The sequence below is a fragment of the Nothobranchius furzeri genome, chromosome 2 (genome assembly GCF_043380555.1).
Source record: "Nothobranchius furzeri strain GRZ-AD chromosome 2, NfurGRZ-RIMD1, whole genome shotgun sequence".
Lineage (NCBI taxonomy): Eukaryota > Metazoa > Chordata > Actinopteri > Cyprinodontiformes > Nothobranchiidae > Nothobranchius > Nothobranchius furzeri.
Window position 1 is genome coordinate 81385240 of NC_091742.1, and position 69962 is coordinate 81455201.

Below are 69962 nucleotides of genomic sequence, written 5' to 3' on the forward strand. Positions count from 1 at the left end.
AGGAAATACGTCTTTTTAAATTTTTTTTGCTAAGCCCACACCCTTTCCCTTAGGTCTCTATGCAATATGAACTAGCACCGGTCAGCGCTAATAGAGTTAGACTACCACCTATGAACAGACATGCTCGAACGTTTAAGGACACACCTCGGGTGATGTAGAGTTGGCGACCTTACTCATGGACAAGTAAAGCCTAATTTATGCTTCCCTTTCTGCGTTGGTATGGAGACACACAACGCCATTATCTGTCGTTGCGAGGGCTCTCCAACAAACATGCAACGACGGACGGAGTTGAGCCCACTTTTCTAAACTTTGTCCAACAAGATGGAGAATGCAAGGTTGTGACTGGCCAGGACGCCGCTTCCCTTAAATTAATCAACAGCACCGCCATTGCACCCTCAAAAAAACTAAGAGCTGAGGATCTTTAGCGGCAGACACTGAGCAGCTTGAACAATACTTTGCTTTAAAACAGGACCGCTTATTCACCCGTGACTGGAGGAGTATAAAGACGCACGTCAAGTGTTTTACTCGTGGACGGAAATGACGGGTAATGTGGGTTTAGAGGTGGCGAGCGCATGAGGTGGAGGAGAATGAGGGACAAATTTGTCCATGTTAAAAAGACAAAACACACAATATAAACCTAATAATAAATTACTATCTATTACTATCTTGGACCGGACACATAACAGGGTATCCCAGAACAGCGCTGCACCCTCTGTTGTCCTGTTGAGGAATGCTTTGCAAAGTTCTGTGGGAGATGGAGAAGTCTTAAAGGGAACTCTGGCCATGAGGACGTGTGTGCCCTAATAAGCCACAAGTCTTCTGTTGTACCAAACTATGTTGTCAGAAACACTTACAACATTGCTGTTTATTCATAAATCTATAATATTTATTATTTTTTGACATACGCAGGACGTCATGTTTTCCGCACGCAATGCACTCTGGGAGAGATGACGTATATTGGTTGCTCTTGGAAGAACAGCTATTGACGCTAGTGTTTGTTTATGCGCTCACGTTTTAATAATTAAGTAAAATGCCGCATTGTGCTGCTTTTTGATTATGTTTTTAATTTCCAGTCAAAGGGCAACAAGGGGAGTGATGTGAGTTTACACAGCTTTCCCACCGGCAAGAAGAGGAGAAAGCAGTGGGAAGATGCCTGTGGACGGACACAACTTCCCAACGATCTGCGGCTGTGTTCCTAAAATTTTTCTTCTGATGCGTTTGAGGCTTATAGTCGACCACAACTACTTAAAGAGCTCACCAGAGCGGCCGGGTGTATGAGAAGGTGGAAACTAAATGCTTTACCGACCATTTATCCACACAAGCAGCCTAAACGCCCTCGGAGAGACGAGATGCTGGACGCTCTCCTGAGCTGACAACCCGCTCCTGCAGCTGCCGCTTCTGTCATGTTCAGCGAACCATCGGACATGCCACTCATCACAGATGAAGCTGAACATTCACCTCTCCCATCAGTAAAACAAGCAGTAAGTGTAGCAATACAGTGTTCTCCAAATATATAATATCTGCAAAAACGATTAAAGTCGTTTCACTGAATATCCTAATCTTCTATGAAGCACACACCAGCTCTGGATGCTAATATTCTCCTAAATCACTCATAACTGAATAAGTTTGATCACACGATAGCTTATTGTTAACTACTGCTGACAAAAAAGTGAGCTCTTGACGACAAACACTCTCCCTCTCGGTTACCACGGAGACACATTTGCCGCACACGCACCACCGGTTTTGTCCTGCTCTCGCTTCATCCCGCCCTTCTTGCTCTTCATGTTGATGCTCGTTTTGTGAAACATGGTCAGTGATGTCCTCATTAATGTTTCACTCTGGTTCAAACTGAAAAGGCTGAACAGATGACATGTTCATGTCACTGAACAGTCCCTACAGGGTCCCAAAGCCGGTGGTGCAACCGAGGTACAACTATGTGACATCACTACCTAGAGTGCATTGTGGCACTAACAACAATGGCAACATTCGAGTTAAACTATTTTTACAAATTTAATAAAAATGAAGAAATTAAGAAGGTTTTTACACCATTTTAATATAACTGATACTAACATTTATCTCTTAAGAACCACTAAGTTTTGTAACCTGGGTTCCTTTTAAGGCAAAACGTCTCCGTCAATCCACACTCATCTCTCCTTTGTGGAGCTGACGCAGAAGCATGAACTAGGTTTTAGTCTTTTAAATACAAACATATGAAAAAACAACATAACGTGAGCATAATAATCGTAAAATAATGTGTTTTATCTCTGTTTTGATGGCTAGAGGAACGCGTTTATGAACGAGAGGCGTTGCTTTTGGCCATAAGTGAAAATAACATTTTGTGTGAAATGCTTGTCAGTTGTTATCTGTGATAAGCACTACAGAAATAAAACATACTTATGTACTTGCTGAAAAACTAGTTCATGCATTTATTACATCAAGACTGGATTACTGTAATTCATTACTCTCAGGAAGTCCACAGAATGTAGTTAAAAGTCTTCAGCTTGTCCAAAATGCTGCAGCTAGAGTTCTGATGAGAATTAACAAGAGAGATCATATCTCTCCTGTCTTAGCTTCCCTACATTGGCTACCTGTTAAATTCAGAATAGATTTTAAGATCCTTCTTCTCACATATAAAGCTCTTAATAATCAAGCTCCATCATACATCAGTGATCTGATTGTTCCATACGTTCCTAACCGAGCACTTTGCTCTCAGACTGCAGGTTTACTGGTGGTTCCCAGAATATCTAAAAATACAAAGTTCATTTTTACTACAATTACAGTAAAATCTTTGCTGTGTGTTTGTGGTAACTGTACATGGATAACATAAAATGTTCTTTCTATCTAATTGTAAAATATGTATTATGATTCATTTATCAATCTCATTGCATTCATTTGTACAGGAATAAAATAGACATTAAAGGGACAGCAGTGGATCAGGAAGTAGAAGGCCAAGGGTTGCTGGTTTGATTCCAGCTCTTTTTGCATAATTCCTGTAGGATAATTTATCCACCTTGCTGCTTTGCTACTTGTGTGGATCGGATAAAAGCTTACGTGAAAACCAGAAACAAGTGAGAAGAAGAATGAGCACCCATAAGTATGTAACAAGACAGAACCGTAGCTTCCTACCTAATCTCGTATACCTCTGAACTCCTGGTCTTCTACACAGATGTACTGTATTTAGCCACTAATGCTTACGGACAGCAGAAATAACCAGAGGAGCAGCGTTTTCGTTTTTTACAGTAAGATGTGGACTGAAATACGGGACAATCTGATCTCTGAATGAACACTCAGTGAATGAGTAAATGTGGGATCGGTTTGTTACATCATAGAAGGACACAAGCCCCCCCTCGTAGTCTACAAACACGCCTACTTTCTGAGGTTTCTGCTCCAGAGGGAGGCTGGTGGGCGGTACCGTCAGAGCTGCGTACTTTGTGTTTTCGTAGTGCACCGTCACCCAGAAACCATTGTCCGAGTTCACTGAGAGAATCCCTTTACGGTTTGCTTTGCGTCGTGCTACACCCAGATCCCAGCCAGTTTTGTTGCTGACCTCTACCTCCCAGTAGGACTTCCCAGAGGTTATGACATTCATCCCGAGGACACTGCCAAACGTATCAAACCTCTCCGGAGCATTGGAAAGATTTGGCTTCATTCCTCCATCTCTCACTTTCTTCTTGTCCTCAGACAGGATGAGGCACTGATGGGCTGTAGACGAGTCCAGCTTCACATCCACTGTGGCCAAACAATAACAGTTACCACTTACCAATGAGATCATGATACAGCACAGATGTTTGCATGAAAAACCATAAAGGCACCTTGCCAATTCTTTGTTGCCCTTTGGATAAAGAGGACCTTGATGGAAACACCTCAGCGGGCCCACTGTCCTAAATGTTTTCCGTGTCTCTGCTTCTGCACACCTGATTTACAGTGGCTCCTCAGGAAGACATCAAGTGCTGCAGATGCCTGTTAATCACTCATTCGTTTAAGTCAGGTGTGTGGCAGCAGGGAAACCCTGGTGTTTACAAGGGCAACATGGAAAACATGGAGGACAGCATGCCCTGAGGACCGGGGCTGGGAAACACTGCTCTATAGAACTAAGCTCTCCTTAAACCCGTGAAGGACCTTCCATAACTACCTGCAGATGGCCTATTGCAGTCACTGACTGTCTGATTTATTATCAGTTAATAAATACATACATACGTGCAAATGCTGGAATCCTCTTGAGCTCTGGAAAAGCAGGTCAGAAGAAGTAATTAAGGGTCAATAAAGCAAATATATTAATCAGTAGAACTACAACAGAAAGCAGAAATGTTGACCCACCAAGAGAAGAGAGGTTTTCCAGCTTCTTCTGGATCTCCTTCATCATGGTAGAAGTTGTAGCTTTCAGGGAACCAAACGAAAAGGAAGTTTCAACTTTGACAACTCCCCAGCTTGTAGATTCATTTGTGTTGGGTAGAACAGGATTCTGTTTGCAGAAAGTAGTAAAACTGATCACAGCCAAGGTCTGATGCATCAGGAGTTCAACAGATGTGATAAAAGTTGACTAATTAAAATGTTTAGTGGTTCAGGCTCCAGGTCCTAAACTGGTCATGGAGACTTCTCACCTGCAAGTCTAGTTCGTCCAGTTCATCCAAGGAGTCTTTGAGACTGTCAATTTGTTTTTGCAGCTCCAGCAGCAGATCTGATGATTCTCTTTTCACTTGCTGTCTCCTAGGAGTAACAAAATCATTTCTTTTACCATTCTCTTGACTCAGATATGCCCTGCGTTACAAACTTTGGAACTCTCTACCTGCTGACCTAAAACTAGAAATGGACAGTAAAGTTTTAAACAAAGAACTCAAAAAATGGTTTAAGTCTAAACAACAATGTCTACATGAATAGTTTTAAAGTCTTACATTGCTGCTCAAATTGCCTTGTTTTATTCTTTTTATTCTTTTTTATTGAAAATTGTTTGCATTTTTAATCTGTTTTCTGTTTGATTTATTGTTGATCTCTTTGTATTTTATTTAAATGTACTCTACTTTTTAGAAAGGTTCTATGGACAAGTGTTGCAAATTAGCACGTGTGCTAACCAGTGTTGGGAGTAACGCCGTTTAAGTATAACGGCGTTTCTAACGGCGTTCTTTTATAGGTAACGGAATAATCTAATTAATTACTTTTCCCGCCTTTGCAACGCCGTTACCGTTACTGGGGACGGAACGTTGTGCGTTACTATGTGCTTGTCGAACGTTGAGCAGCAGCATGAGGCTTTCTGACCGCCACACTTCAGCTGCAGCCAGGGAGAGAGAGGTGTCGGTAACGCACTTACAAACACGATGATGATTGGCCGGGTGGGCGGAGACCCTCACGGTCTCAGTCACTGCATTCTGTAGACACAATGGGAATAACTCCGTTTAAAATAACCGCGTTAATAAAAAATATTTCTTTCTGTAACGAGCAAACTAATAAATTTCGTCTTCTTATATCAAAACGTCGTTTCTGTTACTGATAAGAAAATGCGTGCAGCAGCGAATCTGCGGGTCTGCAGCCGTGCCCTTCTTAGCGTGACAGCGGGACGTCCCGAAGGTCCGCTCACCTGTTCACCGCTCAGACGTCCTGATCTTCTGTCTTCCTAGATCATCCAGCTGTAACCTGTTTCTGATCATGTCTTTAGTCCCGCTGTAACACTGATGCATCAGTCTCAAACGACATGGAGCTCAGGTGTTATTAGAACTACCTGTGTGTGTTTACCACCCAGCTTCAGCTCTTCTGTGGTTGGGTCTGACCCAAGTTAGTACATTTAAGTCCTCCCATCAGATTTGTGCCTCTTCTAGTGTCATTTTAAAGGATATTTATTTATTTATTTATTTATTTATTTATTTATTTATTTAACCATTACTAGATTACCAGCAACAGAAATGCTGCTGAAAACACACAATTATGTGAAGCTGGAAAAATTAAAATGCTGTGCAAAATTACATTTATTTCTGTAATTTAACTAGACTGAGAGACCATTTAAAGGCTCGGGAACCTTTACAGGTGTTTCTATTTGCAATTTTAGTTTTTAGCTGATTGGGTTTTTGTTAAATATCACACAGTGACCTTTTAATAGTCTAGATTAGTGTAATGCTCCTGTTAGTAGTTCCTCCTGTTAAGTGCTTATTTATTTAAATTATTCAGGTTTATATAAAACGTTTGGACATACATTTTATTATGTTCAGTCATTAGTCATTTATATTTTACTATTGTAGTAATTCTTGCATTCTTTAATGAAAAAAGTAACTAAGTAGTTACTTTTGTTGGTAATTAGTTACTTTTATGATCTTGTAACTCAGTTAGTAACTGAGTTACTTTTTTGACAAAGTAATCAGTAACTATAACTAATTACTTTTTTAAAGTAACGTTCCCAACACTGGTGCTAACACACTAAACAATGCATCTGGTTCGTCCAATGTAATTGCTGTGTCCATGTCAAATAAACAAAGACTAACTAACTACCGCTGGACCAAGCAGCACCAACCTGATCTCCACGGGGTCGAGGGCTTTCTGCCGCGCGTCCTCCACAACTTTGATCACCTCTGAGAACACATTGTTGATCTCCATCCACTCAGCTTCCAATCTGTCCTAAAACAGAGACAGAAACAGAAACTTTAAAGTAATATTCAAACTAAAATCAAAACATTTTCAAGTCTCTCCAGCTTACCTGGCACAATTTTACAGATGTAATGACTTCAGCCATCTTTTGCTCTTTCACGTACATTTTCTGCTTTAAATCAGCCCTCATCTTGTCTTGCCACGCCTTGAGACAAACCATAAAGAAGAGAAACAGCCAGTAGAAAAAACAGGACAAAGATCCTGTACTTAAGGGTTGGGACACTGGTGTTTTGCATCAAAAAACAAAATACAATCATCATAAGAATCATTTGTGAAGAACAAAATAACATCTAATTTGAGCTCATTAGCATGCTAACACTTTTTTACTCTTCTGGCACACTTGGCAGTTTTGCTTACTTTGGTAAATTTACTGGCCTGCGTCTTCTGTTTTGGTTCGACTTTGTGCCAGAATTGACGCGGCTCGCGAAAAAAAATAGAGCACATGCCGAAACAATCGCTGCACGTCGCGAGCCCTCGACGCGCTTCGCAACTGATGTGCTCGAGACCGTAGGTTAACAAGGGTGATGAATAGAAGCGCTCTTCGTTCCACGGCGCTTCACGGCACATCGTCGCGTTTCTGTGTCTGATGTGATCCAGGTGTTACAGGTGCAGGCCTGGCATTCTGAAGTTGCAAGTGTGGTATTCTGGCCACAGGGGGCGGTGGGAGTCTGAGTGACATCCAGTAACTCTGTAATGGGACATTTTAGCACAACCTGGCTCAAGAAAATGAATTAAAAATATGAAAAATTTGCATCATTAAATTGACTTTTGCACCATAGTTTTTCGAGTTTTACCTGAAAAATATACATGGAATTGCAGGAATGGTAGAATGACTCATCACTAATCCAGTCCTCCCTCTTTAAAGTATATCTTACTTAGTTTTCCAGTCAGAACATCCCTGAATCGAACTCCCCACCAGGTGGTGATTATTAGACAACTCTACCCTATGCCTACGTCTGACAGCAAGACCAGTCATCGTCCTGGGACCCAAACCTTTATCAACAACACTTTCATTACCAACCACCACATGCTTGACATCTTCAGAGACTTGCTGTTTCGTGCATAATACCAAAAACCCCAACACCTGGAAGCTTAAACAGGGAGATGGTAAAAACCATAAATACTTGCTTAACTTCTTCTTCTTTGGTCACCAGTTTACCACGGTAGATCCTACCAGGGGCTGATGCTTTACACCAGAGGTGGGGAACCCTGGTCCTCGAGGGCTGGTGTCCTGATTGTTTTAGTAGTTTCTCTTCAACAGTTCAGATTCAGTTGTGGAATAAGCAGCTCACCAAGCTCTGCAGAAGCCGGTTAATCATTTGCTGTTTATTATCAGAGTTGTTGAAGCAAGGAAACAACAAAACATGTAGGATAGCAGCCCTTGGGGGACCAGGATTCCTCACCCCTGCTTTAGACACTAGAGTCCTTCGTTCTGTCCTGTAAGGTACTCTCTGTTGTTTGAACTACCTGCAGAACTCTTTTGGCTTCTCTTTCTTTCTCTTGCATCACAGTTTCCAGACCAAGGGTTGATGGTAACTGCTGTAGGTCTTCCTAAAGTATAAAATCATAATCCATCAGTTGAACTTTGCAGTTGGAATGCTTTTGTGTTGTACTTATGCAAACATTTTGTAAGTCCCAAACGCTACTCTACCTTCACGCTTACAGTGGAGAAGTCAAGAGTTCGACGAGCTTTCTCCGAGCTTGTTTGGAAGCTTTCACGAAAGGGTGGTGGGGTTTCAAAAGCTGCGGATGAATGGGACGATCACACACAAACTAAAGCTCCGAGTACAACTTTAGAACTCCTCCAGTATACAAACATAATACCTACATGATTTTGGTTGTTTGGTTGGAGGATTCATTTTCACATTAAAGAGCTGTGGCTGGGGCATCACACCTGTCTGCTAAAGACAAAGTAGAGTCAGATGTGAGGATGACATCTTTGATTCGCGTTTCAAGAATCCAAACTCTCAAGTTGTACCTGGGTACCAAAGATAAAACCAGAAGCTTCATGGTTTTTGTCCACGTTTGCATCCTGTTGTAGAGCATGCTGTTGAGTTTGACTCACTGTGAGGAAAAAACAGACGTTTTATTTGAAGCTGGTTTTGGGTTAGGCTCACTGAACCAACTGTAGCAAACACACTTGATTTAAATAATGTTGGTGCTGAGGTTGGTGTGGGTTCATGATTTGATTGGGAGAACAGGTTTGGAAACAGAATGCAACATTACACAGCTAATATGTAGGTAGCACAGCAGAAATGATGTCCACTCTTGTTTTGAGGCTCAAGAGCCACCGGATGTGGGACTGATACCTCTTGGACAGCTTGGGCATACTGGAGTGACCGACCCCATCACTGCTCGTGACCTTCAACAACTCCTGATTGAGGATCAGGATGCCTCATCAGCATAAAGGGGAGGAGCCAAGCGTATGTAGTTGTGTATGGATCATCCACATGCTAGTGAGGCAGAGTAAACTGCTGTTTTCTCCTGATTATTGTGGGGAAATGAAATCATCCAGTTCACCAAGCAACTCAGAACAAGAGTCAATACCAACGTAAGAACACCGCATTGGTGTTAAGGCCATTTTTGGAGGTCACTACCCACATGACTGTTTAAGATATGCCTGATTGTAAAGTTAACTAATTAGGCTTTCTAATTATAAATACGCACTAATTGTTAATGCTAAAGGAAAGAATTAACTGATTAAAAGCTCCAAATCTTCAAATACATATTTCTAAAGCCTACATGATTTGCTGGGATGGTTGACTGAAGTTTGCGTGGTTGGATGACTCATCTGTGAGGTAAGCGTTGGTGACAAGGGCGTGACATCAGCCAGCTACAGGAAAACAGAAAATCAGATTTGTTAGGTCCTTGAACATCTCAGTTTTTGACTAAAAGTTAAAAAGCTAATTGTACCTGTGCACCAAAGGTGGAACCTAGGCTTTTACCATTTCTGTCCAAGTTCGGCTCCATTTCCAGAGCTCGGGGTTCAATTTGGAGAGCTGTGGGAAAACTCTTAAATAATCTTGTCTCAGCCTTGTGATCTGCTAAGAATTAACTGTAGCTTACGTGGTTTAAACGCAGGCGGCATTGTGACTTGTGCAGGTGCAGAATTCATTTGGGTGATGAAGTTTGGAGACACAAGAGCTTCCTGCCGGTGAGATGACAGATAAGTGTTTACAGAAATGTAACTGGACATTTCCTGGAAGTTTTATAAACGTACCCTCTCCAGGAATGAAGGGCTCAGAACTGGTATGTTGTCCCTTTGAGAAGATTCTTCCCACTTATTCATCCAGCTGAATGTCTCACTCTCTGGAAGAAAATGTCTCATAGCCAAAAGTCCCACAGAAGATAGTAAATCACAACAGAATGGGCCGTGTAGCACTCACCAGACTTCATAGAGGTCTTAAGGATGTTGACAAAGGGGTCTTCAAGATGGATTGGAGTTGATAAGAGAGCAATTTTGGGAAGGTAAGTGAACTGTTGGCTCTGAGGGACGCTTGTGCCCTTTGGTGTGCATCCCTTCTTCCCCTGGTGAGTTCTCAGGCCTTGGTAGGTCGTCACTTTGGACCAACCACAGCAGCTGCAGATTTGGAAGCTCATGTTGGTCTAGTTGAGTATCTGAGGGAAAAGTCAGGTTGTAAAAATGTTGTTCAAACTTAAAGTTCACACCGAAACAAAAAATGCCTCCATAGGTTTGGTATTTGGGACTAACAAATGAGCAGACTAAGTGTCTGGGCCTGTCATGGGATAATATGGATATGGGCTGTTGATCAGCAGTCTCACAGAAACTTTCAGGAGACACTGAACATCTATCTAGGTGTTTAAATGTTAATTATAACCCAACAATTTCTTTATTTTTAGATGTACTGAAATGTGACACTGTTCTCTTCCAAGAGCTGTTTCATGCATCTGGATGTGTGGCGCAGGGATTTGTCTCCCTCTGCTGGTCACACAGATTATGCACAAGCTGGACAAAATGCTGTTAAAGACTCAGGGGAGTGAAATGGATTAATTGTTTGAATGAGACCTATCCTGTAAAGACAGGCTAAATAGACTGATTTAAAAAAAAACGAGATAAACGTGTGTGAACAACTTCAGTTTATACAGGAGCAGGTCAAATAGTAATGAGGGTGATTGGATGCTTGTGTGGTCACATGACTCCTCCTTCTAAGATCAGCTGAGTATGTTCATGCTGATGTATGAGAGTAAACCCTGTAATGCTTCTTTTAACGCTTCATTTTTTATTTCCATCCATGCATTCATTTTCATCACTAATCTGGGGTCGGGTCACAGGGGCAGTAGCAGAGGGCCGACCAGGTTCAGATGGGAATGGCCCAATAGTCCCTCCAACGGGTCCTGGGTCTTCCTTTAGGTCTCTTCTCAGTTATTTAAAAATAGGTAGGATCAGCTAAAGTATAATCGCTGTGTCTCAATTCAGGGTCTGCATCCTTCGTCGGCCGGATTCGTCACAGTGCCGCGACTAGGCCTGTCCCAATTCTAAGACTCCTTCAAAGGTGGTCGACGAATTCGGCCTTCTTTTTGCCTGTATGAAGGATGGGTCCGATGTATCCTTCAATGGTTTACATTTCCCAAGATGCCTTGCGGGCCGGACGGTAGAACATTTAAAAACAATGGCGGACAGGGAAGTGGGAGCTGTCGGAGAGGATTGCGCATATAAATGTCAGTATAAACTTAAACTGTTAGGTTAAGGGTTTTTTGTGATACATGAACGTTATTCTAGTTAGAAATGTTACAGTAAAAGTGCTTGTATTGCGGTCTCGGCTCGTATGTTCGGCCGCTCGGTGTCGTACTTCTCCCGTTACGTTTTCCCCCTGATTTTAATAGGAGTTTGTATTTTAGGTACAAGAGAAAACCAGGGAATTTATTAAGCTTAGGGCGAAGATGGACCACATGATCACCGAAGCAAAGTATTCGGCGGCTGTGGCATGGAGGTACAATAACATTTCGTATTTTAAAAAACTCGTTTGAGTTTATTTTTTTCTGCGAAAACATGAAAGGATTAACCCGTTGTCCTCTTTTCTCTTCCTGTTTCTTTTCTTACATGTTTGTTAAGACTATTCTGGAGAAAATGGGCATCCAGGGTAAGGTGACAGCGATGACCAGCTCCTGGAGCTGATCAGGGAGGACATGAGGCTGCAGAGAGAGGCAGAGCAGCAGAGGGCAGGAGAGAAGGGAGAACTTTGGCAGGCTTTTTACTTTGCTCCAAAGTCAAGTTTTGACCCCTGCACTTTTTACCATCCAAAAACAATATTACGCTATGTTAAATTGACACTGGTTGAGCTCTAGGACCAAGCGGAAAACAACCGTTTGTGTTGAAGTATGTTTCCCATTAGAACATACTGTAAAGATACACCCCCCCCCCCCCCTCTAAAGTGAAAATTACGTCCATGCTTCCTTACGGTCGTCATATTTCTAAATAAAATCCCGAATGCTGTTTTGGCTGAATCGCTCTCCTCACAAACGCATTGGATGGACTTTCCAAGTGGACTCATAAATCTGTTTCTTTAAATTAACATAAAACAAAATTGGACACAAGTGGACTTTGGTTCAATCTAAGAGAATCGTAGTTACAGTAACACACCTGTGTTTTTCATTTGTCTTATGGTTGCATGTAAAAACTTTCCATTAATATGTAACAGCATACAGGTACACTGCTGAGAGTTCCCACAAATCTAAATAAACAAACACATAATTTATTATTAAGACATTTACAAGTTATTTAAGGCATAATGTGTCTATTTTCCTTCTGAGTGAACAAAAGCCGCATTTTGATGAATTTTTAAGATTATTAAACATGTTGTATTAAAAAAAAAAAGTTAAAGACAGACACTAACTCTTTCTCACACTCGTCAGATCTCCTCCGTGTGATCAGATGGGTTTTCCTCCTCTCAGCCACGCCCTGTGCTGCTCACTGAACACCTTCAGTTTCGTTTAATTAAAAACGTCTCCATAAACGCAACCTTGCTGCTGTTACTGCACGTCAGAACACGACTTGTCCATCATTTTCAATCCAATGTGGTGAAATCTAAAAAGTCATGAGGCAGAAAAACAGGACTACACCCACTTTTTTTTTTTTTTTTTGCCATCGTACTGCTTTCCTAAACCACAAATGTTGAGTAACAGTGGGTACTATTACTTGTTAGTTCCTTTTTCTTTTCCGTTTAAACAAAAGCGATTTACTCAGAATGAAAGTGCAGCAGCAAGCAAGGGCGTCAGTTTGTTTTCAGAATTGCTGGGGACAATAACCATACACTTGAGTGGGGTTTAAAAATTGCTGGGGACAATAAAGTAGGTGTCGGCGGCTCTGTAGCCGCATGCGGCTCTTCCATCCATCTGATGCAGCTCTCTGTGCTTGTAAAATAATGAATGGATATTTAAATAAAAAGCTTTATATTTTACTGCATAAATTTTACATCTGTATGCCAATTCTAAATGTAAAGATTGTCTGCGTAAACCTGAACAGGTCCAACCCGGTCTTACTGTGAGACCGGGTTGACGCGTCACGCTTGTGCGTAATCATAGGCGCTTCCTGAGCTGAAGGATGTCAGATTCTGGGCTTCTCCTCAGACAGGTTCCTGGATGCGTCGCCACATTGGAGACAGGAACAAGCACTATTCAGCCAAAGTTTCATAATCAGGTGTGACAGTGTGAGTGTCCTGTCACAGTGTCCCGATAGATAATGCGCCCTGGCTACTTGGCCAAGGGGATGTCCTTTTGGCTGACTGGTTAGAGCATATGACTCTCACCCGGTAGTCTGGGGATCAAATCCCGCCCGGGCCCTCGTTTCTCCACCTTGCCTCATATTGATGGATAAACTCAAGGATGTTGGTTGTTTTGAAAGAATTACCCCGACGCACACTGATGCGCATGGATGAGCTGACATTTTAATCATTACGCACATCGCAGAGGTAACTTGATTCCCATCAGAACATCAGAGCTTTATACTGGACACTGTGTTCAGCGCGGCTCGGCGCGCCCACGGTGGACAGTGGGCTGAAGATCTGTAGAGGGATTCGCAGCGCAGCGCAGAACCACGGTGCATGCGATACGACTTCCTCTCACTGAAGCGTTCTGGAAACCCGGTCTCTCTGAGGGATGTGTCACCTGGAAAAATGTTCTTTTTATGAAATTATGAAACTTTGGCTGAACAGCGCTTGTTCCCGTCTCTAGTATGGAGACGCATGACACATCCAGTCTGAGGCAGAATAGCCTCTTCAGCTCAGAAAGCACCTGTAGAGACATTTGATTACGCACAAAGTTTATGTGGAGCAGAAGCGGTCGGGCCACGGCAGGTGAAATGTTCCTAGCCTACATGAAGTGAAACTGTTTAATTGTAACATTAATATGTTACTGGACACGCTGGTCTGGTTGGTTAGACCAGTGTTTGAAGTGGAAAACACACACACACACACACACACACACACAAACCAATTAAAATAATGCTGATAGCGTGGACTAGAAGACAGGTGATGGTTTACGTATTTAAATGATGATCAGGCTGCTGTAAAATGTAATCTCCATCCACATCCAGACACAATTATCCTCTATTCTTTCTCTATTTGCTCTGCTCTTGTCTGGGCTGACGTCGCTGACGGTGCGCGCGGCGCGCCTAACTAGCGGCTGATGCACATTTTACGCATTTGGAGAGATGGGCTGGATGCTTTGTTTTTACTGGAAGATGGTCCACTTAACGCACGGGTGTAGACTACATATTAATGACAAATGAATGAAAATTAAATTGGGAGTTTTTACTTCATATGTTATAAATAAAAATGACGGGGGAACACATTTATGACATCTTTTTAAACGAAATTTTCTAGCGTGACCTGCCTGCTTCACTTAAGTCACTGCTTATTAAGGTCCGTCCAAAATTACCGTGGCCCACCCAAAAATGAAAACCTGCCGCTGGGCCTGTTATAAACCTCTGCAAATTATTGTTCTTCACGTTATCAAACTCAGACTTTGTACAGCTAATGTCAAGATGTAAAATTATGAATTCAGGCGAGCTCTTCTGTCCCTCCCTCTCCTGCTCTCCTGGAAACCCGACATGGGCTGTCAGAAGAGGGAGGTGAAGAAGAAGATGAGGCAAACCGAGTGAGTGCGACGTAAAGAAACCAGACTGGTGTGGAGGCGAGCAAAACAGCTGGAAAAGTGTGGGTGTTGAATCCCCCACGGGTGCGACGCCCATGCCAGCGACCGGTACCGGCTGCTGTCATGTTGTGAGCAGCGCTCTGCTGTCTGAGGATAGGCCCCGCCCACAACGCTGCGGCCGCTGTGGCTCCCAGTGTTTTCTTTACTGTGGGAAATGGGTAATAATGGCTCTTTGATGGGAACAGGTTGCCGACCCCTGGTATAAGATCTGAGCTGGTAAAACAAAAATCCTCATCAGCAGGCTTTTTGAAAGTGGGGGGGACACAGCTGCCAATCACAAATTTTGCCGGGGACATGTCCCCGGCGTCCCCGGTTAAAATGACGCCTATGGCAGCAAGAGGAAAAGAGGAACCGTAATGGCCACATGCCACTGCAGTGAGCGTGTGTTGAAGAGGTTTAGAACATTTTATATCCAGACGACCGTAGCAGTAGCAAAAAAATAAATAAAAAATCGCTCTGCAGGTTAGCTCCAATGCAGCCTTAGCAGGTCTACCACTGGCCCAAACAGTTTTTTGTATTTCAGATCACATCGCTCTGCATCTGTTAGGCGGGCTTAACAACAAAGATGTCCACGGCTCAGGAATGACACTCATTCAAAACGGCATCTAATTTGGACCATTTGGACTTGGGTTTTTCTTTGAGTCAAGAGCAGACAGAGGCATGATTCCCATGAACCAATGTTTAGAGAAACATATAGAAACTTGTTTAAAAAATGTTTTACACATACATAAATGATTTGGGCTTTTAGAGTCCTTTTTTATTTGGGAATTCTTTTTTTTTTTTTTTTTTTTGCCAAACCAAGCGACATCAGTAGCGGAGTCCTGTTAGCTTAAAGAGCGAACTGCAAGCTAGAGACTCCCATGTACCAATGTTTAGAGAAACCTAATAGAAACTTGTTTGACAATTGTTTTACACATACATACATTATTTAGGTTTTAGAGTCATTTATGTGAAAAATGTTATTTATTTATTTTTATTTTGCAAACCAAGTGGCATTAGCTGAGGGAGTCTTGTTAACTTAATCCAGAGACAAATGTGGATTCTAATGCCAGCTCTGTCACAGAGGAAACTTTAAATGTTTATGTAGCAAGATGAAATATCTGTTTTCATTTGACTGGACTGGATCAGTACAGCCTCCACATGTGAGAGGGCGCTGTGGCTACAAAAGGGAGCCTCTCCCATGTAGAAAGAAAACCCAGGAAGCGGCTAGTTTCAGAAACGCTGTGTGTTGTATTTCCAGCTTGTGTCCTCAGGCGGAGTTTTACTTCACGATTGGCTCTGCTCCAATGGTGCTTGGGCATTAGTTGTCGGCGTTGGGTGTGACATCAATTCTCACCTCGGAGTCTAGGAAGCGTTGGGAAAACGGGATATATTGAATCTCCGTTGCTGCCGGGCAGGAAGTTCCCTTCTGGCTCGAGTATTATTAGCTGGAAGATCGAGTGCCCCGTGGTTCGGCCAGCGGCACTGCTGTTTCATTTCCCTTGATCTTGTCTCGGCAAAAGTTGTTCCAAGGAAGTCCCCTGGCGCATGGCCGGCGCCCAGGAGGGGAACAACTAAACTTCTATTTTATTGCTGTTTGTAATTTGTTGTTTCCTTTGTGCAGGCTGAGGCAGGAGTGTGGTCTTGGAGGTGGCGGTCCCGTCTGCGAGTGTGTTGGTGCTGGGTCTTCCACACTGGCATGACTATGCACTTACTTTGGGTGAAGTCAGCATATTTTCTTTGGTTTGTTTTTAATTTTGTTGGGATTTCTCTGCCTCCGTGACTCCCCTGCCTCCCTCACTAACCTCAGTGAGTACTACATGTTTCAGGAGCAAATTGTTTTTAGACATTGTTCCCAAACATGAGCTATATTCTTTGCAAAAGGTGCATAGAAGTGATCAGAAGCTCCAAACAAACACCAACTTCTTTAAGATGCAGACAGACTAAAAGATAAACCTCTTTGACCAGAATGAACAAATCTACTTGAACCTTTAGTGGTTTGTTCATCATGGAGAGCTGACGGCGTGTTGCTGTTGGAGCTGTTTTGTTTACCTTCATAATAAAGTGTGGTTGGTCTCTGAGCCTGATGAGAGTTGTGGCAAGCACCACCCAGACACCAACCAGTCTGACTGCTACCTGACACCTTCTAGTAAAATTTGCCACATGTAAATATGTTCAGCTTAATGATGCCCACTGGCACCAGCACAGAGGAGGATCTATGTTGTATTCAAAAGAAAATTAATAAACGAATGTTAGCTTTCATATTAGCATTCATCAATTAAAGTGTTCTCATATGCAGTTTTATGCTTTCATTTTAGAAGGTCACTAATAAACTCAACTCTCAGATCAAATTGTAATGAATATCTGCAATGAATGTAGAATTACAGTTTAATTAATGACCATAGACATTAAAGATCCATATCGAGTATGATTCCCATCTAATGGACACTGGGTTATTTAAACCAAAAGATTGGATCTTTTTATTGCAGGGATTAGATAACCGTTACGTATTCACTCAGAGACAACAGAATAGAGAGAGTCAAGTTTAAAAGTTAAGAATTTTATTATTAACAAATTAAACTAGACTGACTTCAAAACTAAATGTGTGGTGTAACTAAAATGGATGAGATGGTGAATGGATGACGTGTGATGTAAATCAGAACCAGCAAATCCGAAGAAGCGATTGTTCTGACGGGAACTGAAGGTGTTGTTTTGCATTAAGCTTTGGAAAGCTTCAGAAAAACATGAGACCCCATCATGCCGGCCTACCTTGCCTTCGGTGGAAGTCCTCTGTAGATCAGGAATATCGAGGTCCAGTGAACCCTCTCTGGAACCAAGCTGGTAGGAAAAGCCGCAGTTCCGATCAAACCCGTCGAGTTACTTCCGGCACACGACACGTTTATTGGCGTCTGGTCAGACCCAAGCCTGAGTCGGTGAATGAAGCTTTCGTTCTAAAAGGAGCTGTTGCCGCTGGTTGTTATAGCGACTGGATTTTTCAGCTTGTCGTTCTTTCGGTTAAAGAGTTTAGATCAGGATTGGCCTCTCCATCACTTTCTCTGGAACGCTTTGAACTGACGTTAGAGATGATGTGGTGTAGTTTTATACTTCGGATGTTATGGTTTATTGTCGAATGAAAATTACCAAACACCATCAGAACCACGCCTCCGTCAGATCTGTAAGATTCTGATTGGATCAGTGAAAGTAATGTGTTATGTCTTTTTAACACTACGTGAAATGAGTCCTGTTGGAACACTTAAAGTCACAGTACTTATTATATTCTATAGGATCATAATAAAGTAATTAATATTTTGATTTCACAGATCGGTCACATCTTATTCATTGACTAACACTTTGATGGATTAGCTTTATTAAAATAGAGTTCTTTGATTAATTAAAAGAAAAGAGTTCATTCTTCAGTCTTCTGTTGAGCTGAAAATAAGCTGGTTAGAAGGAATGCATGAGTCTTCGAGACTCTCTCTCATGCAGACTAGTCCTGAGCAAAGAAGGGACAAATAAGAGTCATTCCATTCTGTTACAAAATGAACTAAATAAGAATGAAAGAATCCTACTAAATATCAACCACTTGGTAGACGCTTGAAACAAATTCAACATTCCATCTGTTGAGCACAAACTATTAGAACATGGCTGGGTTGGGTCAAATAAAAAAAAGAGAGAAAAAAAAGCAGTTGAATGATTCAGCCACTGAATCAGCAGGGTGAGATATAAAACAGGCTGGATAGGGGATCTTGAGGATCAGGGCTTGGCACACCTGTGCTAGAGGATCACACCATGCAAATGGTGCTGCTGTGTGAAGCTGACGCCGAGGCCTTAAAGCTAAGGCTATAACTAAATCCCACTGATATACGCAGTCCTGCATCAGTGTAACCAAACTCAGCTCAGAACCACATCACAATGCTTCAGCCATGATAATCTACTGTATATGAACTCTATGAATGAGAGGCTGGGGTTAAATAGCTTGCTGCCAGCTGAAAGATGAGTCTATGTGATGTTTCTAAAGTGCAGAAAGGAAATCATTAACCAGCTTTGAGCTTTTCTTCCCTGGATGAATGACAGAAGCATGATAGAACCCAAGGTGTCTGACATTTGATCCTAAACTAAAACTAGCAAAATATTCTAGTTGCATGTGTGGTGTCCAGTCAACAAGACTTTTCCAGCTCTGTAAGGTACTTCAGGGCAGCGCCTGGCATAGATACTATAGGTAGAACACTTGAGGGATAAACTGGGGGAATAAAACAACTTCTGAACTTTGATCCATGGTTGTCTTCTTCCTCTTACATCTTCTTTGGTCAGATTGCTTTGTCCTGTGGTGCCATGTCTGAAAACATCTGCGCCAGATCCTTCACCTGAAACATTTAAACAATTTAAGCAAACTGGACCTATATGTCACACCTCCATGTTTGCACTTTTACCATTATCACCCTAATTGTGCACCTGTGAAGGTGTGGGCCAGTGATATCCAATCATGGCTCTTGAGGACCACTGTTCTGCATCTTTTAGATGTTCTAATTCCTGATTCTTACCACATTTGTGAAAACTAACCAGCCAGATAACAACTAACCCTAACCTGTATCTTTTGTATAAAGATTTGCTACCTGTGAGTGTTTGAGTTTCGTTCTGAATGTCTCCTTTGGCCATGCTGCTTGTTCTTCATCCATCATGACTGAAAACATTCGGGCCAGATCTTTAACCTGAAATGTGGATAAATGTAATTCTAGTTAGCTTGCTTTAGAGCATTTTGACTGTAGATTTTATTACTGGGACATTATTGTACCTTCATGGTAGCAGTGATGGGACCAGGCACTACAGACAACAGCAACAGATATCTCATTATCTCATATTTTCAACATAAAGTATTAAAACACACAGATACATACATGGTGCTAGATCCTCCTCTGCTGCTGCTGATTTCTGCAGTCAGAAACATGATTTCATATGTATCACTGAGACCTGGTTCATTACTAAACATTAATGAAAAAGTAAACTATCTACCTCACTATTTGTTTCCAGTGGTTTAACGTGATCTATTCCTTCTTTATTCATCTTCTCACTTTGTAAATATGTCTGAATTTCTTTCTTGGCCACAGGTTCAGATTTCTTTGCTTCAGCCTTAAATAAAGGTGAATTCTTCTTCCTCAGTGGGACAGCAGGCGGAGCATGTTTCCTGTTAACCTGGAGAGATGTCAGTTACATCCGTAAAGTACATTTAAAAGAAAACATGAGGTAATAAAAAATACTATCAATGGGAAACATGAAATGTGGGCTCAAGTGAGTTACCCACCAAGAAGCAGAACAACAAATCAGCCTTGCTAGAAAAGTCAGACATATGAGTTCAGGTTCAGCAAGACCGTATTTAGCTCAGTGTCTGTAACATTGACAGAGGCTGACAAGAGTTATGGCCATTTCTGTGTTTAATCTTTAACTGGCAGCCATCTTGAAATGGTGGGTTTTGTCAGTTCAGATTAGCATGCCCCAGTATCAAAATGCCCAGATGGGCTTGTGTCCATATTCAGGGGCTGCACCCTTCCAAAGCCGTATTTAAAGGCTGATTACATCACAGCAAAGCATCGAGTCTCATTCAAAAGTAAACAATTCCTTATTTTGCCTAAGATTTAAAAATCTGTCTGGTGTATCCTTATCAACCCACCCCTATCATTGCAGACCCAATGAGCGATTTTTGTTCTTGTAACATTGCAAACCAAGCAGGAATGGGGTACAGCAATATCTGGTGGTATGTTTCATTTGAAACATTTAAACAATTTAAGCTAACTGGACCTATATATTACACCTCCATGTCTGCACTTTTACCACTATCACCCTAGTTGTGCACCTGTGAAGGTGTCCACCAGTGATATCCAATTTTCTGATTTTGGGTTACATGCAAAGCTTTTTGTCTGTGACCTTTAGACTTTCGTGGAGCGGACACATTCTGCATCCAGTGATTAGCTTGTGAAAGCAGACCGCAATTGGTTTGAACTGCACATGTAACAATAGGGTCAGTACTTCTGTCCTTCCAGCCAATAGGTGAAGATTATTAGAGGGGGTAACCCTTCATGTATTGGATCAGGTATGATGCCAATCAATGGTTTGGACACTAATATCAGGATGCTAACAGATGTTAGCATGAGAAAGAATCTGAAAGAAACTTTGAAAGTTTTCAGTGGTATATTATGTTGGATTGTTGTAGACTGTTTTATTTGAAAACTTTTACTAAACCCTTGTGGATTAAAAAAAATCAATTTTAGTTTGAGATGGCCCTATTCCGTCAATGATAAGAGGCTTCAAACTGTGAGTTAGACATTATTTAGATGTGGTTTGACAAACGTTTTACAGTGTCTACAGTTACCTCTGCAAACAGTCAAAATCACATGGACAGCAGACCATGTCTATATTGAGTCGGTCGGTCCAGACAACATCTGTAGAATGTTCAAACTAGGTCTTTGCACAGTGGGATGGTTGTATCCTTGATGGGCATATGTCACTGGTGTCAGGAATTTTAGCTTATGGTACTTGTACAGCAAGTACATGAAGTGCTGGGAAAAAACACACTGACTTGACCTGGAAGTATGTAATGTCCCATCCATGAAAATCAATCACGGACATGAAAAAGATCATCAGTGAAGGGTTTGGCCTATCACATCTGATCAATACATTTGTCCAATCACCCAACCTTACTGGTCAACATGCTCTTCAGAACCCTGTTAGTGACCTGCTGGTTCAGGGCAGGTGTGTTAGAGAAGAGAAAACATCCAAACATATACTATAGTGACCCTCAAGGCCTGAACACCACGAGTAAAACCTGCAGCCGTGCTTGGCGTGGTTTGGGGCATAATGTATTGTTAAAATCCTTTATCATTTCCTGGTTCTTATAATAAAAGTCTAAACCGATAACCATTCAGCCGCTTATTTAAGTTGCAGATAAAAACACGAGACAAACCGATATAAAGTCAGGTCCTACCTTAGAACCAGAAGAGTGACCGTAGGTCTGCACAGCTTTACGTACTGCAGGAGAAAAAGCATCTTTATGGGAAACCGTTAGAAATATCAGAGTAGTTAGTGAAAACACTGACCTGGTTTGTGTTTCTTGTCTGGTTTAGCTGCAGGATCTGATCTGGTGATGACACTTGTTGAATCTGATAATGCCTGTTAGAATAAAAAAGGTGGAAAATGTTTTATGACATTTTACTACAGTGAAAAAAATTTGAATTATGAAGACATAATAGAGAAGAAATGTGATTTTTGACAAATAAAGTTTTCTGACTGTGATTTCTTTTCTTATTTTTTACCTATTTTCCATTTTTTGCTGGTATCACTTATTTGTTAAAATGTTCAAAGTTCAAACAGGAAAGGCAGGAATGATGATGACAATTATTTTCTAAGGTCCACAGATAAAGAACACAAACACAAACACCAGTCAAAGCTGCATGTACAAAAAATCCTAACTTATGGTATCTGAAAGTGGATTTATCCTTTGTGGTCTTAGCATTAGTTGAGTTTTACTTAGGGATGTACGTAGATAACAGGTTGACTGCCGTTAATGTGATAACAGGGTAAACTAGTTTATCCCGGTTAACTGCTTCAAGTCCATTTGCTGCGCTGGGTGCAATATATTTTGTGACACTAGAGGGCGCAGGAGCACCGCTATCAAATATGTGTCATGGGTGACCACAGAAGAAGAAACTAGCTTGTCACATGACCAAACAAAGTGCCTAAACACGCAGAGGCGGAGCTGGCCTAAATGGCGCCCTGTGCGAGATCCCCCTGTGACGCCCCCCCCCCACCCCACCCCCACCCCACACACACACACACACACGCACAAGAACAAACATTACACCTACACACAAGGGCGTCAGTTTGTTTTCAGAATTGCTGGGGACAATAACCATACACTTGAGTGGGGTTTTAAAATTGCTGGGGACAATATAGGCTAGCACAGGGGTCGGCGGCTCTGGAGCCGCATGCGGCTCTTCCATCCATCTGATGCGGCTCTCTGTGCTCTTAAAATAATGAATTGATATTTAAATAAAAAGCTTTATATTTTACTGCATTAATTTTACATCTGTATGCTAATTCTAAATGTAAAGATTGTCTGCGTAAACCTAAACAGTTCCGACCCGGTCTTACTGTGAGACCAGGTTGACGCGTCACGCTTGTGCGTAATCATAGGCGCTTCCTGAGCTGGAGGATGTCAGATTCTGGGATTCTCCTCAGACGGCTCCTGGATGCGTCGCCACATTGGAGACAGGAACAAGCACTATTCAGCCAAAGTTTCATAATCAGGGAACATTTTCTAAGTGACAAGTCTCTGAGAGACTGGGTTTGGAAAGCACTCGCTTCAGTGGGAGGAACCTTCCCACATGCGCTCTGGTTCTGAGAGCCTGGATTTGTATTCTGAACAGTCTAAACATGTTTTTAAAAGAAACGTATGACAAAAGTGGTACCTGCTCAGTAAAACCACCAACAGGGTGAAAAATATCAAAATATTGTCGGCAGAGACGGGCTACAACTTCTGGATCATCTTTATATAAATCGTTTTATTGATTATCTTCTTATGAAAGATAACTTTGACGTACACGAGCGACCAGGCGCGTTGCAAGCTTTTCAAAAGTGTGGGAGATGTTGTCTGTGCCTAAAATAATTTGATGTTATTCATCTTGTTAGTTTAATTTCCATAATAGCGGAGCAGGTGTGAATTTTAGACGCGTCACGCATGTCTCCGTTTTAAACATGTTTAAACTGTTCAGAATACAAATCCAGACTCTGTCTCATTAGATTGGTGTAACTAAAGTTTGTACTGAATGAAACTTTACATTAAACCATGTTGAAAAGAAAAGGATCCGATTAAATCGTTTCCCCCTCATTTACAGTCAGAAGTACAGTGCAGTGCGCGTGGCTCTGGGGTTAATCACGTTTAGTTTTTTCTCTTTGCAACAATCTTCACAAGAAGGCAAAACAGTTAAATGGCAGCTTACAGATATTTCCATTTGACTGTATTTTGATGGATAAACTCAAGGATGCTGGCTGTTTTGAAAGAATTACCCTGACGCACACTGATGCGCATGGATGAGCTAGGAAAAATGTTCTATTTATGAAATTATGAAACTTTGGCTGAACAGCGCTTTTTCCCGTCTCTAATATGGACACGCATGACGCATCCAGTCTGAGGCAGAATAGCAGCGCAGAAAGCTCCTGTAGAGACATTTGATCACGCACAAAGTTTATGTGGAGCAGAAGTGGTCGGACCACGGCAGGTGAAATGTTTCTAGCCTACATGAAGTGAAACTGTTTAATTGTAACATTAATACGTTACTGGACACGCTGGTCTGGTTGGTTACACCAGTGTTGGAAGTGGAAAACACACACACACACACACACACACACACACACACACACACACACACACACACACACACACACACACACACACACCAATTAAAATAATGCTGATAGCATGGACTAGAAGACAGGTGATGGTTTTATTTAAATGATGATCAGGCTGCTGTAAAATGTAATCTCCATCCACATCCAGACACAATTATCCTCTATTCTATTTGCTCTGCTCTTCTCTGGGCTGACGTAGCTGACGGTGCGCGCGGCGCGCCTAACGGCTGTGATGCACATTTTACGCATTTGGAGAGGTGGGCCGGATGCTTTGCTTTTACTGGAAGATGGTCCACTTAACGCACGGGTGTAGACTACATATTAATGACAAATGAATGAAAATTAAATTGTGAGTTTTTACTTCATATTTTAGAAATAAAAATGATGGGGGAAAACATTTATGACATATTTTTAAACTAAATTTTCTAGCGCGTCCTGCCTGCTTCACTTAAGTCACTGCTTATTAAGGTCCGTCCAAAATTACCGTGGTCCACCCAAAAATGAAAACCTGGCGCCGCTCCAGTTATAAACCTCTGCAAATTGTTGTTCTTCACGTTATCAAACTCAGACTTTGTACAGCTAATGTCAAGATGTAAAATGATGAATTCAGTCGAGCTCTTCCGTCCCTCCCTCTCCTGCTCTCCTGGAAACCCGACATCGGCTGTCAGAAGCGGGAGGTGAAGAAGGAGATGAGGCAAACAGAGTGAGTGCGATGTAAAGAAACCAGACTGGTGTGGAGGTGAGCAAACAGCTGGAAAAGTGTGGGTGTTGAATCCCCCACGGGTGCGATGTCCATGCGAGCGATCGGTACCGGCTGCTGTCACCTGGTTGTGAGCAGCTCTCTGCTGTCTGAGGGTAGGCCCCGCCCACAACGCCGCGGATGCTGGGGTGTTTTCTTTACTGTGGGAAACGGGTAATAATGGCTCTTTGATGGGAACAGGTTGCCGACCCCTGTATAAGATCTGAGCTGGTAAAACAAAAATCCTCATCAGCAGGCTTTTTTGAAAGTGGGGGGGACACAGCTGCCAATCACAAATTTTGCCGGGGACATGTCCCCGGCGTCCCTGGTTAAAATGACGCCTATGCCTACAACTTTGTTTCAAATTGCGTGGAGTGTATATATAACAACGTTTGCTAACTGAATACAACATCCAGCTCCTGGCCACCTTCTCACCACTTGTCAAAGTTCTACTGAAATAGACACACTTAACACTACATGATGGCATCATCGACTTGTACAGTACAGATGTGCTGAAAGGCGAGAGTCTCAACTTTCAGCTAAAAAAAGACCACTCTAGCTATTATAGTTTTTATTTTATGGCAGTTTACAGTTTAAACGGGATCATACTAGCAGGGCACCTCCAGTGGCCCGCTGCCGCTCCGTTTTTCATGGGGTAAATAATAGCTAATTTCCCGATTCCAAAAAGAAAGAATGGTCCTACCAGCTCGCCACTTCAATATGAAGAAGATCAGTTCAACATGGGGAAAAAAAAACCTGACCTGTAGGCCAGAGAAATGTTCATTAGCACATCAAGTTCTATTCAGTTTACCGGTAAACATATCACGAATGTACAACAGGTCAATTATTAATCATCTTGGCTACGTAGCTCAATATATGCATTCCAGTAGCGTTTGCTACAAACAAATACAAAAACAACAATAAAGGAAAACAACTGTCTGACAAACAGCATAGCCGAATTCAAGGCAACACATAACAATAATCATTCGATTGCTCTTGGTTTCAAGTTAAGCCCATTAAAGTGCTTAAGTAAATAAAAGTGTTTCAAAAACAGCGTTTTTGAACCGGAGTTCTGCTCGCGGTGGGAACTCTGCCGAACAAGGTCATTTTTTATAGCGAAAACGATCGACTGGTCACTGACAAGTAAAAGGGTGTTATTGGTAGATGTTAAGAACACTTACCGCTGAGGTAAAATGAGAGTATAAATAAACTGAGGGGAGAAAAACGCTTTGTTTTCCAACGCCGTTCTACAAGCAACAAGCTTACAGCCACGGCAGGAGCAGCTTTCTTGGTTGCCGCGACGTGGAAGGAGCCAATCAGGAGAGGGACCTCACATCAGCTGACGTGGGTCATGTGACCGGGAGTAGTTGATATGGGTTACACTTTGTTGTGCTTTTATTACAGAAATATTATTATTATCATCACTATTATTATTAAGAACATGCGATTTCTATGTTTTGTTTATGTATTGGTTGATGGTAAAAAAAATATATTTTTTAGAAAAAAAAAAAAAAAAAAAAAAAGGAAAGGAAATTAAATGCCGCCCCCTGCAGACTGCCGCCCTGTTCGGCCGCACATGTTGCACATATCAAGCTCCGCCACTGTAAACACGAAGCAGTTAGCAGAGTCAGCGTTGGAGCAGTTTTTTCATGGCTTCCGATAAGAGCTGGTGAAAAAACTGTTAGTAAACGTGCATCTCTAGTTTTACTAATATAAATTTTGATGTGGTATCACACCTGGTCATTAAAAAAAGCATGTTTCCTAAAGGAAACATGTGTTACAAAAGAAACATTATTTCTGTACCTGAGTCGGTTTTTGCTCCTCCTCCATAGGTTGGACGGCTGTCTGAGGTGTGGTTAGTAAAATCCCTTCAGTTTGAACTTCATCAACCTGAAAAATATCAAGTATTAAAAAATGGCAAGGCCTTTGACCAGCTATATATATATATATATATATATATATATATATATATATACATGTATGGCACTAAAAATAACAGCTACAACCAGGGGTGGAGTGGGATCAAAATTAGGCCCTGGCATTTTTACGAATCGTCAGCCCTCATTTGGCCCTCCCCATTGGGAGAGTGGGGTGTTGCCGCCCACTGACTGGTCTCTATATTGAATGTGAGATCTAATATGGACTGGGACTGTTAAATTACAAGCAGGGCCAGACTGCTGTGGCAGGGAGCCCTAGCCTTCCAGATCAGCTCATTCTTCACGGGTGGAGATCAGCGGGTAATTAGCTACATGCTAACTCAGTAAAACAACTCCTACGTCATTGCTCTACCGCGTTTTTCTTGCTAAAAACACCTGGAAAAACTCTCTTAAGCTTTGGGTTACCATGTAGCTAATGTTCTGCAGATCACCACATGTGGAGTAGTGTCGGCCCAAGCTGGGCAAGCAGCCCCCTTGGCTAAGCGACCGACCGCGACAGTGCCAGAATGCCAAATAGGCCAGTCCACCCTTGGCTACCACTGAATAAGCTGTACAAGGTTGTCTGAGGTTGACATAGAAGAGTCCAACACCTGATTTAGTTCATGTTCTGGGTCTTTCTCCTTAGCTGCTGCTTCCTTCTCTGAAAACATCTGAGCCAGTTCCTTCACCTGAAACAGGTTTCAAGTTTAATCAAATGAATTATTTACTCCATACATTATCTGGTAACCTGATGTACCTTCATCCCAGTGATGAATCCAGATTTAGCAGCTCCAAACACTGAAAAGAACAGCATAAAATTTGCCTGGTAAGCCATCCTATACATGTAATTATATAATCTGGCTATGAGACATAGACAGTCCTGGGGTGGAATATATATTTGTGTGTGTGTGTGTGTGTGTGTGTGTGTGTGTGTGTGTGTCTTCTTGTGAAGGGGACTCTGGATTTTTATCTTGAGAGGTGCTATATAGACGTTTTTTCTTCTTCTTGTCTTTCAAACTGTCAGAGTCACTAACGTTAGATATTCATAGCGACAAAAGTCAAGACATTCCACCAAATACCACTGAATAAGACAAAGCAAATACATCCTTTTTCCAAAACAGAGGACTTAAGTACCTCTATCTTCTCATGTCTCAAAGAAACGCCCAAATCTAAATATCCAAAGGTGATGCCAAATCTGACTGAAATGAGCTCTGTTTCTGAGTCAACAACAACTTTGTGGTTTTTCTCCATTGCAGATCTGATGCTAAGCCCGCCCAACATCTCTACAAACATAGAGTGCTGTGATTGGCCAGATACAATCCTAATGCAAATCCTAATGCTGTGAGACCTAAAATTGTTCCAGCCAATGGCTGACCTGTTGAGTCTACAATGGAGCGTGGCTAGACCGACCTGCAGGATAAATTCATTTGCTACTGCTATGGGTTGTCTGGATTTCTAGGCTAGCAAAAAAAAAAAAAAGGAAAACTGAGGAAAAAAATTCTGGTTGAATCCCATGGACACCTACATGATGATGGAGTCTCCTGTTGGACCTCTTCTGCTGCTGCTGAAGCTTTTGGGTTCCTCCATGCATCTGTGGCACTCTGTCATGATGAAAAATATGAAGTATGTTTAGATTGTTAGTTTCATATTGTTCAAAATCTAACTAATTAGAAACTCAGGAGACCTTTAAGAATAATTTGAACAAAGTGCAGCATTGGCTAACTTATAACAAACTTTTTAATAAATCAAAATTGTATTTTATTCCTTTCCAGAGAAATACTTTTAATTCTGCTGTAAATGGTGATCTGAACTTACTTTTTTTTTGTCTCTTCACGATTACTCTCATCTGATAAAATTAAATAGGTTTGGTTGGAACCAGATTTGTCCTTTAAAACTAATATTCAAAAAATCTCACATAAAATTACACGTTAGAAAACTATATCAATTAGGGCTGTGTATTGGTGAAATTATGGCGATACGATACATATCACGATACAGGGGAGACAATACGATATATCACAATATATCGAGATACATTCAGTCAGACGATATTAGTGATATTTTAGACTGAATATATTGTAGAAAAATTCAAGAAACAGTTCAAACTGATACTTAACATGTTAAAAATGATGTATCTGAACCATAACAGAGGGATTTACGCTTCAATGGTGGAAACAAAACCCATTGCACACTGCTGTCAACTAGTGGTTGGCATTTGAATTGCACGAAAAGAAAAGAAAATACACAATAGTTTGCAAGTAAATTTGTCCAATAATTAATACATGGCTTTTGAATATTGATATAATATTGCAGAAGAAAACATCACAATATATTGTGATATCGATATTTTTGATACACTGCTTTTGGATATCGATATAAGATCACTGGAAAAAATATCACAATAAATTGCCATATCGATATTTTCTTACATCCTAATATCAATCTACTATCAATTGTTTTGACCTCACAACAAGGAAATGCATTTTAAGTCTACTTTGTTTCCAATTTTGGATTATGCAGATAAAATTTACCAGAACCCCACGGTTACATGTCTTCAATCTCTTGATGTTATTTTCAATAGCGTGTGTCGTTTTGTTGTACGCTGTCATTTAGAACACACCACTGTCATAAGTATGAATGACTTTCATGGCTTTGTCTAAATGCCAGACGTCAATTTCATTGGTAGTTACTTATTTTTAAATGCATCTTTTTGATTTTGCGTCTTATTTGAAAATGTTGTTAGTACCCTTTAATTCTTTGCACCACACTAGGATCAATGTTCAGCTCTTTTGTAATTCCTCATTTTAAAACAGAAGTAGGGAAACATGCCTTCTATATTACAGCTCCTCGGGACTAGAACCACAATGTTATTTATGTCTTAGACGTGTTGATTTGTTACTGTCTCTGCAATCTTGTACTTTATTTGCGTTTTGTCAGAGGACCCACTTGAAAACGAGATGATTCATCTCAAGTGGTTTTATCCTCCTGAAATATAAGTTAATAAATAAAAATAAATAAACAATTATATTAGAAATGATAAAAACAGATGTTGTCTTTAAGATTGCAAAACATTTCATTTGATCTAATAAAAAAAACACCAGATTAAAGAAACTTGAAACTCGAGGACTGGAGTTTGACTCATGTGGAAGCAAGCCAATGAGTGGGTGTGTGCATTTAAATGAATCTGAGTTTCACATTTTCAACCAGTTTTTAAAGCTTACGACCTCTGACTACAAAGAGAGAGAGAGAGAGAAAAAAAAACAAAGATGTAAATAAACAAATACTCTGCGTTCAAAAAAAGCTTTTATAGTAAACAAGAAACCCCTGAGTTCTCACTGAAACATTCCTAAAGATGTTGTAACTCCTCAGACTTAAAATCAATCATCCTGTCAGCCTAGGGGGCTCTTCAGTTCCTCCAATTTTCCACAAAATCCCTCAACTTTTAACTTCAAAATAAAAGCAGGTAAAATCCCAGTTTTAGCAACAACAAAACAGAAAATCCATACATTTTCGATTGAAATTATTTCTAAAATAATTTCTGACAATTGCCACATTCTTAAAAGCTAACCAGCCAGATAACAACTATGACCTGCATGCTTATTTGTTCCTCCATGTTTCGTTGGGCTGTTGGCTCCTGGGTTTGGAAGGCTGAGAGCCTTTGACCAAAATGCTTCACCTGAAATCATTTAAGCATCCAAATACAATCCAATAAATCAGATTAACACAACGAACCAAAATGAGACAGCTGCATTTTTCTGTATCTTTTGTATAGAGATGTGTTACCTGTGAGTGTTTGAGTTTCTCTCTGAATGTCTCCTTTGGCCATGCTGCTTTTTCTTCATCCATCATGACTGAAAACATTCGGGCCAGATCTTTAACCTGAAATGTGAATAAATTTCATCCTAGTTAGCTTGTTTTAGAGCATTTTCAGTGTAGATTTTATTACTGGGACATTATTGTACCTTCATGGTAGCAGTGATGGGACCAGGCACTACAGACAACAGCAACAGATATCTCATTATCTCATATTTTCAACATAAAGTATTAAAACACACAGATACATACATGGTGCTAGATCCTCCTCTGCTGCTGCTGATTTCTGCAGTCAGAAACATGATTTCATATGTATCACTGAGACCTGGTTCATTACTAAACATTAATGAAAAAGTAAACTATCTACCTCACTATTTGTTTCCAGTGGTTTAACGTGATCTATTCCTTCTTTATTCATCTTCTCACTTTGTAAATATGTCTGAATTTCTTTCTTGGCCACAGGTTCAGATTTCCTTGCTTCAGCCTTGAATAAAGGTGAATTCTTCTTCCTCAGTGGGACAGCAGGCGGAGCATGTTTCCTGTTAACCTGGAGAGATGCCAGTTGCATCCGTAAAGTACATTTAGAGGAAAACATGAGGTAATAAAAAATACTATCAATGGGAAACATGAAATGTGGGCTCAAGTGAGTTACCCACCAGGAAGCAGAACAACAAATCAGCCTTGCTAGAAAAGTCAGACATATGAGTTCAGGTTCAGCAAGACCGTATTTAGCTCAGTGTCTGTAACATTGACAGAGGCTGACAAGAGTTATGGCCATTTCCGTGTTTAATCTTTAACTGGCAGCCATCTTGAAATGGTGGGTTTTGTCAGTTCAGATTAGCATTCCCCAGTATCAAAATGCCCAGATGGGCTTGTGTCCATATTCAGGGGCTGCACCCTTCCAAAGCCGTATTTAAAGGCTGATTACATCACAGCAAAGCATCAAGTCTCATTCCAAGGATCAAATTGTTTTGTTTAAATTTAAATGAAAACTCTTGTGTTTCAGTTCAGAAACTACAAAGAAAACAAGAGATGAAGTTTACCTGACAGCTTGGCTCTGTTGGTCTGATGTCTTCCATGTTTTCTTTCCTCATTTCGTTTATTTTCTCTGAAGGATCCTGAATTTCTTACAGCAGCTGAGGTTAAAGAGCTTTTTGCTTCTCAGTCAGTAACAGGGAGTCTGTCCCTGGTGGGACCACGGGTGGAGCTGATGGCTGCTCCCTGACCCTGACTGACCTCCTCACCTGGAAACATGTCATCAAGCTCGAGTCACACTGAGCTGTAACTTGAGTATTTGCAAGAGAGGCCCCAAAATGTCACAAAACATTCAGGAAAGTTTTGAAGGTCTCCTGGTATGAGTTTCAGCCCCACCCCACTCTTAGCGTTTCTGATAGAATAAACAAAAACTAGAAGATGCTGTAAAAGTTAATTTATTTCAGTAATTCAGCTTAGACTGAGAGACCATGTAAAGCAGTGTTTTTCAACCCTGGTCCTCAGCACCCCCCTGTACTCCATGTTTTCTATGTTGCCATTTCCAACAGCATTGTTGCTCTGCTGCCATACACCTGACCTAAATGAATGAGTGATTAACAGGTTTCTGCAGCACTTGATGCCATCCTAAGGAGGCAATGCAAATATGTGAACCAGGTGTGCTGTAGCAGAGACATGGAAAACATGCAGGACAGGGGAGCACTGAGGACCAGGGTTGAGAAACACTGATCTAAAGGCACCTTCTGCAGGTGTTTTGTATTATTTATCTGATTTGAGTGTGACACTTTTAGAGTAGAATATTGAACATTTTCAAAAATATTCCAGCTGTGTTTGGGGTTTCATAAGCTGTAAGCCATAATCATCACAATGACAAATAAAGGCTTGACCTATCTGCTGTACCGGGACACTGGTACGATGACAATAAACATGCTGTCCGTCTGTCACATTTCACTTTACATGCAATGAGTCTGTCTCGTTGAAATAAATGAACTTTTGTTCGACATTCAAATTATTGAGTTCAACTCAAAAATCTGCCCAACAAAATTTCTCCAAAGATCGTGTTGCAATCTTTCTCTCTTGATTCCACCGAGTTGAGCTGGCCTATCAAGTTTTCTAGGGGAAAACTCTGCATCACAAACTCATCTTGAACCCTTCTGAAGTCAGTTTCTAGGAGTTTAGAAATGTAAAACAACTTTGGTAAAAGTTGGCGACCAAGTTACAGAAAGTGTCAATGGAATTTTCATGATCAACACACTTTGTGACAACTACTACAAGAATGTACTCACTATGTCTTTGCTGCTCATCATATGCCTCACACGAACCATAAGTGTTTATAAGTAAGAATGTGAGTATTTTCTCACAGTTTTGTGTCATTAACAGTCACAGCCAAGTGATTCAGAGTTTAGGATTCTGTTTTTGTTTTGTTTTGTTTTTTTAACCCTCTGGAGGCAGGCGTTGCAGATTTGCAACAGTTAAAACCCACCTACCAGGTTACTCCACATACGCATTTCATGAGCAATTTTTAACTCAGAAGTACTCCTGAAGGACTTAGTTGTTCGTCATTTTATGAAAACGTATTTTGAGGGTTGAGAGGGTTAACTACAAGGTCTAATAACACAGCAGAACAATGAAAGGTTGGTCAAGTTGATCTACCAGATTACACACTAAATGAAAATGGATTTCAATACCAGCTGTTAAACAGTTACCTGTTGATCATACTGGTGTTTCTCCTTAGGTCGCACAACTGGGTCTGGTTTTGGATTTTCTGGATGCTCTTTGATCCAGCCAGTCACCTAAACGTGTTATGAAATATCACTTGCATTAGTATAAATCATATGAAAATGACCAGAGTGTTGAAGAAAGACAAGGCAGGTCATAAACACTGGAGTACAAACCAAACCTGTGGGGGTATCAGATTCCTGGATTCTCTCTGCTTCGGTTGGACTGATGATGTCACCCAAGGATCACTGCTGTAAAATCCTGTCACCTGAAACAAAAAAGGCAGAAAAAAAGTTTCCAAACACTCAGGTGTTATTTTTAAGTGAAAGAAGTTCAGGTGATCTGCTCTACCTGCATATCAGGGGAGATTTTTTGAGAGCTGCTCTTTGTGGAAACTTCTGGAGTTGCTGTAAATAATAAAAAAGAAATACTCATTTATTATTGTCAATCAAAGCTTTTGAATAAAAACTTGTGAATAGGCTGTTTTTCCTACATGATATGGGCTCTTTCTTGATTCTATCAGCTGCTGATGGGTAAGTATTACAGCTGTCTGTATTGTAGTTCTTCATTCCTCCACTGTAAGAGTTTTGAAGGCAAACCAAAACTTTATATGAATTTACAAAAACATAGATTTAGGGCTGGGATTCCTTGAAGGAATGCTCATCACTAAGATCGTCTTGTGTTGCAAATTCATAAATGTATACTTGTTTAGGACAAATACTGAAAATGATGCTAATACTTGATCTGTAACATGTGTTGGAGATGACTCAACTATTAGCACATTAAACATGAAGGTGTGGTTTACTGAAAGAAAAAACATAATTTATTTATCACTTCTGATCATGATCAGTCACTCAAGAGTTTTTCTGCAGGCTGAACATGAAAATAGTCTCCTACATGTATCTCCTGCATTAGGTTCTGATAGAAAATAGACGGTGAAGCTCTAGGATTTGAAAATCCTGACAGGTCTACGTCACGCTGTCACTCGTTAACTCACCTATCTTGGCTCGCGATGGGGAAGGCTGTTGTTGGTTTAGCGTGCAGGAATCAGCAGAGAACGTCTCGGCAAGTAGAAGCTAGCGTTAGCATTAGCAACTCCACCAAACAGCAGAACTCCTTCAGGCTGTAGTTATTTGTGGGGATGGTACATTACCTGCGTTTGTATAGTGCTTTCTTAGAGTTCTATAACCCCCCAAGGCCCTTCACAACACAATCAGTCATTCACTCATTCACACGCTGGTGATGACGAGCTACAATGTAGCCACAGCTGCCATGGGGTGCACTGCCTAACACTGGCGCCACCGGTCCGCAAACACCACCGGCAGACAAGGTGGGTGAAGTGATTTCCTCGACAACCGGCTTTACCTCCTTACCCACTGCTGTCCCTAAATAAAACATCAACGTTAAAAGCAAACTGAGTCAGTGATAGAGTCACGTTGCCGTTAGCCAATCAGGGGTGAGATGTCCAAATATCAGGAAATAAGTCTCCAAAATCTTGCCGTCTAAAGCTCAACTGTGATCTGGCTCACTTCCTGAAACTGCTGCACCAAGGCTTTATTTCTCCAGAGCATGACCTATTAGGCATCCATTCCTACTAGAGACCACTGATTAAACAAGTGAACCAAGCCTTTAAGCTCAAAAGCCATCACATTAACTGGTTTATAAACGCTTTTGGTTATTTCTGTAGTTGGTTTACTGTAGTGGCTTTCTTGAACTGTTGACTCAAAAGGTAAATCACTTATAGATGATCATTCTGTTTGTTTTCTGAAACATTGAGAGGTATTAGACCAATACCCAGACTTAGACAATCATCTTAAGACTCTTTTTACACAGCAGGATGATTTAGCTGATTTTTGACCCAATCTTAAGGACAAACCTGATTGCCAAAAGATAATCTTATGACATTTTCCTGCCATGTGTGGTGTGTTAAGAGTTCTCTGCTCTGTTTGGAAGCACGTTGGGATCATGCCGATTACAAATCAGGGACATTAAATCCATTGGACTCTCTTGGCCCAACTGAGGACAAACAAATGTGATGCCTGTTAAAGGTGACATTCAGCCATTTAGAAAGTGAGATGATGGAAGCACAGTGCAACCTCCTCCTCTGCCATGTTTGTTTACACTAGACATGTTTGATCTAGAAATGCTCTGCAAGATAATCCTGTGTGATTCTTGAGTGTGTTGTCTTTGCCATGTTGCTGGACTCCACGTGCTGCAGGACCTAAACTGTTATATCCATATTTTTTTTATCATCACATGTGAAGTCTTTCATGTTTGTTTTTAAATCTTCAAACAAGTTACACTATGAATTATCCAACTGATGACAGAGCTAAGTGGCATCAAACGGTGTGTAGAAGAAGAAGCTGGAGCCCTCTGGTCAGTCAGATAGTTTAGAGGTGCAAGTAAATCTACGTTTCAGCACACAAAGTGTCTTCAGCAGGGCCAAGTGAAGACACAAGGTGTGTTGTAACCTACGTTCACTTGCACCACTAAACTATTTGACTGAACAGAGTGCTGCAGCCTCTTCTTCTACACACACCTTTTACATCTTGGCAAGTGAAGTGGACCTAAGTAAACCCTTAGGTACCTGTGGGAATATCTGACTCTCTGTTTTCTTCTTAACTCGGACTGTGTTTATGTTTACTGCTGTCAACTCCCTGATTGGTCCGTTCACCTGAAATACATGAATTTGTTCTAAATCATGAATTTTCATGCTGCCTGATTGTCAGATCCATTCATGTTTATGTCTCAGCTTCACCTGTGGAAGGGTGAAGACCTTCTCCAGCCGATGTCCTGTGGTTGCAGAAGCTGTAATAAAGACGTACAACATAACCAGATTACTGTGAACACTCATGTTGTGACTGATTACCATCATACGTACATGAACCATACTCCTGCTTAACTCAATTCAAATTCAGATACTTTATCAATCCCAGAGGGAAATTAGAGTTTCAGTACACACAATTCTGAAGTCAGACATACATAGATAGACACATGACAAGAATTGGTGACTGTGGTCATTCGCAGGGCAGCTTTGCTATGCAAAAAAACACCTCAGGCAGAAATGCAACAGACTTCAGACATTACACAACATAAGTGTCCACTAGGTGGGGCGGTAGGGTTGGGGACTCTCCACACATCAGTGCATGCAGCCACGATAAGCAGCGCTCGTCACCTCCGTTTGGACAGGGGAAGGAGTTTGTTGGGTCTTAGAGAGCACAGTGAGTCCTGGAATGATTCAACGGCCTTCACCAGTCGCAGTCCCGCCCAGGCTGGTAAAGGGAGACAGAGTTGCCATGGCGACGGCAGCATTCCACATTTCTTCTGAGGGGGAGTAATCGCTTCAGCCTCACAGGCTCAAGGGCACCAGATTCAGATAAGAACTTGTTTTGGGGCCAGACAGAGATAATTTCCTCTCTGTCTTAAAGTTCCGTTGGTCCTCAACCCCTCTAGATCCAATAATGGCGTAATTAATCTATCCCAATCTGTGCTGACCCGTCAACTTGCTCCTTGATCGAATCCACCTTCTGTGCCAGAGCCTGAATCTCAGCCAAAGTTCCGAGCTTACAACTCATCTCGACGATTGTATGAGTTTGTGTGTTCACAGCGCCGTGTAATCCATTCCTGAGCTCTGGGATTGAGCCAATATTCCTCGAAAGCTCATTAATTTTCGGTAAGCCAGGTAACCACTCAGGCCAAAAAGCAGGAAACCTGACACCAACACCACGAATATCCAGACATCTTCAGAATCCTCCACAGACAGTTGAGAGAGGCAGATCAGGTTCCACTGTTTCCAGGAGTCCATGATATACCCAGCTGGCTCTGTCCCAGAGGGTCATCCGGGAGCCCCTTCTCCTGTTCTCATCAGTGAAAAAATTTTGTCAATCGCGTTGAGAGACCAACTGACCAGATCCATTTTTAATAATTTCCAGTTTCCAGAAAAAATGCAGAAGTGCCGTCCACCCAAAGACAGACAAAGAGCCTTGGGATAAGATAGGGAGGAGCATCTGTACTCTCCAAGAGTTGGAAAAAGAAGAAAAGTACACCTTAAGCTGGATGTCCGCACCTCTGTTAGGATGGTAGCTGCTGTAGGGTTGATGGATCTGCCCTTATGTGGTGGTTCTAGGAAACTCTGTCAGGTTTTCAAAAAAGTTGAAAGTAGGGTTTACTTTACTTAAACTCTGATCCTACACCTCTATTAGGGATGGGTACCTTTGACATTTGAATCGATCCAGTACTAATTCCCGGTACCTACGAATCGATACTGTACTTAACGGTACCAATTTTCGATACTTTTGAGTGTTTATTTTAATTCTCTTTTATAATTAAATATATATTTTTCAATATATAACCATATTTGATAAATATCACGATAAATAACATTCAACTGTTTGTATTTTAACATCGTCCTTGTAGTTTTATAAGCTGATAATTAAACTGAAGCAAACATCTTTACTGTGAACTAAATTTACTGTGTATCTTCATTCCTTTTGCCGTCTTTTTTCATTTGATTTTTCCTACTGGGAAGTTAGAATTTCCGAGGAGAAAGCGAACGCACCATTAGCTGATAACAACAGTGGCAATGGAAGCTAACATATCAAGCTAACGTTATCTTAAACAGTTTATTTAACTGCTGGAGCAGATTAAAACGATGATGCCTCACACTTAGATCGTTGTCGCTGGTTTTATCTTCACCCAATCACCCGTCGCATTTAGTAAAGTGAAGCCAAACTTTAGAGCACGTTCATGTTCATCTAGTCGGAAATTCGGAGTTCCGAGGAGAAAGCGATCGCACCATTAGCGAAACGGAAGCTAACATATCAAGGTAACGTTATCTTAAACATTTTATTTACCTACTGGAGCAGATTAAGATGAGGATGTCTCACTTAGATCGTTGTCTGTCGCTGGTTTCATCATCACCCAGTTACCCATCACATTTAGTGAAGTGGACCCAAGCTTTAGCGTGCATTCTTTCTATCATGCTGCTCTGTTTACCACTTGTTCGCAGGGACCGACGACATAATGCTCTTGCGCATGTGCAGCTGTCTTAGTTGGCAAGTTCTCGTTATGAAGGATGGGTACCGAAACGAGGCACCGTTTGAAATGACGTGAATCGGTGCTCGGTCGGTACTATGGAATTCGGTCGGTACCTTAAAAAGTACCGAATTCGGTATCTTATACCTCTTGCTTTTTAATGGCTCTCTTTGCTGAAGGACGTTTTCCATGATCCCCTTCCTGTTTCCAGATATTTTTCCAGTAATCTTGCTCTGTCTCAGGGATCCTCATACCATTTGGTGTGCAGCCATTCCTCCATTGGTGAATTCTCAATCCCATATAAGTCGTAATCTTGGTCCAGCCACAGTGGCAGACCTGTGGGCTCAGGTCTGAATAGTGGTCTGCACTTGCTGTTCAAGAAATAAGTCCAGAATCAAGTCAACATTTGGACCACAGCTGGTTGGCTTCCTTGTATAACATAACATAAAATTATTTTATTATTGGAAAACATGAATTTTAAGTAACTTGATTTGAAAAGCCCACCTGCCCTAACAGAGGTGCAGACATCCAGCTTAAGGTCTATTTGAACATCTGTTTGCTTCACAATCCCCCGAAGACACTTCTGCTCAGGTTCTGCAACTCTCACACCAGTTGGTGTGCATCCCATCCTCCCCTGGTGTATCCTCAGGCCCTGGTAGGAGGTCACTTTGGACCAACCGCAGCAGTAACACGTCAGGAAGCTCATGTCCGCTGTTTGTAGAATAGGTGTCACCAAACTCCACCAATGATGTTCCAGATGAAGCTGCAGCTCATCTAAGAACTGATGAGCTCTTTGTAGAGGGCTCGGTGTACTTCAGGACTTAAGAGCCTCATTCAAACTGTTTCTATGACCATTCATTGCTTTTTCACTCATTTTGAGTCCAGTTTGACATCCTGAGTGGTTTAAACATTCAAATTAATGTGCATTTTGGGGTGGGGGGTGGGTTTAATAATGGGAACTTAATTTTTTCTAAAAAACAAGTAATAAAACAAAATTATTTTATCTTGCTGAATTAAACTTTTTGCTTTATTCTCAATTTTCCATCAGAAAGTTGTCCAGTAACCTAACATTTCTTTATAAATGCTGTTTTTATGACTCAAATACAACAAAAACCTTTCCATTGACTCTAAACCACGCAGATTCTGGTCAGGATGCCTGCTTAACTTTGTTAGTTCGTTAATATTACCTTTCAGTCTCCTCAAGTGATGTTTCTGCTGCAACAATAAACCTATTCTTCTGATGTCTAATTACCGGTCTTGTGATTTCAGTTTCATTTCTGGTGAAAAACCTGAACAGAAATCCACCATCTGCGTCTCTGATCATCCCCTCTGCAACTGTATGGCAAGCCAGTTGGGCATTTATCCTAAATCGAACGATTAAGAAAGAAAGTCATAATGTCTTTGTCAAAGCAACAATTTTTTATCATTTGTAAAAATAAAAAAAAGGACAAAACTAAACTTTTGGGACAATCCACTTAAATGTCATTTGAAGTTCACAGATATGAGTGACACCTCAAAGATGTTGTTGCATAGGAGAGTAGAACATGCGTAGATAAGAAGCATTTTCATATTTTACATTTGCATGTTGGTCAGGTTTCTATGTAAATTCAAAATTCTAACACCCCAACTTAATACCTGAAATGTCAAAAGTTACATTTGTTTTACAAAAGGAACAATCTATTGGCTAATTTTAATCTAACAACAATATAGTCAAATTATACAACATAAAGGTAAGAAATATAAATGGCCTTTGCCACATCTAAATCCTGAAGGGCAGTAGGCATGTTTAGGTCTACTTATAGCGGGTTGACGATGAATATACTAATCCTAATATTCCCAATTACCCATGGGGGTAAGTTGCCCTATACACCCCTTTACTCAAGCCAAACAGAAATACAGAGCAGTTAGTTCCATACTCAGTCAGTTTTGGTCTCAAATCTAATTACCAAAGGTTCAACGTTTCCATCTTCTTGCATCATGTGTGGGCTGAAGTAGGGGTAAAGACCGTCACTGAACAAACAGTCTTTGAAGGTGTAGATGTGAGACTGGGCTGTTACATCGTAGAAGGAGACAACGCTTTTCTCATAGTCCACAAACACTCCTACCCTCATTGGTTTATTGTTTATGGAGAGACGAGTGGGTGGAGATGACATGGCTGCATAGGTCTCTCCTTCATAATGTACCAAGATCCAGTAGCCATTATCTGGGCTCAGTGTGAGTCCACCCTTGCGGTTAGCACCACCTTTGGCCACGCCCAGATCCCACCCGGGCTTGTTTGAGACCTCCACTTCCCAGTAGGACCTCTGATTGCTCAAGTTGTTTATTCCCAGAACACTGCCAAACAGGTCAAACCTCTCAGGAGTGTCAGTAACTTCCTGGTCCTGTCCTCCATCTTTCACCTCCTTACCATCATCTGAGAGGACTAGGCGTTGGTGTGCCGTGTTTGGATCCAGCTTCACGTCAGCTGTTAAAACCAAATCAAAAATAGTGAGTTAAGCCTAGTTTGTACTTCTCCATCTGCAGCGGTACAGAGACACTCAACACTATGATGCGTCTGGCTCACAGGGGGTGATGGGAGACATGCCACATTTTTTTTTTACAGTCAGTCCAAAGCTACAGAGGGCAAGCCTGTGATTGGTCAGCACATCACAAAACAAACGTGTGCGTATACTTCTGCCATTTGTTAGCGTCTTAAAGTGGGATATGATGGTGGGTGCGTCCTGTGTCCCGTACTCCAACTCCTCCAAGAAGGAGCCAGCTCTGATCGGTCACATCATAGCGTCGGCTAGAAGGAGCACAAAGATATGCAGAAGGCTTAATGTGTGGAAGGAAATTACGGGAAACGTGGTTTGGGAGGTGGCAACTGCATGAAGAGGCGGAGGAGAATAAAGGTGTTGCTGTTGATCACCGGTGTTGGTGATGTCACTTCCTTTTATTCGCGGCAGCAGAGGACGATGTCGCCCTCTAGAGATACTAGCTGAAACATGTCAGGTTAAAAAAAACAATTTGACTAACGGTCTAAAAAAAAAATAAGAAAACGGATAAGTCAGATAGGAACGTGTGTAGTTGCAACCGAGCTGACAGAGATGATTAAACTAGTTAAAAGGACCTGCATAAGGTGCAACAATAGGCACATGTATGATTAAATAACACTGCTGCCGTTACTGAGGTGTCATTATTTTCCTAAATATAAGTTCTTTTAGTGAGCCATTCCTTTCAACCCAGATATAAGGAACTTGTATTCTATGAAATTCCGCCTCTACCTGTGTGAATTCCACCTATTTCATGATGTAACCCTAGATCATTCAGCAAAGCAGCTTTTGCCAGATTCCAGCAGTGGTGAACCTCCCATGAGCACCAGGACACTTCCCAGTGGCAATTGCCGAGGTCTGCCTGAAACCAAAAACAGCCTTGGGGTTTCTTTCATGAGGAAGTAACTATATAACAGGGTGTGAGGGACCGTGATAGTTAGCCGAAGGTAAGGCCATCACACAGGCCCAATGATACCTGATATACTTAAACATCTTTTTTAGAGGCAATGTTAGGAAGAAGTAAAATACGACATACCTCTAAACTTTGGGACTCTTCTAAGTTCTGCAAAGAGAAGAGCTTTTCATTAATTAGGTCTACATATTCTGCTTGTTTGCCTTGAAGTTAACTCTTACCTATGGTTGTCAGCTTCTCCACTTCCTGTTGAATTTCTTCAACCAGTGTAATAATTGTATCTCTCATGGTGCCAAAAGACAGAGATGTGTCGAGTTCCACATTCGTCCAGTCTCTCATTTCATTTTGAATTGAAAGTGAAGGGTATTTCTGAAAACCAGGAGGACAATGGTGATTAACTAACAGATTAACAACTACGCTGCCTTTCTAGACCATGTAGATGAATGTATTTTCTTGTATACAGCATCTCTTTAAGCTTTGCAGATGCTAAACATTTCATCCCACCTGCAGGAAAAGGATGTGATCCTCTAGTACAGATATGTTGTCCAGCTCAGAGACTGTAGCGCTTAGCTCGAGGATTTCAGTGTCCAGCTTTTCTTTAAGGCCATCTGCTTCTTGTTCCAGTAACAGCTTCCTCTCATCTAGCGGTCTCAGCAGTGTAGCTAGAGCTGCGTCCAGAATGGCAGTAACAGCTGTGAACACAGCGTCAATGTCCCACCACTCATCCTCAATCTCCCGCTGAAAATGGGTTAAAAGTTGTTAGTTTACCATTTCTACCCATTTCTTTAACAGATTTTAGTTATAAAAAACAATCAAATTTATGTATTATTGAAAGCTTGAATGGGTTAATAGTCCTGGTAGTTATGTTGGGATTGAGTGCACGGTCTTTAGTCAAGGCTGGTCCAACTGGATCAGACCTGCTTTACTAACTCACTCCTTACCTGGCAGCTTTTGAGAGCCTTCTTGATCTCATCTATCTTAGTTTTCCGTGTCTGGATTTTCTGTTGCAACTCCGTCTTGGTGTTACCAAGCTGCGTCTACAGAAGACAAAAACCAAATGTTCAAGCATTCTCCGCTCTTGCAACATTTCATTGAACCTTTGCACTCTTTTAAGTCAATTTTTTTCCACACTGAGCATTTTTGATGACAAACCAGGAAATCCCAGCACCTTTTTCCTGTTGCATTCCTCCTCAGCAGATATGACCTCGTCCTGACCTTCTCTTAAACACTGGACACAGATGCACTTCTGCCGAGTCCTGCTGTACAGCTCGAGTGCACGTCCATGCTCCAGACACGCTCTTCTGTCCAACATCTCCACAGGTTCCACCAACTTGTGACCCTTCAGCCGGCTCAGTGACTTGTGATTCTCCAAGTGGGTTTCACAGTAGGAGGTCAAACACATGAGGCAGGACTTCTTAGCCCTCAGCTTTGGATTGATGCAGGTGTCACACAGCACTTCACCCACTGCCCCAGAGGACCTTTGGCCTTTTGTCACTTTGATCTGTTGGATGACCTCTCGGAGCACAATATTCACTTCTGGGATTTTGCTGAAATATTTTTTGCAAAGTGGACACATCTGGTCTGAATACAGCATGCTGAGGTCCAGGCACTTTTTGCAGAAGGTGTGACCACATGATGTAGTGACAGGATTGGTGAATGTCTCCATGCAGATGGAGCAGAGCAGATGCTTCTCCACGAGGGAGTCACTGAGTGGTGGCAAGGCAGCGGCCATATCTGCACAGAGAGAACAAGATGGTGGAAGCATCACGGGTAAGTAGAACTCTTTTCCTTTTGGGAATTTTATGTAGATGATGGAGTACTTAAAAATGTTTGCTGCTGTGAGCAGCTGTGGAAATCTCTTTTATGGGGTGATCACACCAGCTGCCAGAGACGTACCTGAACAAGTTCACGGAACAATCGTTCACGAATGAGTTTCTATGCTTGTGAGCCTGTACTTGATTCACTGTTTACGATGGAGCTAATGTCATGGCTTAAAGCATCCTGTTAACCATAGACATTATACAGAGTAGACCCCGCAAATGCGGCCTGTCACGTTTAGGAGCAGGAGGTTAGGACCCAAGATGCAGATACGAGGTAGGAGTTGACATAAAGAAAATCCTTTTATTGTAGGATGAGTCCAAAAAATAGAAATAAATCCAAAAGGCAGGGAGCCCAAAAATCAGGAAACCAACAGGAGATCCAAAAACACCAGGGGACCGGGCAGACTGACAGAACAAATGGACCGACAAGGCACAGAGACAAGACAGGGCTTACATACAATGGGGCATAAAGGGAGGCAGATGAGCTGCAGGTGTGTGGAGTGTGGGGAGAGGACCAGGTGAAAGCAATGACTAATCAGGGAAGAAACTAACATGACCTAAGAGTGAACCTACAAACAGAAAAGCAACCATATAACTCAAATCCTAAAGGGAAGGTGAACTACAAAGACCGGTGGGACAAAACATATTAAAGAGACTAATAACATGAAACGCTGAAATAATAAACACTGCAGAGGATGACTGGCTGCAGAGGGGTGACTGGAGAAGACTAAAGGAACACAGGAGACACATAAATGAGGCGCAGACAAAGGACACATGAGGGCGCTACGAAACACAAAAGGAGAACCTGGAGTGGGAAACTGGAGGGGCACAGAACATGACAGCGGCCGCCATAGGCAGTAGTGGTCGATAAAGCGTAGGGCTGGGAAATAAAACGATAACGATATATATCGACACAACTTTTACTCAATAAACGTGATGTCATCAAACCAGACACGGAGAAAAACAGAAGGAAAATGGCTGTAAATTCTGCGAACTTCAAATCTTTCCTTCAGGAGGAAAGAACCACCATATATCAGGTCATGTGGTAAGTAGCAGCTACGCTAGGGGACAGGAGATTCTGTGGTGACGCCATATATGCGATGTACTGATGTATTTGTAGTCATGCTAATCACGAACTTTTACAAGCTGATAAATATCAAAGTACGTGACTGGCGTGGTCGAAACACCTATCATTACTTTTCTTTGAAATTACAGTTCAACATGTGTGTGATCCAGGGTGTAAGGCAAAGCGGACTAGAAAATAGCGTTTTTAGCCCCGTTGACTTCCATTGATGTTTTCGTTCTTCCGGGAACCCGTGACTCGTGAGCCGACCGGAAAAGGAGGAGCAAAAGTTTTAACAGTTTTCTATGGATTTCTGAATCTTTTCATTTAAAAATCTGCCATTTGTGAGAAACACGACAGAGTCGATAACAAATAATCAAGTAAACTAAGATGTTGACTCAATCTTTCTTTTAAATCCCCCCAAACAAACTGAAAACACTAAAATACTTCAGGACTTTGGGAATGAAATGCCACTCCATCTGGGTAATACGCCCTGGAGCATGCAGTGTTTCATCAGAACTACAGATCCTAGTCAAAACTTTTGTTTTCAGACAAAAGCAGATTAAATATGTTAGCATTAATCACACACTATGGAACAAGACCACAAATAAACACTAGGAGCAAAAAAAAAAAAAAGATACATTTTAAATATGATGGTAGAATTTCCTTTAAAACACTAAAGAAAAAACATCAAAGTGGTGTTTTCAGTGTGAAACGTCACCTTCAGGTTATCAGGATGTTCTCCGTTTTACAGGCGTCCTTACGACTCTCTACTCCAGCTAGGATACGTGCATGCACTTCCCTGGATTTCCTCCTCTCTGTGTTAAGTTTCATTTCTGCTCATAAATCCGAAAGTCCAGGCACCTCCTTTATTCAAAGAGGAAGGCTGGAACTCAGCCCAGCAAACATCACGCTGCAGGCCGGGTTTCATGCTGAACAACCGATCAAGTAAAGACAAGAGGGTTTTACGTAATGCAACATTTAGTGTTCTGAACTGAACTGGAAGCTTGACTGGCCGGTGAGCTCAGTTTGAAACAAACAAGAGGGAACATGTATAAAAACCTTTTATTTAACAGTGTTTTCATCCGTGCAAATATAAATTACATTCAAACAGTTTTATCTTTTTCACACGTCCTGAGCCTGACCATTATTATTACTGAGGCTTTTAGATGCTGCACCTATACATTTGGACATATTTGGAATAACAAGAAAACATAATGAAATACACACCTCTGTTAAATAAATCTTTCACATTTTAAAAATATAATTTATTTTTATGTAAACAGACAAATTAAACATATTATAACTTTTTTTAACTAAAGGCTAAAAGTTAGCTTAGAACCCTGATACCTGAGAAACAAACTCCAACTGTGGTCCTCAAATCTGCATGAAGCTGTTTTATAATGCCTCCCTCTAGTGGTCACAGCAGCTACTGCATGTAAAATGGCAACATTTGAAAAGTGACATAAAACATTATAGCCCTGTTCTAAATAATTATTTATAATTCACTAGCATCAGATACAAGTTTTTTTGTAATAACACCCATCTTGTTTTTTTATTTTAACATATAAACAAACTGACTTTATTATTACGACGTACCTTTGTTGCGTTATCAGATTAACGCTGTGTGTGCTTTAGAATTAACCCTGTAAGCAGTTTATAGCTGCAATTCACTATACGAAAGGAAAATCATCTCCTCATCTGCAGTCCTGTCCCACCAGAAGCCAAATAAGTCATATTCCCATTATTTCCCTTCTTCTAAGGCTCTTTAACATGAAAGATCTTTTGCACGTTCATTCTGTGTAATCTGTGCACTTTCATTGCTTGCTTTGAGGAAGATTGCAGCGTTAGCTGAAACTCGTCAGTTTAAAAGGTAAAAACAAATCTTTACTACGCCGTGCTTAGAAAAGAACCGAGCAATGGAGCACGAGTCCAGAGCAGAGGGGAAACTCAGCTTGTGCTCATGTTCAGTGGACTCATGATGTTCTCTCATGCTTGTCAAAGCATGAGAGAACATTCTTAGATTTAGATGTAGTGACGAGGAAGAGTAAAAAACCCAAATGAAGCCATGGTGTACCATTGTTAGTACCCAGAGAGATGTGGAACAGTGATCAGCATCTGCAAGAAGGCTGCCTCCGCACTTATGTGGAGTCAAAGCAGTGCGAAGAGCTAATTACAGTAGAATTCTGAGTAATTATTGCTTTTTTAGATGCTGAAAATGATCATTTTCACATAACCTCGCTGTAATAAAAACACAGCAAAGCTTTTTCTGTGCATTTCAGCTAATATTTGTGAAAAAGGAAGATTTCTGCAGATGCTTGTGACAACTCTGGTTATTTGCTTCTAACTATGAGGTAGGAGTGTAGAAATCTCCCAGGAAACTAGAGGAAAATGAGTTTTCTGCTACAAAGGCCTAAATAAAGCTTTGAAACATTCCTGCAAACAGTCAACGTCTATATTGAGTCTGTCGGTCCAGACCACGTCTGTAGCATGTCCACACTAGGTCTTTGCACAGTGGGACTGTTCAGCTGGCCTGCTGACTCTCACTAACAGTGGAGACCTGTATGAAACGCAGGTGATCTTCACTCTGCAGGAGCTGCTCCAGCTCCTGGTTTTTCTCCTGCAGCTCACAGATTTCCTCCTCCAGCCGCCCGATGAGCTTGTTGTTTTGGGTCTGAGCCGCTGGTGGAGTTTCTCCTCCGAGGTCGTCGGAAAGCTTCAGCTCAGCAACTTGACTCTGTCTGTCGTGGATTTGTTGCTGGACTTTGCTCCGCCTGCGCCTCAGTATGCTCTGTGGAGAACATACAGCAGAAGGACACGGATGTATGAAAGGTGTTGCAATGCTGGCTTCCTTCCTGTCACTGAGGCAGTTTGTGTCTTTTATAACAACATGAACCATCTGGGACCTTTGAGCCACGGTCATAAACGTTTCACCCCCTCTACAGAATGGAGTTTAAGTTCAATAACGTGATCATTGCATGATAATGTCTAACTGCACCGAGTCGCTGCCAAGTCACTGGTTTATTATATCTGTGTTAACAAGTAACAGGTTTCCAAAGCCCATTTGTCATTCGTCTTGATTTGTTTGCCTTTATCCTCCGTTTATTCACACTTTGGTTTCCAACACCTTTCAAAGTTGTCTCGACATTTCTGACACTTTCTGAAGAGCAGACTCTAAATCGACGGAGTTCCAGAGACGACTCTGCAACTCTTTTGCAATTTTTTTTAAACTTTGGTTAAAATTCCAAAAGAGCAAGGCGCTGTAACTCCTGTGAGTCCTTAGCAAAGACACACTTACAGTTACGGAACATGCAAAAAAAAAAAAGGGGGCGGGGCTAGATCAGTGGAACTCAAATCCAGTCCCCAATGCCGTGGTCCTGCATGTTCCAGATGTTTCTCTGCTTCCATAGCTTATCCTAATAAATACGATGCTGACTGGTTTCTGCAGACATTGACAGGCTGAGGAGGCTCTAGGCCTGTTTCCACTGTTGGAGCTTCTGGGTCATTTTTCTGGGGCATTTCCGGTAAGCACCACTTGTCTCCGTTTCACCAGGCTGTTTCAGGAACCATCGGGTACCTGCCTGGGGGTGTGTACTCAGAAATACCCTGGTGAAGCCGAGGGGAGGGCGTTCTGGCTAGCTCATGCTGATTGGTTGTATCTCAGCAGAAAACTGACGTTTGCAGGTGTGGCCAAACAAACAACATTTGTAGATTTGGGAGGAGTTGCTGGTGAAGCAGAATGGGAAAAAAAAGAAAATATGAAGCATTCATAGCTTTAAATATCAGTGTTTCTAAGCTCCCAACGATGAAAACTGTCAGAATTTTGTCCACAACACCATCATTTATGCTTCTGTGTGTTCTCCTACAGAGCTGCGTGGAAAATATTCTCCCGATCATCAAATGTTGCTTTTTACATCTCAGAGCCACTATCCCAGTCCTTTTAACAGCGTAAAATCTGCATTTGCCTAAATTAAACATCTTTACTTGTATTAATGTATAGCTGTGGATGCCTTTTGTTGCTGGTCAGGGACATCACTCACTGCAGAAACAGTCGTGATATGCTGACATTTTAGCAGATTTCTGAAAGACATGATTTTGTGGAGACATAACAGCTGAGAGGACTGAGCCAGTGTGTTTTCCTTGTCATGTCCCCGTTCCCAGGAATTTCCCAGAACTTCTACAGTGGAAATGCAGCCAGTTGTTATTATTTGAATCAGGTGTGGCAAAGGAACGACCATTTGTGCAAACACATTTTCTAAAACCAAGTTTCTTGAAACCACTGAAACACAGAACTGTGACGGGGTTTCAGTGGTTCGACCACCGGGTTCTGTTGGTGCTTTAGGTTTGAAAGAGAAAGTAAAGACGAGATGGGAACTTCCTCCTTCCTGTTAACTTAACAAATCTCAAAATTCCCTTAACTTCTCTGTCTCACTGCACCGTACCTTTTTCTTAGTTGCTTCCCTGCTGATGGAGACGATACGATGCCCTCGGTGTTCCGTCTGGGTACATTTGCTGCAAATGCATGCCCGATCGCTCTTGCAGAACATCTCCAGCTTCTTCCCATGCAGCCTGCACACAGAGTCCTCCAGGTTCTTCACCACACTGATCAGCTGATGGCGCCCAAGATCTTCGGTCTGGTAATGCAGCTCCAGGTGAGAGCTGCAATAGGAGGCCAGGCACTGCAGGCAGGCCTTGACTGCAGGACGCTTTACCGGACACAAATCACAAGGAACCTCTCCGGCTTTTAGAGGAACTGCCTCACTAGGAGACGGTGGTGTTTGGTCCCTTTTCAGATGAGGCCTTCTTGAGAAGACAGTCTTGCAGAGGGGGCACTGGCAGGCTGCATGCCTCCAGTATTCTCCTATACACACCAGGCAGAAGCGGTGTCCACATGGGAGGGAGGTTGGGCCGGACAGGGCATCCTGACAGATGCAGCACTGAGGAGGCTCCGACATCAGGCCAAGACTCATCGTGTTTATCCTGAAACAGACGAATTAGAATCAGTTAAACAGCATCGCCAAGGAACCAAACCAGTCTGGGACATTTCTCAGAACAGACACAACAATCCTTTGAGAGGAAAAAGAACGTGAACAGAATCGGGAGCAGCAGGAAGTGGAGAGAGCACATACTTTAGGTTATCGGTGACGTCTGTTAGACGCGTGCTGCGGTGAGAAAGTCAGTGTGTAACAAGGAATCACAAGAACAGTAGTCCAGGTGTTACGTAACAGGATCTCGTTTCCCTCTAGGGCTGATGTTCTGTTTGCCTGCTGGGTGTTTTCTTTACCTCTGCAGCTTTAATACAGGTCTGAACAGAGTTACCTATGCTGAGATATGTGCTTACTGTGGGTGTGTGGTCGGTGAGAATATTAAATATTCAATTTTTAGGAAGTTCTTGAAATCCCAATTGTAGAACTATTTATGGTGAGAAATAATAAAATTCTGCTGTAATCAAATATTCTGAAAGCACACCTCTGTCTGTAACTTTGTAAATTTTAAAGACATGTCTCGTGCCATTTAGAAGTTTTTTTAAATGTAAAAATTGTAAATATTTAATAAAATCTTACCTTATGTGGATGGATAAGTTCAGGCCAAGAGGATTTACATCTTTTGATGAGCTAATGGCTAGTTGGAGAGCATTGCTGTTTTCTAAAAACTCAATTTCCTGTAAACCTTTTTGTTGTTTTTGTTTACCCAAATGATACCTTTAAGAAGAAAGACACTTGTCTAAAATAAATCCTAATAAGGTCCCTAGCTTATTTAATATCATTGGGACAGTAAACGGTCTTAGGAAACATTTTCTGGGTAAAAATAATTGAAAAGTTTCTCTAAAATGACCCAATTTGAGTCAATATAATTTTAAAGAGACATGTTAGGTGGTTTGATTAGAAGCAACTGATCATTTACTTAACTATTGATTATATCTGATGATCAGTTTGTACTTCAGTTTTCCTCAAGATTTTCATTTATGTTGTCTGTCACAAACTGTGAATAAATAAACACCTGCTACACACATCTGGACACCAGATGAGTATAAATTATAAACATAATAAGAGTGTATAATCAGGTTTCCAATTTAATTAATAATATTCATAGTCAGTGTCTGACTGGAGATGAAAAGTGAAAACGAAACAGTTCTGACTGATTCTACAGGAATCTGTTTCAAAATCACCAATAAAGGTAAGAAATCTGTAAATCAAACATTTAAAAGTCATTTACCTTTCCGCAGCAGCTGTCAGCCTGTTTCCTGCTGCTTTGACAGCTCTGAGTCCATCTGAAGCTTTTTGAAGCTCCGCAGCCTAGAATAAAAAGGGGGCGGGGCTTCTGGACGGAAACTTCCTGGACGGAAACGCTAGGGATGTTTCCCAACAGCTGAGTGGGGTCACGTCACGAGTTCCTCCAGGCACCAGAAAAACAACATGACATTTATAATATTTGTGTTAGTTAACAGAAACAACCTGTAGACTGGCGAGTTCCCACTCAGCAGGCAGTTAATACTGCAACTTAGGTTGTTTCAAGCGTTATAATTTATAGTAAAAATAGCCGAAAAGATATAATACGTGGTATATTTAACATAGGTGAATTATAGCGTCGTTAGAAAACCAGATAGCTGAGAAAATAAGGATTATTTTTGAATAGAGGCACAGCGTAGAGTCGGGTTGGTCTCGTGCTCAATTAAACACGTGATCACAAGCTTCCCCTGGGGCTATATTAGAGATAAAGTTGGAAAAACATTAAATGACAAAAGCAGAAAGTACACGATTGTGTAAATGTCACGATCACAAATTGTGTGTGTGTGTGTGTGTGCGTGCGTGTGCGTGCGTGTGTGTATGTGTGTGCGTGTGCGTGTGCGTGCGTGTGTGCGTATGAGTGTGTGTGTGTGTGTGTGTGTGTGTGTGTGTGTGTGATGGGGAGATTCTAAACTAAACAGTAAGAATGAAACTGAAACACGTGTCATAAGATGTTCATAACAGTAAATGGCATTACGCTCAGCTGTGGCATGAAGGTGTTCAGATTTTTTTTATGTTTTTGAGGAGAGAAGATAAACATATTGCCACCGGTTGTACATCATGCTATGAACAGCCTCAGTCTAGAGAAACAGGTTAGTTCTGACTGGACTGCTGAGTCAGAACAATCATTAGGACAGGAAAAAAATAAAAGGCTCATAATGTTCCCGTTCTACACACATTTAAAACTGATTAACTTTTGTATTCAGCTTGATTCAATATGGCTACCACAGCGACCACTGGCAAAAACAAAAATGGCCATAGCTACCAGATTAATGGATATTTAGCAGTAATTTCAGAGTCATAACTTAAATTTATTCATATGACACATTAAAATCACGACACCTTGTAATGCACACCTCCAAAAGCAATTTTGTCTTTAAAAATTTGATGTTATCTGTTCTGTAGTCCCTACAGCTCGTTAGCTGTTTCAGCTGGATATGAAAGCTTGGTGCTAAACACCGCTAGCTTTGAGATGTTTACCTTTTTGTTCATCTGCACAAAGATGTCTTAGAAAGTATTAATATCTAATTCCCTATAGGTTTTATTTTGTTAGCTGAAATCTCAGAGGTACAGCTCTGGATAATGGCTGGAGATGGGGTTCTTGCCCTTCAGCTAGTGTGGATGTGTGCACATACCCAGATGTAAAGATTAACTTTCAATAGGTCTATAAACAGAAGTCCAACCACTCAGTCATCAATTTATTCAATCCATGCCGAGAGTCCAGAGCTTGATTGCTCCCCAAACCTTCAATTTTCAGACCAGTAAGGCTGGTCTTTACCTTGCTATTGCCTTTACGTTCCAGTGTCTCTTTGAGTCACACACCGGCGTTCCTAGATTAACTACATGTCTGCAGCTCCCAGCGCTCGTTCTTCCGGCTTTGGGGCTCACCGACACGCTACAAACGAACTTGCTGATCTCAGTTCATTCCAAGACGTCACCAACGAAGCACTTCAGACAGCAAATAGGTGAAGTTTCATCACTGTTTGACATCACAAACCCTCTTTAGGATGGCCGTTTTACTGACAAAATAGTAACAAAACACAGTGGATACTTAAAGCATTACCAAAGGAATATTTACAGGACCCAAATCACTCACTTTGTTCATATAAGGATCTTTATATGAGCATTTGTTCCTCAGACTGGGAATCAGAAGAAGGTGACATTAACTCAGGCTGTCTTGATGGTTGCTCTGAAGTATCGAATATTTCTGAGGACAGCAGTTGCTCACCTTTGTTTTTAGCTTGAATGAAAGAGTGCATGAGGTTAAGAACGTATTCTCGCTCTTTCAGTGAAATGATAACCAAAGGCTCAGACTTCTTTGTTTTGCTGTAGAGGTAAAAGTACGGGAAAAGCTTCCCTGTGAATCCTTCCCCTGTGAAAGAGTGAATGTGCACCTTCTTGTTTACATCGTAGAACAACACTCTGCCTTCCCCGTAATGTAAGTAAACCCCTACTTCTCTCGGCCTGGGACACAGATGGAGAACTTAGTGGGGTCTGCCATTAACTTCGTAATCAAAGCCTGTCCTTCTGATGGAAAATAGTCCATTCTCTTTTATCACAAAGGAATTCTGAGATCTGTCAGCTGTTTCCAAGGCAACACCAATGTCCTAGTTGCTCCTCAGACCCACTTGGACTTCCCAATACTGCCGCACAGAGGTGTAGCCCTTCATCCCTAAGGTCATTGGGGTGCAGAACCTCAGTGATGCATCAAATGTTGCAAAAGGCAAATTTGGAGAATTTCATGCATGTCCCAGATTCTATGATCACTAGGCCAACACCAGCAGCTGACTCATTAAAGGTGACCGATTCTAGAAACAGAAAAGGATTAGCTGAAGGTACTTCTTTAGAAAGAACATTTGAGAAATAAATAAAACCAAAACATAATCCGGCCTTTGTGTTGTCTCATTCTGGTCAGTTCTATAAGACGTGACACACAATTATTTCAAACTATGGACACACAAACTGAAGAATAAAAGAAATTAGCAGATGTTTTACCCATGCTTGTCAACCTCCTCAGTTCTGTGTCAAAGTTGGTCTCAAGATAAAACATGGCTCTATGCACTGTTTGCATGCACAGGTCAGAATAAACTGAGATGGTGGACCAGTCCTTGGTGTCCGACATGGTGTTCAGAGTCTGCAAAGTCTGAAATGAGTCATAGGAGTATGATGATGAGCGTCGGCTATGGGTTAAATGATTTAAAGATGTAAAAATAAGGATTGTCGGCTAGCAGTGCCTGCACCACGCTCAAGACAATCCAGACTTTTCTCATGCATCGTTCCACAAATGTGGAATGACCTTCCAAGCACTACCAGAACTGCGGCTTCCTTTTCAATTTTCAAGAAACTCCTGAAGACCCTGCTCTTCAGAGAGCACCTTCTTAACTAGCACCTTGCCTCCACCCGTCCCCCCCTCTACTGTCCACTCCTTGTTCCCTCCTCTCCATGAGTGATGTCAAAGTTGTTGTTGTTATTGTTGTTGTTAGCCTCAAGGGCAACATGCCGATTATCACTTGTAAGTCGCTTTGGACAAAAGCGTCTGCTAAATACATAAACATAAACATAAACATAAAAATAAGACAAAAACTATGAGGCATCTACTGACATCTCTGCACAAACATAGACACCAGTCTGGACCAAAGTACCAGGTACCGTCCGACCACTCTATGTTCAGTGTTAGTTATGGTCAATCCATGCTTGGTATGAAAGTCCATAACAAAACATTAACCAGGATCAGATCAGGGAAGCTATTTCTTCTCCACTGTTGCTACATGCTTGTTTAGTGTGGGGATTGTTATAAAGTCTCTGACACAAGTATTTTGACTCGATGCAATCTGCTGGGTTCCTTTCATAAGAAACTTTCAACTAATTGGCATAATGAACCAAACTAAATACACAAGTAGAGTCAACTGGAATGTATGGTTTGTAAAGTGTCTTGAAATGACTTGTGATTTGGCACTATATAAAAAAACTGAATTGAACTGAAATTGAATTTCTTCCAATCACACCCTTCTACTCTAACACTGTCCTCATTGGTACTGAAATTTGCTCTGGCTGGCTGCATGTTGGAGTAGCTCTGTTGACTATATGTAAGTTTTGCCTTTTCTTGGACATTTTTTCTTCTGGTTTCTCAGGAAGAACGGTATTTTTTTGGACATTTTACTTTTCTGTTTCTGGTGCTGTGAAGCTTGGAGGAATTTTACTGCAATTTTTTCACCTTTTTCACTTTTTGAGAATTTGTTATGATGCGTAACCATGGCAACAAGCTGGTTTACAATCGGGAGCAGCTGATTAACATTGGGAAGGCTGAAATAATACCTCAACTGAAGCCACAAATCCCAATTGAGTGAATACGCAAGAAGCGTGGGTGAAGAGCGGGAGCAAAACGGAGACAGAGAAAGAGGAAATTCAAACCATCTCTTCCGTCAATCATAATGGGCAATGTGAGATCACTGGCCAACAAGATGGATGAACTCCAAGCCCTTTCTAGGACTCAGCCAGAGTATCGGCAGTGTAGTGTTATGTGTTTCAGTGAGACGTGGCTGCAGGACCATATCCCCGATTCCAGTGTCTCTCTGCCAGGATTCCTGACTGTACGAGCAGACAGAGATATGAAGAGGAGCGGGAAAAGAAAAGGAGGTGGAGTGGCAGTGCTTGTCAACAACAGATGGTGCCATCCAGGTCATGTTTCGGTGAAATGTCGTCTCTGCAGCCAAGATGTTGAACTCTTGGCAGTAAGTTGTCACAGTAATGTATGACGTCACAGTGTCACAGACACAGTGACGTCATACATAAAATTCTGTGTGGACAGCATTATCCCAACAAAAACCAGGGTTACTTTTAACAACGATAAGCCCTGGTTCACACCCAAACTGAGACAGCTGAGGAGGGAGAAAGAAGCAGCCCACAGAGCCAAGGACAGAGAAAGCTACAAGGGCGCTAAGTACCAGTTCTCAAAAGTCAAGTCAAGTCAAGTCAAGATTATTTATATAGCGCCAAATCACGACAAGAGTCGTCTCAAGGCACTTCACATAATAAACATTCCATTTCACAGTTCATTAAGCATATCAGAAATAATGTTTCCTATATAAGGAACCCAGCAAATTGCATCAAGTCACTGACTAGTGTCAGTGACTATACAGCAATCCTCATACTAAGCAAGCATGCAGCGACAGTGGAGAGGAAAACTCCCTTTTAACAGGAAGAAACCTCCAGAGAATCCTGGCTCAGTATAAGCAGCCATCCTCCACGACTCACTGGGGATCGAGAAGACAGAGCAGGCAGACACAGACACAGACACAGACACAGACACACACACACACACACACACACACACACACACACACACACACACACACACACACACACACACACACACACACACACACAGAGTTGAAGAAGGCGAGATCTCGGTACAATAAACGTCTAAAGGAGCAGTTCTCTGACAATGACACCACCTCTGTCTGGAGAGGGCTCAGGCAAATCACCAACTACAATCATAGACCCCAACTTGCTGCTGACGACCTACAACTGGCTGAAAAACTTAACCCCTTTTATGCCAGGTTTAAAGCCCCCCCCCCCCCCCCCCCCACTGCACAGGTTTCTTCAGCCACTCTGGTGCCACATGCCTCTCCCACCACCTCCGCCACTGTGAACAGTAGGTCCCCGCTGACCACCCCTCCCCCTCCGCTGCTTTCTCAGTGACAGAAGAGGATGTGCTTAGGCTTTTCCGTAAGCAAAATCCACGGAAATCCCCGGGCCCGGACGGTGTCTCCCCCGCAACCCTGAGACACTGCGCGGAGGAACTGTCTCCAATCTTCACGGACATCTTTAACATCTCCTTGGGAGTCCTGCCATGTTCCAGCCTGCTTTAAGCTGTCCACCATTGTCCCTGTCCCTAAGAAACCCTGTATCACTGGACTGAATGATTGCAGGCCTGTGGCGCTGACGTCTGTAGTCATGAAGTCTTTTGAGCGCCTGGTCCTCCCTCATCTCAAGTCCTTCACCTCCCCCTCCTAGACCCTCTGCAGTTCGCCTACAGAGCCAACAGGTCTGTAGACGACGCCATCAACCTGGCCCTCCACTTCATCCTGCAGCACCTGGACTCCCCGGGAACCTATGCTAGGATCCTTTTTGTGGACTTCAGCTCTGCGTTCAACACCATCCTCCCTGCTCTGCTCCAGGACAAGATCTCCGTGCTCAACCACTCAGACTATTAGCACAGGATCTCCACAGGGTTGTGTACTTTCTCCTCTGCTCTTCTCCCTGTACACAAACTGCTGCACCTCGAGCCATGACTCTGTTAAACTGATCAAGTTTGCGGACGACACCACCCTCATCGGGCTCATCTCTGACAGTGATGAGTCCGCCTACAGGAGGGAGGTGGATCGGCTGGTGTACTGGTGCAGCAGCAACAACCTGGAGCTCAATGCTCAGAAGACAGTGGAGATGATTGTGGACTTCAGGAAAGTCACAGCTCCATCTCTCCTCCTCGTCCTGACAGACTCCCCCGCCACCACTATGGACTCCTTCCGTTTCCTCGGAACCACCATCACACATGACCTTAGGTGAGAGACGTCCATCAGCACCCTGATCAAAAAGGCCCAGCAGAGGATGTACTTTCTGCAGCAGTTGAAAAAGGCCAAGCTGCCGGCCCAGATGATGGTGCAGTTTTACACGGCCATTATTGAGTCCATCCTCACCTCCTCCATCGCTGTGTGGTACGCTGGAGCCACAGTTAGGGACAAACATAGACTGCAGCGCATTGTGCGCTCTGCTGAGAAGGTGATTGGCTGCAGCCTTCCATTTCTCCAGGACCTGTACGTATCCAGGACCCAGGGACATGCAGGTTGGATAGCAGCTGACCCTTCTCACCCGGGAAACAGACTTTTTGAGCCGCTTCCCTCAGGCAGGAGGTTACGGTCCATCCAGACCAGAACCTCCCGCCACAACAACAGTTTCTTTCCCTCTGCCGTTGGACTTGTGAACAGCTTATAAACATGCAACTATGCTGGTCTTCTGTACTCGTCACATTGTCACGTTATTGGCCATGTTACCATTACCTGCCATTATTATAGCTGATAGTTTTATTCTATTTTTATTCTTATTGCGTGCTCATGTTATATGTAGCACATTAGAACCAAAGCAAGTTCATAGTTTGTGAATTGTTTGTTCACTGACAATGGTAATAAACCTTTTTCTGATTCTGATTCTGAAGTTGTCGCCCATATTATTAGCCAAGTGAGTTCACCAGTGTTGTCTTGGCAACCATTTTTTCTTGCTCATTTTAAATATATTTTTAAACATTTTCAAAATGCTTTTTTTATATTTTTACATTTTTTATATATTTTTTGTTTTTGTTTTTGTGAAGCGCCTCGTGATTTTTATCTTGAGAGGCGCTTTAGAAATGATATTTTCTTCTTCTTCTTCTTCTTCTTCTTCTTCTTCTTCTTCTTCTTCTTCTTCTTCTTCTTCTTCTTCTTCTTCTTCTTCTATTCCACCTTCAGCCATTGATGAAAATGCATGTGATGCCATCAGTTCTGTTGTCGCTAAGCTATAAACCCAGCACCCCAATGCATTTGTGGCTATATCTGGTGATTTTAATCATACCTCGCTCTCTGCTACACTTCCAACATTTCAACAGTTTGTCAGCTGCTCCACCAGAGAAAACAAGACATTGGATTTGTGTTTTGCAAATGTAAAGAATGCATACATGTCCAAAACAAGACCTCCCCTAGGACAATCAGATAACAATCTTGTTTTTCTCTGCTCAGAATACAAACCACTTGTTCAGAGGCAACCTGTGACAAGAAGAACTGTGAGAAAATGGTCACAGGACGCTGAAGAAGCCCTGCAGAGTTGTTTTGAGACCACAGATTGGATGACTCTCTGCCAAGGATATGAAGAGGACATCAATGCCATGATTGGATTTGTCACTGACTATATAAACTTCTGTGTGGACAATATCATACCCACCCGAACAGTGAGATGCTTCGCTAATAACAAACCCTGGATCACCAGTGAACTGAAGAATCTGCTAAATGAGAAAAAAAGAGCCTTCAAGGAGGGAGACGGGGAATTATTGAGTATACAGAAGCAACTGAAGATCAAGATCAGAGACAGCAAGGAGGCATACAGGAAGAAGCTGGAGAACAAACTACAGAGGAACAATATCAGAGATGTCTGGTCAGGGATGAAGAAGATCACAGGTTTCAAGCAGAGGAAGGATTGCACAGATGGCAGCCTGGACACAGCCAATGAACTGAACAAGTTCTTCAATAGGTTCAGTTCAGGAACAAACCCAGCATCCTCCTCGCCTGACCCCAGCCAATCAGACATCCCATCCTCCTCTGATCCAACATTTTCCTGTCACACGCCAGCTCTTTTGTCGTCTAACACAGTCATGGACTCTTCTGGTTCTATAAATCTGTCTTCAACCAAGTCAGGAGATGCTGCTGCCCCATTTACCTCCCCCACCCACCTATCTGTCTCTAGAAGTCAGGTGAAGAGGCAGCTGGAGAGACTGAACAGGAACAAGGGTGCAGGTCCAGATGGTGTCAGCCCCAGGATACTGAAGGCCTGTGCAGAGCAGGTCTGTCGGATTCTGCAGCACCTCTTCAACCTCAGCCTGGCCCAGGAGAAGGTTCCAGTCCTGTGGAAGACATCCTGCCTTGTTCCAGTTCCAAAGAAAACTTGTCCATCAGTCAATGACGACTACAGACCGGTTGCCCTGACATCCCACATCATGAAGGTCCTGGAGAGACTCCTGTTGGTCCACCTGAATAAGCAAACTAGAACATATCAGGACCCGCTGCAGTTTGCTTATCGCCCTGGAGTTGGAGTTGAAGATGCCATCATCCAGCTGCTTCAACCAACCCACTGTCATCTGGACAAAGCAGGCAGCACTGTGAGGGTCATGTTCTTTGATTTCTCCAGTGCATTTAACACAATCCAGCCTGATGCACTTTGTCAGAAACTCCAGAAGACACAGGTGGGGGCCTCACCTATCGCCTAGATTAAAGACTACCTGACAAACAGACCACAGTTTGTGAGGCTGAAGAACTGCACATCAAACCAGGCGATCAGTAACATTGGAGCACCACAGGGGACTGTACTCTCACCATTCCTTTTCACCCTGTACACCTCAGACTTCCAGCACAAATCAGAGACCTGTCATCTACAGAAATACTCAGATGACTCTGCAGTCGTCGGGTGTATCAGAGATGGACAGGAAGCTGAGTACAGAGAGGTGGTGGAGCGCTTTGTGGCATGGCGTGGAAACAATCATCTGACCTTGAATGTGAACAAAACAAAGGAGATGATTTTAGACTTCAGAAGAAACAGGGTGGAGTCAAACACTGTTTCCATCATGGGAGAAGAAGTGGAGGTGGTTGAGGAATACAAATACCTTGGAGTTCACCTGGACAACAGACTGGACTGGAGAAAGAACAGCAAAGCCGTTTACAAGAAGGGACACAGAAGACTGTACTTCTTGAGGACACTTAGGTCCTTCAATGTCTGTAGCAAGATGCTGCAGATCTTCTACAAGTCTGTTGTTGAGAGTGTAATCTCTTCAGCCATCGTCTGTTGGGGTAGTAGCATCAGAAGCAGGGACCTGAAAAGGCTCAACAGCATAATAAAAAAGGCTGGTTCTGTTCTGGGGACGACTGCGGAACCACTGGAGGAGATAATGCAAAGAAGGATTCTCCAGAGAATCAAGAAAATAATGGACAACCCTGAGCATTCTCTTCACAAGACTGTCCGACAACGGAAGAGTGTCTTCATTCAGAGGCTTCTTCAGTTTCGCTGCAACACTGACCGCTACTGAAGATCCTTCCTGCCAACAGCCATTGTAATATACAATAACTCTTTGATGACTTGATTATTATTATTATTCTGAGTTACTACAGCAATCAATTTCCCTCTGGGATTAATAAAGTATTTTTGAATTGAATTGAATTGAAATCTCCTAAGACCATCACAAAATACCCACACAGCCCAGACCACAACTACCAATAAACCCCCTACATGCTACATGCTTCTCAACTGTGGCAAGCCAGCAGTATGAGCCAAAGGGTGACTTGATTTTTACGGGTGTCCAAACACATTAGGTCCCAGACATTACAGGAAAGAACAGGAAAAAAAATATTCCTCTCTGTTCCTGGCAGCACTGACATTGTTTTCAAGCAGATTCCCCAACATGCTTTGACATGTACACACACACACACACACACACACACACACACACACACACACACACACACACGCACACGCACACGCACACGCACGCACGCACGCACGCACGCACACACACGCACGCACGCACGCACGCACACACGCACGCACGCACGCGCACACACACACACACACACACACACACACACACACACACAGGTTTTGTGGAAAACAGGTATGTTCGCTAGAATCGGAAAATTCCAATTAAGAGTTAGTCATCAGTGAACTACTGTCACGGGCTGTTTTTATTCTCACCATGTTTTTAGGTCTAAGAGTCTGCAGGTGGGTGTCTGGAGAGCAGGAGCAACGGCCAGCTGCAGCTCATCTCCAATCATCCTCCTGGGTGTATTTAAGGAGCTGACTTCCTCAACACTTGCCGGTATGTGTGTTTGTGTGTGTGTGTGTGTATATATATATATATCCGACAGGCGGATTGGTTCGGCGTCTGCAGTGATGCGGACGCTGAGCCGATCTGTCGTGGGGAAGAGGGAGCTGAGCCAGAAAGCCAGGCTCTCGATTTACCGGTCGATCTACGTCCCAATCCTCACCTATGGTCATGAGCTTTGGGTAATGACCGAAAGAACGCGATCGCGGATACAAGCGGCCGAAATGAGTTTCCTCCGTAGGGTGGCCGGGCTCAGCCTTAGAGATAGGGTGAGGAGCTTGGACATTCGGGAGGGACTCGGAGTAGAACCGCTGCTCCTCCGGATCGAAAGGAGCCAGTTGAGGTGGTTTGGGCATCTGGTCAGGATGCCTCCTGGACGCCTCCCCGGGGAGGTGTTTCGGGCATGTCCTGCCGGCAGAAGGCCCCCGGGTCGACCCAGGACACGTTGGAGAGGTTACATCTCCAATCTGGTCCGGGAACACCTTGGGGTCCTGCCGGAGGAGCTGGTGTACAAGGCCGGGGACAGGACGGCCTGGAGCTCCCTAGTTGGGATGCTGCCCCCGCGACCCGGACCCGGATAAGCGGAGGAAGACGAGAGACGAGAGATATATATATATATGTGTGTGTGTGTGTGTGTGTGTGTGTGTGTGTGTGTGTGTGTGTGTGTGTGTGTTTGAGCGCTATTCCAGACCACACTCCACGCTAGTTGGTGGCGGTACTGCACCATTCATTGTTTGCCAACTGCCATTTAAACCCCAGAAGAAGAAGAAGAAGAACACTCTTGCCGGATGATTACCCAACCTGGGTAGTTCGAGGCAGATTAAAGATTTATTGTCAAGCTAAGACAAAGATGTAGACTAAGAAATGTTTTGTGAAGCAGATTTCTAACAGACTAGGACCAAGAATAATTCTTCCTCTTATCCCTTCAAGGAACCATCTCCTCCAGCCATCTCCAAGAACTTCTCATCAGCTCCACTTCATGCAGCTCCAACTCCTGGCTGTACGCTCCCCACCACGCCCCTACCGCCTAACACTTTAAGCTCACCACACAGGAACTCTGGACCTCGTCTTCATCAAGACCCCTTTGCAACCCATCTTCATAAGACCAACCAGTGCTCCTTCGCACGCCCTCTAGCCACCTCCTTACAGTAAGCCTAGACCTTCAGTTATCCATCCCATCATCTCTCATGGATATTAACCTTTGTCTCTCCTTTAGAACATCCTGGTACTTCCTGCATCAGTTTGAGCAGCGCTTTGAGTTCTCCATTCTAAAATACATTATTTTCTTACCTCCCTGTTTCCGTCTCTGATTCTGCATGTCGTGGGTCAAAAGAATACCACAGGAAATGACAACTACAGGTGTGAATACCCTTTTTATTGGTAATGGAAATAACCAAATGTAAGCTAATGTTTATAAATCATAACCTTATCACATCAGGCAGCAAAGGTCTCGTTCAGCCTTTAGCTGTAGGCTTAGAGCCCAAACTAAAAAAACACTTCTAAGCTAAAAAATTCTAAAACGTGGAGATGTTTTAAGATAAAATTTAACCCCCTTCCTTACATGGATGGTATCTTACTATTTTTATATCATTAATTTACATTATAATTGAAACATTATTGCAATTAATTTAAAACATTGCAAGAATAAATTCCATAGCTTTTTCTTGGTGTCAAACAAATTACAGTGGTTTCTGTCAAAATAAAAGCATTTTCAAAAAAATTTGAGGCAATTTCAGCCTGTTGCCTTTGGAAACTTGGAAAATATGAGGGTTCAGAAAGAGGTCTAAAATAGTCTGATTCTGAGATCAAATGAAGGAGTACTCAACGAATTCCACTGCTTGGTTCTTATCTAAACACAGCGTAGTAAAGATTTGTTTTTACCTTTTAAACCGACTAGTTTTGGCTGGCACTGTAGCCTTCCTCAGAGCACTGCCAATCTCTGAGGAAGGCTACAGTGTTAGCCAAAACTTGTCAGGTAAAAACAAATCTTTACTACGTTGTATTCAGACATGAACCAATGGTTTGGAATTTAACGGATCACACAGAACAAACGTACACAAGATGTTCAAAGGGTACACAAGCAGTCTAGCCTCTCTCTAGGAGTTGGGTTCCAGAGGCTAAGCTGTGCCAGAGATGAGTCCAATGTTATGTAGTTGGCATTGCCTAACCATCACATGAGCTCTGGCTCCTTTCTAGTCAGCAAGTGAGGCCAAGAATCAGCCTATCCTGGAACCTGCTTTGTGTGTCACCTGGGGCCTCATTTATCAAGCTTGCTTACGCACAAAACGGGGTCGGAAAACCGCGTAAACAACTTTCCACGCAAACTTTGGGATTTATGAAAGAAAACTTGGCAGAAAAATGTGCACAACTTTAAGTTGACTAAGGACCTTGCTTACGCACCTTTTGGACATGGAGAGCACCTGCAGTGCTGCTGCTGAGAAGGATACAATTATGAAATCCTGTAGCATTATCACTTGTACTGTTTCGTTTTCACACAGAACAAGACCCCCCACACGTACACACACACACCCACACTCATGCCCGCACCTCACACACACGTGCGCGCTCACACACACAGCCTGAAGCGCAGAATATGGAATGCAGAATATCAGCAGGGGGGCAGATTGAGACAGAATGTCATGTGTCTGTGACAGTGTGAGCATCCTGTCACTGTGATCCGATTGATCATGCGCCCTGGCTACTTGAACACAGGAGATCTCTGGGTGACTGGTTAGCGTGCGTGACTGTCACCTGGGAGTCTGGGAATCGAATCCCGATTGGACCATTTTTTTTAATATACGCCATAGATCTCTCTAAAGAACTCAGCATTGACGGCTTCAGCAACGTTGTGTCACTCCGTGGATTTTCTCTTATTTGTTTTGCAAAAGAACTTCCTTTCATTTCTCCGCCTCACCCACAGGTACCTCAACTTCTGCTTGTGAAATAGCGCCTCCTTGATATGCGGTCGTGATCGGAATGCTGCAATAAGCTGGCTTATGTATACGCATGAGATCCACAAGGCACTTTGCATTGGCGATTTATGGCAGTAAGTGGGTAAGGGGTCAAGCCCCCATAATACTGATATGAAATTGAAGCCAACACGGAAGTGACAAAAATTGCAGTTCCACCCTCATCCGCTGGGGGCTGGTGTCAGAAGCGAGCAAATCCTCATTGACTCCCATGTTAAAAATACCAATTTCACAGCAGAAATAAACATGTTTACAGCCTGGTACCAAAACATGTTTTAGGTTTAAATTATCGAGTTTACACTCATGACAACTCTGAGGGGGGTGAATTTTTTTCTCACTCTTCTGTTTAAGTGTATTAAAAGCCTAAAATTCTGTATAATTAATGAGCATCAGACCCACATGACCACAGAGCTAGCTCCGGGGAAAGGCCTCAGCCTGAGCCTCGGCCTCACCTTAAAACTGTTCCGCCATTTTCAGTCTCTCAACTTAGACCATGAGTTGTAGTGTTTGTGCGTTATTTTTGGATGTTATTTGTGCAATTGTTGGACAAAATGACTTGCTGTGGTATTAATTGCACTAATAGAGCATCCAAGGAGTCTCCACTTCATTTTTTTTGGTAAGTAAAATTATATTTATGTATTTTAGGTCACTGCTGCTCTTGCACTAGCTGAGCTTAGATTTTAACATGTACTGTTTAACCATGAATTTTAAATGTACTGTAAAACCCAGTGCATTTAACATCTCTGCATTTTAGAAAATGGGTAGAAATATAACTGTTGGTGGAGCTGGATTTCGACTATTGGTATGGTCCCCTCCCCGCAGCGCATCTCTGATCGCCGTGGAGCCTGTCTGCTGCATGGGCTGCCGGCTTGTGGAGCTCTCGGATGGAAACCGATGTTTTCCACCCGGTTCTCCCCAGCAGCAGCTCTGTGCATCTCTGATTGCAGCTGCGCTTGTCTGCTGCGCGGGCTGCCAGCTTGTGGAGCTCTCAGGAGACTTCTGTGTTCCACCCAGTTTTACCCAGCGGTCAGCCCGGCGTATCTGTGACTCAGAAGCTCTGGTGTTGTGCACAGTTAACTCCGGTTGTAGCTAGGTTGCTACCTCCTTTAGCCTAGCTCCCACCTCCGCGTTAGCTTTGGGTTAGCTTGTAGCTACATCGCTTCAGTTTGACGGGTGTCGTCATTTGATCCCAGCCTTACTGCCCCACCCTCAGCTCCACCTCTCTTCCCTTTTGTTGAATTGTCTGGGCTTGATGAAACCTGTGACACGGTCAAAATGCCGGTGGTGGCCACCTCCCATGTTAGCTTAAAAACTTATTATTGGAGCCTATGGAAATGAATTGTCCAGTCTATATGTCGATGGGCGTGGTGAGGGCAGGATGTAACTAAAAAACAGCTGAGAACCTTTCTCGTTAGTCTCTGATTTATGAAGCGGAGATTGTGTGCAGCTGTGCGTACTCCATGTTTGATAGGTCACAAACCTACTTGGCGTGAGTAAAAAATTTTTGCTGAGCTTAAGTACGGTTTTAGTAAGGATTCTACACAATGTTTGATAAATGAGACCCCTGGCTTCTAGTGATGCTTCTCACCACAGGTGGTGGGTTCATGTGGAATATGGAGTTGTACCTGTAACCACTCTTCAAGGGAAGCTACGTGGGAGATTTTGACCATTGAGACAAGAGGAGGTCAGGCATTGATGTTGGAGAAAACATGGCTTAAATCTTTCAACCCATCCCAAAGGTGTTCTATCAGACCTGTCATGTTCCTCCACACCAATCTCACTCCCTACTACATTGACTTGGTGAGGTTTCCTAGTATATTTGGCAAACTAGTGTACATTTTGGCTGGGTTAAGCCTGATTCATGCTTCTCCGTCAGCTCCGCAAGGGACAGACACGCACGGATTTACGGAAGCGATTTGCTCTCATACTTCTCTGTCTCCTGGAGAGCGTTGCAAAGCAATTCCCCAGCAGGACAACAGAGGGGTAGCGCTGTTCTGTGGTATCATGTCATATATCCGGTCCAAGATAGTGTGTTTATATCATGATTTTTTTGTATATAAGAGACTTTTTAACACTGACATATTTGTCTCTCAGCCTCCTCCACCTCTTCACGCGCTCCCCACCTCTAAACCCACGTTTCCTATCATTTCCGTCCACAAATAAAACGCTTGCTGTGCATCTTTTCACTCCTCCAGTCATGGGGGAATTAAACGTTCATGATTTTAGTTTTTTCGCGAGGCATTCTTCAAGCTGCTTCGTGTCTGCCGCTAGTTATCCTCGGCTCTCTTTATGGTTTTGAGGGCGCAATGCCGGCGGTGTAGACGACAGCGGTGTCCTGACCAATCACAAGCTTGCGTTGTCCGTCTCGACTGACGGATGTTTAGAAAAGAGAGCTCGACTCCATCCGTCCTTGCGGAGCTCTACGGCAGGCTCGCAAGGACGTTGCATGTCTCCGCACTGACGCAGACGGAGAAGCATGAATCAGGCTTTAAGGTTGGTTTACTTCTGTTAATGCAAACTTGGTTTTGTTTGTTTTCCTTTGGTGAACAGTTTATGTTTACATTTCTATCAGAACAGGCATTTTGGGCTCTACCATAGAAAATGAATAAATGACACCAATCTAATCAGTGTATATTTATTAATTATACAATTGTCATGAATTCATGCTATAAACCAGGGGTGTACAAACTTTTCAAGACAAGTGTACGATAATTAGTGCATGACCTGGGTCATTCTGACTCCGGGTTTCTATCTGATCTTGTTAGACAATCTGTCCAATCTAAGTAGGCTGGAATTGTGTTTTCAGTTCAGGTTTTCAAGTGTTAACACCTGCATTTGTCATAACTTTTTCAGTTAGAATAGGCATGGAACTTCCACGTCACACACAGTTTCCTGGTTTTCATCCAATAGGAAAGTGCAAAGACTGAGAGAGCAGCCAACTCCCTGTTGGTCGGAGGGACCGGTGGCGCCTGTGCTCGGCAGCCTCGCCTCTGTCAATGTGCCCCAGGGCAGCTGTGGCTACAATGTAGCTCATCACCCTCAGTGTGTGAATGTGTGTGTGAATGGATGAATGATACACTGTAGTGTAAAGTACTTTGGAGTCCTTTGACTCTTATTCTTTTTCTTTCTCCCTTTACTTACATTTTTTTAATTCACATTTCCTTTTTCTAATTTTTATGAGATTTTAAATGTTTTAAATTATTTTTATTTTTGTCCTTGTGAAGCTCCTCGTGATTTTTATCCTGAGAGGCCCTAAATAAAAGATTGTTTCTTCTTCTATTTGCGTTCTTCTATTTGTGCTGTAAAATTCAGAGATTTTACTGTTTCTTACAAGATCCTAATCCACTTTTGAAGTACACTTGTGCATGCCCCGTCTCTGCACCGATGCATATGTGCTACAATGTTAGGAGGTGAAACAGCTTCTGGTTCTCGGGTGTGGTCAAGCCACATTGTTTTACTGAAATTAAACTTAAAAACTAATTTACCATTCTTAGACAAGAAGCAAACGATTGGGCTTCCAGAAACATGGGACATTTATTGTAAACCATTTAACCCTCTCAGGCTCAAAATAAGTGACGAACAACTAAGTCCTTCAGGGGTACTTCTGAGTTGAAAAATGCTCATGAAATACGTATGTGGAGTTACCAGGGGTCTCATTTATCAAACATTGCGTAGAATCCTTACTAAAACCGTACTTGAGCTCAGCAAAACAAATGTACTTACGTCAAGTAGGTTTGTGATCTATCATACATGGAGTACGCACAGCTGCACGCAATCTCCGCTTCATAAATCAGAGACTATCAAGAAAGGTTCTCAGCAGTTTTTTAGTCACATCCCGCCCTCACCACGCCCACTTATTGCCATAAATAGTCAATGCAAAGTGCCTTGTGGATCTCATGCATATACATCAGCCGGCTTGTTGCAGCATTTCGATCACGACCGCAGATCAAGGAAGCGCTATTTCACAAGCAGAAGTTGAGGTACCTGTGGGTGAGGCAGAGAAATGAAAGGAAGTGCTTTTGCAAAACAAATAAGAGAAAATCCACGGAGTGCCACAACATTGCTGAGGCCGTCAATGCTGAGTTCTTTAGAGAGATCTATGGCGGATATAAAAAAATGATCCAGTCAGGATTCGATCCCCCAGACTCCCAGGGTGATAGTCACATGTGCTAACCAATCAGCCAAACGGAAATCTTCCTTGTCCAAGTAGCCAGGGCACATCATCAATCGGGTCACAGTGACAGGACACACACTGTCACAGATGCATGACATTCTGTCTCAATCTGTCCCCCTGCTGATATTCTGCATTCCGTATTCTGCGCTTCAGGCTGTATGTGTGCGTGCACGCGCATGTGTGTGTGAGTGTGCGCGCATGTGGGTGTGTGTGTGCGCGTGTGTGTGCACGTGGGGGTTCTTGTTCTGTGTGAAAACGAAGCAGTACAAGTGATAATGCTGCAGGGTTTCATAATTTTATCCTTCTCAGCAGCAGCACTGCAGGTGCTCTCCATGTCCAAAATGAGCGTAAGCAACTTAAAGTTGTGCACATTTTTCCGCTAAGTTTTCTTTCATAAATCCCAAAGTTCGCGTGGAAAGTTGCTTACGCAATTTTCCTACCCCGTTTTGTGCATAAGCAAGATTGATAAATGAGGCCCCAGGTAAGTAGGTTTTAACTGTTGCAAATCTGCAACGCCTGCCTCTAGAGGGTTAAAATAACTCTCATAACCCAAAACTAAACTTTATTGTGTGGGGTTTGGTTCTAGTCCATGCATACAAAGAGTCAAATGGCAAAAAAGTATCATTAAATCATGATAAGGGTTTTGTCTTGGCAATAACCATAGTTGACAGTTAGCTTACCAAAGAGGTGTTCTATCCAGCATGTTTTAGCTGTTTCACTGCTCCAGCACACTTGACTGAATGATTAAATTCCCTGTTCAACAGGTCATCAAGCTTTGTTATATTACTTAATATAAAGTGTGCTGAAGCAGAGAAACCTCTAAAATGGGGCTATTCAATTCAGGCCCTGAGAATTAGAGTAGGGAAGCATAGAAAACACAACCTTACCATCAAAGATCTAAAATGTGTAAAAGTAACACAATGTGCAAATGTTTGCATTGTTTTGTTTTTCTTTTTAGTCATAAATGTAAATAATTAAATTTCCCCCAAAAAATGACTCATCTCAGTTAATGTTAAATTCTGACTTTTGTTTTTCTTCCTTGAAGTTGTTTTCCAAATCACTTTTTCCCATTAAAATGAGAGATCTTTGTTTAAGCTGGGGTTTGAAGGGAGAGGTCATCAAAGAGAAAAAAGAAAATTTTTATATTTGAATGGCTACAGCTCCTGCTCTCTCCCCTTCTGGAAGGAGCTGAAAGCAATGCCTCATACCTCTACACAAACAGCTTTGTAGCGCTAAAGGACAATAAGTTCCTGCTCAGACACACCTGATTCTAAATGCTGAATCATCTCCTTAACCTTCATTAGGTTCTGCAGGAGCTGATTATCACTAATTAAATCAAATATGTGGTGTTCAAGGAGGAAAATAGACAGGAATCCAGCACTCGTGATGGTAGCACACCACTGCTAATGCTACAAGCTAAAACAATAATCCAATGTAAAGTGAAATCCAGCTAATTACTTAGAGCCAGTACAGATCAA

At 42.3% G+C, this 69962-nt stretch overlaps 5 protein-coding genes, 1 long non-coding RNA gene and 1 pseudogene across 11 annotated transcripts in view; all 7 read right to left on the reverse strand.

Moving 5' to 3' along the window:
• Positions 1–3167: 3167 nt before the first annotated feature.
• Positions 3168–12665, reverse strand: LOC107376966 (E3 ubiquitin-protein ligase TRIM21). Of its 3 annotated transcripts, none has more exons than XM_054747432.2 (16): positions 12496–12665; positions 10017–10248; positions 9851–9939; positions 9697–9778; positions 9544–9629; positions 9373–9463; positions 8609–8694; positions 8459–8531; positions 8282–8373; positions 8098–8181; positions 6680–6775; positions 6497–6600; positions 4602–4707; positions 4318–4462; positions 4198–4224; positions 3168–3729 (listed from the first exon to the last, which is right to left on the reverse strand). In XM_054747432.2, exons 2-16 carry the CDS (start codon positions 10228–10230, stop codon positions 3185–3187), a joined length of 1920 nt encoding a protein of 639 aa, XP_054603407.2. In that variant the 5' UTR covers positions 10231–10248; positions 12496–12665; the 3' UTR covers positions 3168–3184. The 3 variants fall into 3 exon arrangements, with proteins under 3 accessions (XP_054603407.2, XP_070404165.1, XP_054603406.2); XM_070548064.1 differs by having other exon boundaries at positions 8459–8528; positions 12486–12665; XM_054747431.2 differs by having other exon boundaries at positions 12486–12665.
• A 4660-nt stretch (positions 12666–17325) lies between these two features.
• LOC107376970 (uncharacterized) lies at positions 17326–31898 on the reverse strand. Of its 2 annotated transcripts, XM_070548066.1 has the most exons (17): positions 31692–31898; positions 31016–31195; positions 30901–30934; positions 30798–30826; positions 30619–30714; positions 30425–30511; positions 28361–28436; positions 27593–27633; positions 27447–27524; positions 26723–26809; positions 21870–21942; positions 21758–21801; positions 19792–19971; positions 19677–19710; positions 19574–19602; positions 19395–19490; positions 17326–19145 (listed from the first exon to the last, which is right to left on the reverse strand). In XM_070548066.1, the coding sequence occupies exons 1-17, from the start codon at positions 31740–31742 to the stop codon at positions 19089–19091; spliced, it is 1272 nt and encodes a 423-aa protein (XP_070404167.1). In that variant the 5' UTR covers positions 31743–31898; the 3' UTR covers positions 17326–19088. The 2 variants fall into 2 exon arrangements, with proteins under 2 accessions (XP_070404167.1, XP_070404168.1); XM_070548067.1 differs by lacking the exon at positions 30425–30511 and having other exon boundaries at positions 31692–31897.
• Positions 31899–33542: 1644 nt separating this feature from the next.
• On the reverse strand, positions 33543–34734 carry LOC139066121 (uncharacterized). Its single transcript, XR_011519094.1, has 3 exons — positions 33851–34734; positions 33709–33764; positions 33543–33625 (listed from the first exon to the last, which is right to left on the reverse strand). It is a non-coding gene; the product is annotated as an uncharacterized lncRNA (long non-coding RNA).
• Positions 34735–39394: 4660 nt separating this feature from the next.
• Positions 39395–45676, reverse strand: LOC107376967 (E3 ubiquitin-protein ligase TRIM39). 2 transcript variants are annotated; one of them, XM_015946310.3, is made up of 7 exons: positions 45440–45676; positions 43004–43569; positions 42777–42872; positions 42340–42573; positions 42057–42204; positions 41959–41985; positions 39395–40855 (listed from the first exon to the last, which is right to left on the reverse strand). In XM_015946310.3, exons 2-7 carry the CDS (start codon positions 43565–43567, stop codon positions 40308–40310), a joined length of 1617 nt encoding a protein of 538 aa, XP_015801796.3. In that variant the 5' UTR covers positions 43568–43569; positions 45440–45676; the 3' UTR covers positions 39395–40307. The 2 variants fall into 2 exon arrangements, with proteins under 2 accessions (XP_015801796.3, XP_054603408.2); XM_054747433.2 differs by lacking the exon at positions 45440–45676 and adding an exon at positions 43732–44854.
• Positions 45677–45768: 92 nt separating this feature from the next.
• On the reverse strand, positions 45769–51375 carry LOC107376969 (E3 ubiquitin-protein ligase TRIM47). The gene is made up of 3 exons (XM_015946311.3): positions 50935–51375; positions 49161–49698; positions 45769–47509 (listed from the first exon to the last, which is right to left on the reverse strand). The coding sequence occupies exons 2-3, from the start codon at positions 49686–49688 to the stop codon at positions 47243–47245; spliced, it is 795 nt and encodes a 264-aa protein (XP_015801797.3). The 5' UTR covers positions 49689–49698; positions 50935–51375; the 3' UTR covers positions 45769–47242.
• Positions 51376–51572: 197 nt separating this feature from the next.
• On the reverse strand, positions 51573–53847 carry LOC129165409 (zinc-binding protein A33-like; annotated as a pseudogene).
• An 8850-nt stretch (positions 53848–62697) lies between these two features.
• Positions 62698–69962, reverse strand: part of si:dkey-46i9.6 (E3 ubiquitin-protein ligase TRIM39) — a 15659-nt gene continuing 8394 nt past the window's right edge. For both annotated transcript variants that reach the window (XM_015946307.3, XM_015946308.3), the window contains exon 7: positions 62698–69962. This exon is cut by the window's right edge and continues 1654 nt beyond it. The gene's annotated coding sequence lies outside the window, so the exon portion shown is untranslated.

Excerpts from the sequence above, each read along its gene's own strand:
- LOC107376966 (XM_054747432.2), bottom strand. The coding sequence starts at position 10,230 with ATGAGCTTCCAAATCTGCAGCTGCTGTGGTTGGTCCAAAGTGACGACC. Across the intron at positions 8,182-8,281 it reads TCTCCACTGTAAGCGTGAAG|GAAGACCTACAGCAGTTACC; the intron begins GTAGAGTAGCGT and ends TTTATACTTTAG. Across the intron at positions 4,463-4,601 it reads TGGACGAACTAGACTTGCAG|AATCCTGTTCTACCCAACAC; the intron begins GTGAGAAGTCTC and ends TTCTGCAAACAG.
- LOC107376970 (XM_070548066.1), bottom strand. The coding sequence starts at position 31,742 with ATGAGGAAAGAAAACATGGAAGACATCAGACCAACAGAGCCAAGCTGT. Across the intron at positions 26,810-27,446 it reads CAGAACATGAACTAAATCAG|GTTGATGAAGTTCAAACTGA; the intron begins GTGTTGGACTCT and ends GATATTTTTCAG. Across the intron at positions 19,603-19,676 it reads AGAGGAGGATCTAGCACCAT|TGCCTGGTCCCATCACTGCT; the intron begins GTATGTATCTGT and ends TGTTGTCTGTAG.
- LOC107376967 (XM_015946310.3), bottom strand. The coding sequence starts at position 43,567 with ATGGCCGCTGCCTTGCCACCACTCAGTGACTCCCTCGTGGAGAAGCAT. Across the intron at positions 42,873-43,003 it reads AGGAATGCAACAGGAAAAAG|ACGCAGCTTGGTAACACCAA; the intron begins GTGCTGGGATTT and ends TGTCTTCTGTAG. Across the intron at positions 42,574-42,776 it reads AGGCTCTCAAAAGCTGCCAG|CGGGAGATTGAGGATGAGTG; the intron begins GTAAGGAGTGAG and ends ACCCATTTTCAG.
- LOC107376969 (XM_015946311.3), bottom strand. The coding sequence starts at position 49,688 with ATGAGTCTTGGCCTGATGTCGGAGCCTCCTCAGTGCTGCATCTGTCAG. Across the intron at positions 47,510-49,160 it reads GGGAAGCAACTAAGAAAAAG|AGCATACTGAGGCGCAGGCG; the intron begins GTACGGTGCAGT and ends TGTTCTCCACAG.